General features: G+C 36.6%; 2 protein-coding genes across 14 annotated transcripts; both read right to left on the bottom strand.

Moving 5' to 3' along the window:
- Positions 1-29,336: 29,336 nt before the first annotated feature.
- On the bottom strand, positions 29,337-51,865 carry LOC129270748 (uncharacterized). Of its 7 annotated transcripts, XM_064106496.1 has the most exons (11): positions 51,345-51,549; positions 51,083-51,102; positions 49,176-49,236; positions 48,106-48,284; positions 42,940-43,074; positions 41,559-41,716; positions 40,796-40,940; positions 40,153-40,268; positions 38,477-38,598; positions 37,470-37,793; positions 29,337-32,292 (listed from the first exon to the last, which is right to left on the bottom strand). In XM_064106496.1, exons 4-11 carry the CDS (start codon positions 48,229-48,231, stop codon positions 32,186-32,188), a joined length of 1,233 nt encoding a protein of 410 aa, XP_063962566.1. In that variant the 5' UTR covers positions 48,232-48,284; positions 49,176-49,236; positions 51,083-51,102; positions 51,345-51,549; the 3' UTR covers positions 29,337-32,185. The 7 variants fall into 7 exon arrangements, with proteins under 7 accessions (XP_063962566.1, XP_063962563.1, XP_063962564.1 ...); XM_064106493.1 differs by lacking the exons at positions 51,083-51,102; positions 51,345-51,549 and adding an exon at positions 51,559-51,865; XM_064106494.1 differs by lacking the exons at positions 51,083-51,102; positions 51,345-51,549 and adding an exon at positions 51,559-51,747 and having other exon boundaries at positions 41,559-41,713.
- Positions 51,866-53,376: 1,511 nt separating this feature from the next.
- On the bottom strand, positions 53,377-69,053 carry LOC129270746 (leucine-rich repeat-containing protein 42-like). Of its 7 annotated transcripts, none has more exons than XR_010295093.1 (8): positions 68,748-68,852; positions 62,284-62,689; positions 61,006-61,160; positions 59,630-59,748; positions 58,672-58,760; positions 56,720-56,927; positions 54,222-55,754; positions 53,377-54,045 (listed from the first exon to the last, which is right to left on the bottom strand). XR_010295093.1 is itself a non-coding variant. In XM_064106544.1 (8 exons), the coding sequence occupies exons 3-8, from the start codon at positions 62,680-62,682 to the stop codon at positions 55,201-55,203; spliced, it is 1,524 nt and encodes a 507-aa protein (XP_063962614.1). In that variant the 5' UTR covers positions 62,683-62,689; positions 68,521-68,664; positions 68,790-68,846; the 3' UTR covers positions 53,377-55,200. The 7 variants fall into 7 exon arrangements, 4 of the variants coding, with proteins under 4 accessions (XP_063962614.1, XP_063962612.1, XP_063962613.1 ...); XR_010295092.1 differs by having other exon boundaries at positions 68,521-68,849; XR_010295091.1 differs by having other exon boundaries at positions 53,377-54,093; positions 54,160-55,754; positions 68,521-68,838.
- Positions 69,054-69,409: the final 356 nt, after the last annotated feature.

Genomic DNA, 69,409 nt, shown 5'->3' with positions numbered 1-69,409 from the left:
TATACAGGGAGGTGAAATTGCAAATCAATGCGTGACAACAGTGAAGAGTATTATTGATTTGAAATTGGCACAAAATACTTCCTTTGAGCAGTTGTGACATGAGTAATATTAATCCAATAACTTATGAAAATTAGGAGGACAAAAAAAAAAACAAAGGAGAGAGAGAGAGAGAGGGGGGATAAGTTGATACAGTAATTTTCGTTCAACTGTGAAATGGCCAAGGGGGTCATTTCCAAAAAAGTTACTATTATGGTGACTTTGCTATTCAATTGTAACCATCATGGTAATGCTGATCAATAGCCAATCAGAATCAAGGATTCCATGCAAGTTACCATTGGATGGCAAAGGTTCCATAATGTTGAATCTTAGAGGCCGTTCTCATTACGCTTTCTAAACTGGTTTACTGGAAACCGATTCAGGAAACCACTTTGGAAGATCGCTTTGCTAGCGTTCCCACTTGATCACACGAAAGTGGTTTTCAAAATCACTTCACGTAAATCGCTCTTGTTGCTATGGAAACGCTCTCAGTGGGGTGACACGTTTCGCGCGAAATTCGAAACCGCAGCATAGGCATTCTACACCTGTCGTGTGGAGAAGCGCGCTCAAAATGTGCGAAGATCGCTTCCCGAAGAACGGTTGTGTCCTCACTTACGCTAAAACCAGTTTAATGAGGCAAAGCGATCTTGAAAACTACATCGCGAGGTGGTTTTCCAAACTGGTTTGGAAGATCGCTTCTAAGACCGCTTCGACCGTTCTCACTACGCGTTAAACTAGTTTCCACTAAACTAGTTTCCAGTAAACTAGTTTTAGGAACGTAGTGAGAACAGCCTCTTATGCAACAGGGCCCCAATATAAAGCTGTATAAACAATTGATCGTGGAGCTGATTTCTACGATTGACTGCATTGGGTATTGTGTATGATCAAATCAGTCCCATCATCAATCGCTGAGCTTAATGTTACAGGGCCCACAAGTTCAGTTCTATGATCAGATAAAAGAGTAAAGGCCACCGCACACCTTACGACCCGACTGGTCGGCGACTGGCTTGCGACTGGGTGTGGGGAGATGTGACGTCACAGCTCTTGTCAGCTTGAGAGTCGCAGACCGGTCAGAGACAAGTCGCAAGGAAAATCGGAAGGATTTGACACGTCGAATCCTTATGACTGAATCGCACGCTCAATCCAACTTCCAGCCAATCAGACAGCAGAGTTGCACGACGTGTATATGATAAACAACGCGCACACGCAGTAGTAAGCGCACTTTCTCAGTTTGCTTTGCCAAAAAGCAAAAAGCGCATGCGTGAGTCGCAGATCGGATCTCAAGGTGTGCGGTGTCGAGGCTTATGACTACCTTGCGATTCATTTCCCCTCACTCAGTCGCAAGCCAGTCGCAGACCAGTCGGGTCGTAAGGTGTGCGGTGGCCTTAACATGTAGGTAGTATTCAAGGTCTAGTCCACCCCAGAAAAATGTTGATTTGAATAAATAGAGAAAAATCAAACTATTAACATAACGCTGAAAATTTCATCAAAGTAGGATCTGTAAAATAAGAAAGTTATGACATTTTAAAGCTTCGCTTAAAATAGTGATGTGCACAATTCAGAGACATTATGAGACAGGCGATTATGTCCTTCACTTACTGTTTTTGTTTTTGATTGTTTTATATTTCATTGTTTTATAGATTTGACAATAAGGATCAACTTGACTGAAACATATAGTATTCAACAATTAATTCCACATGTTCAGGGAGGAATTAATTGTTGTATCACTTGACAATGAGGAGAAAACTAGATTATTCTAAATTTCATATAACAAAATACAAAATAGTGAGTGGATGACATAATCAGTCTCCTCATTTGCATACCGACCAGGATGTGCATATTTTTTGTGACAATAAGCAAAACTTTAGTGTCATAACTTTCTTGTTTCACATCCGATTATGATGAAATTTTCAGTGTTATGCTTGTTGGATTTTTTCTCTTTTATTCAAATCAACTTTTTGTTGGCCGGAGTGGACTTGTCCTTTAAACTATTTTTAATGGCCTAGATGGGGAGGGGGGGGGGGGACTGTTGGATGAACAGAGCTGAGAGATCGAGGAGAGGGGAAGAATAATTGAGGGAAATATGCAGGGAGTAATTTTACTGGTATGGAATTGCAGTTTGCTTCATATTTTTTATGACTGCTTGCTTCAGTACACAGGGGTGTGAGTGGTCACAAATAAAAAGATCTGAAAAAAGCTGAAGAGTGTTGAAAAAGTCTGAAATAGAAAAAGCTCCCATACTTTTTGTACAGAGGAAGGCCAAAAATAAGCTGAAATTAAGCTGGAAAAAAAAATCTGAAATCAGATAAAAATCTGAACTCTCACTATCCTGAGTACACAAAATTTGCTTTGTGTAGCAATTTTTTTGTATAGAACTGTACAGGATATAGTTGAAAGATTTTCTCTTTCAACCAGAATAATCAAATTTCTGAAGTAAAATTATGCCCCAGATGGAGACCAAGATATAAACTAATGAAAAATAAATATTTGGAAAAATGGGGAACAGTTTGAAGAAAACAAGTAAGTACAGACTGATCATCTCTTAGAAAGAAAAACAGAGAAATTATTTGTTTGTTTTTTATATGGGGGTAACTAAACAGGAATACTATGTAAAAATATATTTTCAAAATGAAGAAAAGGAAACATTAATTTGTCAAGATAAAGTTGTAAAACCTACATGGTTTATGAAATTGAAATATCCCTCCTCCTCAAAATGATTCAATAAAGACTACATTCAGAAGTTCCTTTTCATTTGAAAGTAGGAGAAATGAAGCAGCCAGAAACGTATGTATACATGAACATTCAAAGTGAAGATATTGGGAGTGATGTACAGAACAAATGAGGCGTAGGAGAATACAACACAAATTGAAAAGTTTGGGAATCATTATCAAATTTGGCCAGCAGAGAGGGAGAGAGAAAGAGAGCGAGAGAAAGAAAGGAAGACCCACACAAAAAAGAACAGGAAATATAAACAAGAGAAATGCTAAGTCATGACGACCAGTTTCCGTCATTCTCTGATCGTTCAATTACGGTAAGTAGTGCTGGATGTTTCCTCTGCTTCAGGAAACTCACAGAGCAGGAAGAGGCAGGCAGGTTGCTAACATTTTACCCCCAAAATACTCCCAAGAAAAAAAAAATACTCAAACAAAAGAAATGGAAAGGGGGGAACTAAATAATGAGATGACGGGAAAGAAAGGAGGGTAACATGGTTTCAAAGTGGTTAACAAATATCCCTTGAAGCGATGAAAACTTGCAAATCATTCACTTGTTGAGAGCCACGAGGGGGGGGGGGTAATAAAAGATGATTCTGGTATAAAATATGGACATACATACATTGTACAGAAATGGCTGGGACAAAGCATTTAGAGAGTGATTACCATTTTTATGCCCAAATCAGGCTTTTGAATGCATTTCAGAGTCTAAAACAATGCTCCATTATTCCTCATTTTCATTTAAAGGCTGATCGTAAACGCTATCATCAACGCCAATTTGTAAACTCACAAAAAGGTGCATTTACGATTGGCATTTCTCAGAAGACCAATTAAATTTTCATAAAAGTTAGTAAATGAAATAAAGCTTTCTAATCCTGTACATTTAATTAATCTTTTTTTTTTTTATAGAATAGAACATTTTGGAATTAATTCAGCAGAATGTAAGAGGGACACTTTTTTTTTTTTTGGGGGGGGGGGGCTGTATAATTGAAGTAAAATAGCTCTAATGGCTGCTATTACCAGCTACAGTATGGAGCAGCTCATCATAGTTATCCAGATCATCATGAAGGAGGGGTTGGGGTATGGTGAGCTTGTGAGGCAGGCCCAATGGTGAGGGTCAAGCAAGAGTTGAACCCCGCCCCTCCCCCCCCCCCCAATACTGATATAAAGTGCAGGAGCTTGGATATTTCGCCAAATATCAAACGAAGGAAGCTAGTATATAATCATATCGTCTCTCATTTGATGCTGAATTTTTTCAGGATGAAGTGGCATGACTGCACAATGGAGTACATATTAAAGGTCAATTCCACCTCAGAAAAATGTTGATTTGAATAATAGAGAAAAATCGAACAAGCATTATGCTGAAAATTTAATCAAAATCGGATGTAAAATAAGAAAGTTATGACATTTTAAAGTTTCGCTTATTTTTCACAAACAAGTGATATGCACAACTCAGTGACATGCAAATGAGACAGTCGATGATGTCCCTCACTCACTATTTTTTTTTATTGATTGAATTATACAATATTTCATTTTTTACAGATTTGACAATAAGGACCAACTTGATTGAAACATAGTATTAAACGATGCTAATTGCATATGTTCAGGGAGGAATTAATCGTGTTTTACATGACAACAGGGAGAAAATTTGAATATTTCATATAATAAAATAAAAAAGAAATAATGAGTGAGTGATGTCATCAGTCTCCTCATTTGCATACCGACAAGGATATGAATATAACTGTTTTGTGAAATTAAGCGAAATTTTAAAATGTAACTTTCTTATTTAACATCCGATTTTGATGAAATTTTCATTGTTTTCCTTGTTGGATTTTTCTCTTTATAATCGAATCAACTTTTTGTTGGGGTGGACTTGTCCTTTAAAGTAGGTTGGGTGGTGCAGTAAGGAGGGAATTCCCCCTGCTTTGCCATGTTATACACATCCAGGGATGAAAGAAAATATCCCATAACGTGCCAACATTCAATGCTAATTAAAACATTTCTGGTTGCTTGATAGTGATAATTAATTATTAATTTGATATAATTTGATAATTGTTTTACTGTCCATTGAGGAAATTCTAGGGCTTGGAATATCAAACCCAAGGCAATCGAAGGCCATGGCCTCTGATGCTCGCAGAATGGCCTTGATGACCTTCCAAATATTTGTGGACTAAAGGCCACAGTCGGTGCCCTTTCTGCCTTGGTGCCCTGTGGTAATCCAGCACACATGTATGTGTCCATTGATGCCCTTTTTAAAGGTCAAGTCCACCCAAGAAAAATGTTGATTTGAATAAATAGAGAAAAATCAAATTAGCATAACACTTAAAAATTTCATCAAAATTGAATGTAAAATAAGAAAGTTATGATATTTTAAAGTTTCACTTATTTTCATAAAACAGTTATATGGAAAACTCAGAAACATGCAAATGAGACAGTCGATGATGACCCTCACTATTTCTTTTGTTTTTTATTGTTTAAATTATACAATATTTCATTTTTTTACAGATATGACAATAAGGACCAACCTGACTTTATCATAATGCTAATTCCACATATTCAAGGAGGAATTAATCTTTGTTCCACTTGACAATGAGAAAATTCAAATATTTCATTAGTGAAATACAAAGAAAATAGTGAGTGGATGACGTCATCACTCTCCTCATTTGCATACCGACCAGGATGTGCATATATTAATTTTTTTGTGAAATCAAGCAAAACTTGAAATGTCAGAACTTTCTTATTTTACATCCGATTTTGATGAAATTTTCAGTGTTATACTTGTTGGATTTTTTTCTTTTTATTCAAATCAACTTTTTGTTGGGGTGGACTTGTCCTTTAAGGGCTTTGGAAGCCCCTAAAAATAGCGCCACCTTCCCTATCCTTTAAAGTGCCCTATTAAAAAATGGCCTTGCCCCTTTGAATTCTTAATATGAGCCCATAAATTCATCTTGTTTACATGTTACATATCATCAAGTTATTGAAATTGCGTTTGATTGCACACAGGTATTATGGCCTTGTCCTTAAAGGTCAAGTCCACCCCAGAAAATTGTTGATTTGAATCGATAGAGTAAAATCAAACAAACATAATGCTGCAAAAAATTTTCATCGAAATCGAATGTAAAATAAGAAAGTTATGACATTTTAAAGTTTCGCTTATATTTCACAAAACAGTTAAATGCACAACTCAGCAATATGCAAATGAGAGAGTCGATGATGTCCATCACTCACTATTTCTTTTGTTTTTTATTGTTTGAATTATACAATATTTCAATTTTTACAGATTTGACAATAAGGACCAACTTAACTTTAACCATAAACTGTTAAAATAATGGTAATTCTACATGTTCAGGGAGAAATACAACTTTGTTTCAATTGACAAGGAGGAGAAAATAAGAATATTTCATATTTCATATAATAAAATACAAAAGAAATAGTGAGTGGGTAACGTCATCAGTCTGCCAATTTGCATACCAACCAGGATGTGCATATAACTGTTTTGTGAAATTAAGCGAAACTTTGGTCATAATAACTCTCTTATTTTACATCCGATTTTGATGAAGTTTTCAGTGTTTTGCTTGTTGGATTTTTCTCCTTTTTTTCAAATCAACTTTTTGTTGGGGTGGACTTGTCCTTTAAGGGCTTTGGAAGCCCCTAAAAATAGCGCCACCTTCCCTATCCTTTAAAGTGCCCTATCAAAAATGGCCTTAATTGCCCCTTTGAATTCTTAATATGAGCCCATAAATTCATCTTGTTTACACGTTACATATCATCGAGTTATTGAAATTGCGTTTGATTGCACACAGGTATTATGGCCTTGTCCTAAAAGTTCCCATATTTACATGAACGTGGATCTGCATGGCAACTTGTCAATCAGTGTGCCATTAGAAATAGCAGTACCTTATCAGAGCAAAAAGGCAAGAGGCATGCAAATATTTGGTCCTACATCTCTCCTGTTCACACAAGCACTGATGATAATGACGTAGACACGTAGAAATGAACCGATGATGACGGATGAACTAAACAAGCCTAAACTTGCCAGTCACTCGGTATTAATATTCAGATATATTCATGAGTTTCATTATCTTGAAGACTGTGTCATTTTGGGTCGAGCAGTGGATCTAGGGTGTGATGGTTTTAAATCAGCTTTGTTTCTTCTTTTAAAGCTTTCAGGCATGCATTGTATCAAAAGAAATATGAGTGACCTCATATTAACAACTTGAAAATAAAATATGATGAAAGAAATTACTTTCTGCCTCATGACATATATGAAGATGTTTAACCAACTGTTAATAAATGCCAGTCATCAGGAAAATTTTAAGAGAACACTTGTTATGGACTAATAAAATCTACAGAGGTTTTATGATATGTGATGTATTGTATTAAATGCATATGAAATTTATATTCTGTGCAAATATTTATTCATTCATAAAATATCTATAAATAGTGTACAGGGCCATATCATTGACCATTCTGCAATTTACATATAAGTAATAAATTGATCAAATGAGACGTGTATGTGCCTACAGTGCATATAAATATAAACACCCATGTTTTCCCCTATATATTCATTGAATATATAAAGCGATATTCTATCCGTAGGAACAACAGACAAATAGAAGTGAAGGTTCACATTCTTTTCATGTTTGAGACAATATCTGAAAAAATATAGGTCCACTGCAATTATCTCACATTTTACACATATACAGAAGTATAAAAAATAAATTATCAAAGTAAAATGTTAATTGATGCATGTACATGTACAAGTAGCTTCTACTACACACAAAACAAGATTTTTCTCTCCTTAGACTAAAAATTGCAAGAAAAACAATAAAAAATATGTATGAAAACTACATTTAAAGCAAAATATGACAAGTTGCTATTAACAACAGACATAGAGGTAAAAGAAATCAACTCTTTAAGTTATTTGTTTGAAAATGGCCTGTCATTGCTTGATAGGGGCATTCTTTATGCACAAACACACACTCAAAACTTGTTGGGCTAATTTTAGCATTGTATTGATTACTATCATGAATTTGCAAGATTTCAGATACCGGCAAGCGAGAGAAAAATATTAGCTCAATAATCACCGACTTAGCTAACAATTCCCTCATATGAGCTGCTTTTAAGAATGATAACGAAGTTTTTTTACAGTTGCAAGCTTACTCATACAAGCACAATATCAATTTTGGAATATTATAATTAAATTTATCTCAACATTGTATTACGGACATGATTAATAAATGACCATAAAATCAAAGTGTGTCTGATATAGATTATGATTTTCCATATTGATATGTTTTGAACAAGAATTATCATTTCATATGTAACAGTTAGGCCCGCATTCTTAAATGAAAGGTTCAACTTAGACCACGGTCTAACTCTCTGCTAAATTTATGGGGAGCCAAAATTTAAAAAATCAGTTTATATTGCATATTTCTTATGTTTAATATTTTGTTTCCTTGTGCTTTCATACTGAAGAAAAATGCTTCAGTTATCATTCCCAGACAATGGGTGTCATGTGAGTTTAAAATAAATTAGATGTGTAGTGTTAGGAATTTGTGCCCCCATTGGCTCTCCATAGTTAAACCACAACTTTAAACCTGGGGGCCGTTTCATAAAGCTGTTCGTAAGTTAAGAGCGACTTTAAGAGCGACTGGTGAACCCTTCTTCCGCGCTAAACCATCGCCAATTCAATATACCATTTCCTACAAGAAAGGTTCACCAGTCGCTCTTAAAGTCGCTCTTAACTTACGAACAGCTTTATGAAACACCCACCAGGGTTTGATTTAAACCCAAGTTCAGAATACGGGCCTTCGTGTTTTTCATTCTTCACTGCATGAAATTTTCTCCATGAATTCCATCATCAATCCCTTTGACAATACTTCACACATTTTTGATAAGGATGAGTAATTCATGATGACATCAATGGCATCCTTCCGTAATTACGACTGTAAATTCACTAAATTGCCAAAATTCTGAACAAATTACCTCCCGATTCATTCATATACATGTACACTTCATTTCATTACTCATATCGAAATTGAGGAATTAAAGAAAAGAAATCTTTATTTTGTATTCAATAGGCAAACTTCTGCTCTTAACGAATATGAACCAATACATTTCAATAATTTCAACGAATGGATGCTAAAATTGTTGTCTACTGTCATGCTTTGATATTGCAATTCCCAGCATTTTCATGACTTTTTTTTTTTTTTGGGGGGGGGGGTAAATTATTATCAAAACTTCGATGATAGAAAATGAAGGAATAAATAAAATCTACCTTCACTTTCGATCATTTCTCAAAAAAAGACTCAGTGCAAACTGTTAACTCATAAATGTTGGTTTTAAGAAGTAGGCCCTATGTGTACATGTATCGGCAGACAATGTGAAGAAAAAGAAAATAAACCTGAAACTGAATTGATGTCTGGAGAGTACATGGCACTGATTTGCATTTCTAATTTTTCTTTGAGTGTCAAAGAGGGGAGACGCGATCTCCCGATGACGTCTTTGATAATTCGATTGCAACCCACATCGCACCGCCGAAGTGTTGATTAAACAATAAAGAACATGAGACCCGGTAAACACAAAACAATATTTTCCCTCACCCTAGCAAAATAACAATGACTTTGCAAAGTGAACAAATTCTGCTGACTCTGCCAAAGAGATCCCTATCAAATGCAAAGTGCGGCATCATAAACATGCATGCACTTGGGGGAACGACTAAAAAACCACATCAGTATGGCCTGTAGCGGCTTTGTTCAAACATGAAGGATCAGGTGTCTTTTGTTTTATAGGGGTATTACATGATATGTAGTTTTCTTTTAATTATTTCTAGCCTGGATTGAAGACTCAATCAAGCGTGCGGCTCTGAACTGCTGCAGCAGGGCCTTGGGATTGCTTTTAATGAGGGAGGCTTAATTGACAGGCATTCCCAGGTGGGTTTTGGGGCTGGCTATCGCGCTGCCTTTCATGCCAGACCTATAATGCGGCTGCGCTGGACATGACAAGCTGACGTGAGCTGATAAGGGACACTCTGGCTGACCAGGTATATATACCTGCAATCTTGGGCTCTCCATATTCCACAAGTTTTGTATTACACCTCGGTCGCGGTAATCCAATTTGACAGCCACCACACGCCCCTCATTGTACAACCCTTTTATAATCAAAGCTTGTTGAACTTGATTTCAACGTGCAGGTGAAAATGAAAGGCACGTTTCGTTTCATCATCCGCAACCGCACGCTGTTCAAATTAAGAGAATGAACAGGCAACAAAAATTCATATTCAAATGATCTTGCACTCACGCCTCATGACCAATGGCTTGCTAATATTAGATTCGTAGTTCTGTATTTAATTCTATTGAGAGAAACGCTGTATGAAGGACGTCGGTGCTCAATTAAATGCCGAACAGCCACATTCAAGTCCAACCCAATCAATTCAATTCAATTCAATTTCAATTTTATTTCAATCATAAAATCATAAAATATATACAAAGTAACATGCAACAATCGAGATTTAATCTAATGAATGAAATTGGAGACTAATATGAAAGTTTAAAAAACTTGTGAGTCATAGTCCCCCAAAACAGGGAAAAGAAACACATGTTACGATATAATATAAACACACACACACCCTCACACACACACACACACACCATCACATGCATGATACATAGGTACTTAAAATAGAGTTACAAGGAATAGGAAGAGACGAACTGTCTCTTCAATAAGACCTTAAAAGATGACAATGTAGTGCATGACATAAAATTATTAGGTAAATTGTTCCAAATACGGGGACCGTTGTGTCTAAGAGAGTTGAGTAAGGACTGAGACGAAACATTTGGGTAGTGGTATTTTATACATGAGATTATCATTGATAATCAATATCAAGTTAATTTTACAATTACACAGTTATTTTCCGAAGGGCTTGGGTTCAAAGACCTTTAATATCTAAAGTCTGCACACCTCACTTTCAAGTTAACACAGAGGTACATACGGTTCTCATTTACAGGCAAAAATTACGGTCATCTTGTATTGCTTCTCAAATTCAATTTGAGAATCAAAAAAAGATCAAGAAATGATGAATAGTGAATAGCAACAATCATTTTCATGCTTTACAAAATAATATAAAAGTAGATAAAATATGAATCTGAATGAATGATTAATGAATAAAACTGTGAAGTTGTCAATTTGCATTTTTTAAACAGTGATTTTATTGTTTCCATCGCATTGCCAATTTTTAGAGAGTATAAAGCGTAAGTTAGCCCATATAGGAGACAGTGACATTGGACACGTATACAATACTCTCTGAATTTTGGGCAGCATTCATTCATCACTTTTACCCTCGATAAAAAAATTTGCTTAAAGACATTTAGTTCAAACCACAGCATTTTCAAGCAAATTTCATTAAAACGTCTTTAAAAATGCAAACATACATGTAAGATGCTGAAAAGGGTGCACTTCAAAAGATGATTCTGTGGCATCATGGCAAAAACACACACCAACACTTGAATCAATTAAAGGGATGGTCTGGGCTGAAAATTTTTACATCTAAATAAATATAGTAAAATTCAGAGCAAAATGCTGAAAATTTCATCAAAATAGATAACAAATAAAAACGAAGTTATTGAATTTTAAAGTTTATCAATATGTTGTGAAAACAGTTATACATGTATGCACATCGTCATGAATATTCATTAGGTGGACTGATGATGTCACATCTCCACTTTTTCTTATGTTATTACATGAAATCATAAATGTTTCATTTTTTTCATGTATGTGTAAATGATGTGTCTCCATTATGATGAAATAAGTTGTGGCAATAAACAACTACGGTAATGCACTTTATCAGTTGTAAATCCATGTTTTAGTTCTTGGTAGAAAAATGTTGAATAAACCTGATTTCACATAATAAAAATACAAAAGAACAAGTGGGGATATGACATCATCAGCCCACCTAATGAATATTCATAAAGACATGCCTAGAACTGTTTCACTGGAATAATGCAAATCTTTAAAATTCAATAACTTCGTTATTTATTATCCGATTTTGATCAAATTTTCAGCATTTTGCTTTGTGAAATTTACTCTTTTCATTGAGATATACATGTAATTATCTCTAGCCTGGACCATCCCTTTAAATACAACAAAGATATCAATAGACCAGTTCGTAGTTACTTCAGGGACAATTTTGGTCAAATGACCTTTCATTTCTTTCATTATGATAGGCAGATTTCAAAGCAAGATATTCCTTAAGCTTGCCTTACATAGCAGGGTGAAGAAATTGAATAGAACAGGTGACTAGAATAGCACACCAATGAACACTTTATGAAGGTATTTGTTGCATTCCTACTCTGAATGCATATCGTAGCATGTTGCACAATTACTTGGCAAACTGTGAAATACCAGTCGTTCGTGGACGCATTGTTGTTTTTGTGGATGTAAATGAAAACCACAATTTAAAAGAATATATTAATAATCAAGACATCAAAGTTGGTGCTTATCTCATTAGATTTTAAACCACCATGTCACTTTTAGTACAAATTACCTTCCTCTGATCATGCGTAGAATCTTTTGATCATGCGCAGAAAGGAACTACGAACTGGCTTATTGAAATTGATACTACTACGGGCCATCCTCCCATTCAGACACAAACTTCCAAGCTGACCTTTACTTCTATAGGTCAAACTCACTGATCTGTGATGCGCAGTGTGTGTAGGCTTGAAAATAAAGAGGAAATATGGCAACTGAATCCAATCTTTGGAAGTATAAATTTATTTTGTGTTTGCAGTTTGATTTTGCGATTTATATTTGTGACTCTAGCTTACATGTTCGTAAATTGATTGAATATACCCTAAATTAATGCAGATTCTCCGGAAAATAAACCAGAACAAAGACAAATAGACTAATTCCGGAAAAAAGTTATCGAAATAAAGAATTACAGTCACTTTCGGGGCCGTTCACAGCGGGTGAGGGGGCAGTTGCCCCCAAAAAAATTTGAAGAATTAACATTTATTGACTAAATTCACAAAAAAAGTACCGGTAAACAAAATCCTTTAATTTCACTTTAGAGAATCCAAGAATGCCTTCATGACAAGCTCGGTCGCTTCACTCCCTTGCTTTCAAGTTTGTTCAAAAATTTTACATGGCTTGTCCCCTCCCCTCCCCCCCCCCCCCCCCCGGAAAGTGATAATCTGCATTCTCTGTTACATAAAACATACAACTGGGAATTCAAATGCAATTACCAAGACATTTAAACTTTCTTTGAGACTACATGTGCCCCTGTACTTCAATTTAAAAAATACATGTAGCAAAATGACTAAATGGGGGTTTCCCTCAAAAAGTTGTGCCTTCAAAAAATACTAAAACTGCTATTGTCCTGAACAATTGAAGATGACAACTGACGATTGAGGCGATGAGTGAGTGTTCGCAAATACAAATGTACTAATAAACAATGATTGAGCAAGACCTTTGTTCTCAAACCCATGTTTTCAGATTACAACTGTCATGCAATCACTCATCGTTCTCGTTGCTCACACGTAAACCCTTGATTCGCATATTCATTTCTTCGTCACCGATAATCCCCGGTTGCTACCTCTGAGAGATCTTAACCTCAGAAGCGAGAACAAAAAAAAAATCATGATGGATTAATTTTCGACACCCTCAGAAACAATTAGTGGGAGTCACAACCCACGACCCCTTCCCGTTCCTACGATTCCTCCCTATCCCCGAGTGGCTTTCCATACTCAGGTCGTTCACATCTCACCCCAAGCAACCAAAGCCATGCCATGCTATCCTCAGAGATCGAGAGAAAAATTCAGAACAGAAAACGCTTCCATCGGGGAGGAAATGAGTTTTTCCTCACTCTTACCAAGTCAAAGTCCAAGAAAACTCTGAAAGCCATGTCCATTTTCAACATGTTTCAACATTTTATCGATAGGCCTATAGAGTAGAACAAAGATGCCGTACAATGAATTTTGAAACAAAATGAAAACATCAGCAGGCTTGAGGTTATATAATACAGGTGGTGTTGTGGCTCAGTGGATAAGTCTCTGAACTTTGAACCACAAGGTCCGGGGTTCAAATCCCACTGCAGCACTCGCATCCTTTGGCAAGGCGTTTATCTACATTTGCCACTCTCCACCCAGGTGCAGTAAATGGGTACCAGGTAGGAAGGAATTCCTTGAAAGCTTGAGTGCCCGATCAGGGTAGCCATGCTTAAGCCAGGGTAATAGTATGCAGTGCTTTAAAGTGCTGTATAAAAATTCATATTATTACTATTATTAATAGGAACATGAGTTCTTGATCTAAATTGTAATGATTTTTATTTTGTAGACTGGCAAGAAATTTGATATCTTGCCGCCCTTTCTGATCAAAGCACGGTCATATTTAATTAATAAGGCATTTACATGAAGAACACAAATGGCACAATATGCTTTTGCAATGTGAGCCAAGTACGGTCTTTCCAAACATATCATGAACACCAGCAAAAGAACAAGTTCATGAACTAGATGCTGACAGGGTTTCGCTGGTGAAGTTTTAGAGCCTACAAAGTTTTTGTCACTCTTGCCTGGTATAAAGGTTCATTTCTGCCTGACCTGAGAAAACGTGGCAAAAGCAGCAAAGTGGAGCGGTGGATTTGGATCGAGCCAAGAAAAGTTGGCAAAATTCATTCGCTTCTTCAAATCTTCATCAAGATGACTTAACAAAAACATTATTCCTTCTTCGTTACAATCGAGGTGTGATCATGAGGTTGCGAATGTGACAATCACAGGAATGTTTCCTAACTAAATTTGGAAAGTTGCTACGTCCAGTATGCCTATTCTAGTTGGTTGCCAAAGAGGCTGTATGCATTTGACTTGGCAGGATAACATCGTAACCGACCTTCAAGCAATCAGCTCGGTGTAAGTCATAAATGGCAACCATGACTATAGGCAGAGCGAGTGTGAGTATGAGTAAAATGCAACTTTTAATTAATCCAATGCAAATGTGATGTGTCATTTCATTAGCAAAGGAATTCAGCGTTCTCGATAAAAAGTGCAAGAATTCCCGAACTAGATCAAGTGCTGAATGTGAATATACATGTATTATAGGGGAAAATCGTTCAAATTAGTACATTAATAGTGAGTCAATATTTTCTTAATAAGGAAAAGAGAGTATAATTTTTTAATCCTTTAACAAAAAATCCAGAAAAGAAAAAGCCCATCATTCTTTCATAAGAGAGATAAAATGTAGTTTAAACAAAAAGATAGGCCCATTTATTTTGTTTGAGTGCGACTTCAAATCAATTTCTTTAAAGGAAAATGAAACCTTTGAAACAAGAGAGCCCGTGTTAAAAACAGAAAAATCAAAGAAACAGATCAACAAAAGTTTGAGAAAAATTGAATAGATAATAAGAAAGGATATGAGCATTTGAAGTTTAGATCTTTATCATAATGTAGATCCTCCAATTGGCAATGCGACAAAGATGTGTGATGTCACATGTGAAAAACTTTCCCATTACTTTTATATATATTTCACTTAAAATGCCTTTTTTTTCACATCCATCAGTAGATCATGTATTCTTTCTATAGGAGGGCATGTAATACAGATTTTTAAGGAATACATTATGGATAAAGAGTTTGTATCACCATAAGAATGAGCAAAAAATTGACATTTTAAGGGTATTTTATAGTCCCCCACAGGGAAAGTTGTGCACATGTGACATCACACATTTTTGTCGCATTGCCAATGGGAGGATCTCCATAGCATTAGTGATTGCAATATTCAAATACTCATAACTTTCTCATTATTTGTCTGATTTTTTCTCAAATTTTCCTTGATCCTATTCTTTGATATTTCTCTTTCCACACAAGCCCACTTGTTCCAAAGGTTTCATTCTCCTTTAAATTCAAACCTTCAACTGCTAGAACCCTTCTAAAGTTTGCGTTCTGAGGTACTGTACATGTTCAATAGTATCTACAGACAGGATTGACTTTACACTTCTGTAAAGTTTTAGGAATGTCAAGATGTGAGAAAGATACACCAGTGATTGCTCTTTTGGGTTATAATTGTGTACAGTCCCACACATACATTTTTTTGTGCAGTGCAAGTGACCATCACTGACCACCAGAACTGGTCAGTGGTCATTCAATTGCCTCACAGCATGGAAAAATGTTTCTCAGATTGCAGCCTGATGCATTGTACAATCATTTTTCCTGATCACTCAGAAAGTTTTTTTTTTAGAAATTAATCCCAGGAGCAGACCTAAACCTTATAAATTCTCTCTATTGTAGTTTAATATCACAATACAAAGGGAGGAAACTTTGAAACAAAACAAAAAATCTGCTGAATAATAGGATCAACGACCTTGATGCTCTTCTTCCAACCAATCATGCGCCTTCCTTTCGAGGGATACACAATTCTCACGTTCGATCGATCATACAACCAGTCATACCTTAAAATCTGCGTACCGCTACCGTTTAAAGAGGCAACAACAGCAGAAAACAAGCTACTGTTATAAGCTACTAAAATCTGCAATTTTATTGGCTGACTATTCCCTTCTTCCTACAAACCACTCTACACTATATTTTCTTTCCACACCTACCCTCGAAAAAACACCCCTTTCCCACTTTTTTCTCATGGATGCTGTCTTTTCTTCTATGGAAATGACCTCCCTCCTTGCTACCCCCACCCAAGTATAAAAGTTGCTACCAATTGTTTTGGATTAAGTTCTAATCCAGACTAAGTCCGGATAAAGTACCCTTTAAAAGTGAATATGAACATGGTGCTTAGGGACCATGACCATACCATATTTTTTTCTCACTTCTCATCTGTTCTTGATTGCCCGAATTCTGATACGGCCGTGACAGTGGTCAAGAAACCCGAGCTAAGAAAAGATGAGCAGCTCCATAAATATCCCAAACTTCCATATCGATGTAAGCAAAAAATATCTGCCAACTCACTCCGGCATCATCCAGACAGAACAGAATGAGAGGATAACCAAGGACTAAGCGACCAAATCTTTTGATTCCAGGTGAATTTTCTGCAGCATTAGGTGGTTTCAAACCGCCTCGATCACAAGAATCCCCGTTAAATTACGAGAACTTTTTTAGGCTGAAAAATACCCATTAATTATTCCTGCATTCACACCGCCCTGAAACATACCCTTCGGGATAAGTTCCTGAAGTTACGAGCATGCGCAGTATGGTCTGATAAGCAGCAAGGCGCGAAATTCAAAATCACTAGCCAAGCAGCAACCCATGCACGGCGCCGCACCCAACGACACGCTGGGCTTAAAGTTCCCGTAATTTGCTTTCAGACCGCCAAAATACCCACGACCTTGGAAAAATCCCCGCGAAAGTTCTCGGTATTTCGCCAAGTACCTACTATTTATCGGGTATTTTCTTTCGGGGATATTACGCGTAGTTTGCTTTCACACCGCCAAAATACCTGGTATTTTCTGATCGGGGTAAATTTCCCGATCAGAGAATACCTGGAACTGGCGAACTTCGAGGCGGTCTGAAACCACCTATTGCCAGTTCTGAAAGGAAACATCATAAGTGCAAATTCATGTCTAGCATGAGACCGAGTAGAGAAGAACTTCCTGGCTTTCTTCGACTGACTTTTGATGCACTATGTTTCCTTGCAGTCGGTTCGACAAGTCTCAGTGAGCATGCTCATTCAAGCACTCGGGAAGGGGGATTCGGAGATATTACCTCAGACCAGAAATGCCAACCACCCAAAACAATAAGCAAGACTACGCCGTTAGATTTTGTTGTGACCATGCAGAAACAGAGAGTTGTTCAGGCAAATTTGGATATAAATGCAGAATTGTAGACTTTTTAAAGTTTTATTTGTAATCTTTTCTTCAACAATAAAGAAAAAGAATTAAGAAAACAACCAGGTCAATATGAATTATGTGAATGGTGAACTGTAATTTCTCTGTTTCCATCACTTGTATCAACAAATACATATTTTTTTTGGTGCTACTTATCTTACTTCCTAAATCGACAACACTGGATAAGCTTTAAACATTGCAATGAATGGGGATTTCCAGGGCTCCTTTGTAATTTCCAGGGCTTTTTAAAGCATTTTGGGGGCAAACTCGCCCCAAGCCAGGCCCCTTGTAAGTTTTTCCCCTGTATGAAAATGTATCAAATAGTATTGTCTAGTCTGTATATCTCAAGTGAAGTTATTCAATGAAAAGTCTGTGGCTATGGAAACTACAAAATAAAAGAGAATAACTTCTTTTGCATTTTTGCGGGTGAGGTTCTCCTTTGCGCCCTCTGATGGGGAAGTTACATTGAAAAGAGGTATGTAAATGTGATGAAGTAGTAAAATATATTTTGTGAAGAGGCTAAAACTGGGTAAATGAGAGTCATTATTAAAGTTATTCACAGGCACCTCAACTAAATACAATTAAACCCCAATTAAACAACTCTGCATACGAGACTATAAATATTAATGTAAATCATGAATTTTAAAAATTTACAAGTAATCATGTATGTATAAAGTTGATGTACTATAAATGGTTATTATCTTTTCTAAAACTTCCACCCTTCTATCTCCCTCTCTCTCTTGCTCTCTCCCTCCATTGTTCCATCTCTTTCTCCCTCATCTCTCTCCACCCCAACTTACACACACACTCTCTCTTCTGCTCTCCCTTTCCTCCCTCCTTTCCTCTTCTCTCTTTCACCCCCCCCCCTCCCCCCAAATTGTTTTTGTTTGGTTTTAGGGGGCCACTCTTCATAGTCTACTGCCTCTATACATTAGATAAGCTTTAACATTGTAGGAAAAGGGGATTTTGGGCTCTTTTTTAACATTCCAGGGCTCTTTTGAACATTTCTACGGTGGACTCACCCCGAGGCCTCATGCAATTTTTCCCTGCCCCCCCCCCCCCCCGCGATTATCTCCATCTCCCATCTCTCAGACCTAGAGTTTGGAAGAGTCATCTTCTATGAAAAAACCTTCATCACGATTATCTCTAGTCATCGGCTCTGACCACCTGTCTACAATGGTCATTACAAGAAGGAATACCTGGATGACCATCACACACAGCTGCAATGAACACCTGGCTATAGTGGTCATCTCCCATGCAAATTAAACCAAGTGACCATTATAGGCAGGTGTGATACAAGGAGAAGCAACGCCCTCTATGCTTTCAGTAAGCCGAGACCTAGGTGCCCTAGAAACCTGTCAATGCTCATCGGTAAACTTCTCACAAGCTGTTCATTTTTCCTTGGGTCATTCACCGATCAAGCGAGATCTGGTCATTAATTTGACACCCGCGACACATTTTGTGATGTGTGCCAGTGCAAAGTCATACGCTGCCATGACTAACTGATTTCACCGCCAGTAACGCGGGCTAAAGGTACTGCAATATCAGCCAGCCCAAACGCCTGACCAAGGACACACCTTTAATGAGTTGATTAGGTCGAACAACACTGCTCTACTGGTCCATGTCCCCTCAATTCCACTTGGGATTTTCTTCTTGACTTCATATTTTTTTCTCTACCATTTAATAAAGGAGATGGTTTTTACATGAAACTATATTCTTTTTGCAAGAGCTACCAAACTTTAAGTTCTCCCAAGTTCTTTCCCCTGTGCTTTGCTTTACCAGAAACTGTGACTACTACTTTCAACCAGCTAACAACAAATATAACTGTACACAAGATCACTCATAAGAACCACGTGTATACATGTATGGCGCCAAAATTATGCAAAGTATGCCTTCTTTACCCATACACATATCTGCTCAATTTTAATACAAGTTATGCCATTATAAGCTTTACATCCATCTTTGATGCTTACGTAGACAGATTAATTACAGTAAAATTGTATAACTATAATTCAGACATTTACATAAAGCCTTCATTATGCATTCTTTAAGCCATGGATAACCCCCAGGGAGGGGAAGGGGGCACTCACATACAGTGTATACTGGTGGTACGGGGACGTGCCACTTTGATGACCCCAGGTTTGACCCCCTTTTTCCGACCTAATTTTCAGTTCTCTACATACCCCGAATGACAAAATTTTCGTTCAGAAGCCGCCCCGCCCTTCTCGCAAGACCAACGTTATGAAACATCTCAGTTCCCTAGCCCTGCCAAAATTGTCCAGCGCGAGCACCGCATAAGAGAGCTGCACGCACAGCTCCACAACTCCCTCTGCAAGCAGCTCCGTGCACCGCTAGCGCCCACATGTACATGCACAGCGCTAGCGTGCACCGTACCTACTGTACCACTTAGACCGTTTTTCACACCGCCCGGTATATATTTAGTTCCCAAAACCCTGTATTTTACCTTTGTGGTCAGTTCCTTAGGCCCCATTTCAGGGTTTCATGAGGCACACCCCAAAAAAAATTAATTTGAGTGCCCCCCCTGGGGGATAACCATCCTGAAGTGTGTATAATATAAATTATAATCCAGATGGGCTCCAATAACACTGTATTTTGTTTCTTATGAAAATGTCATTATCATGGTTCTGATTTGGATGAGGTTCTTTTTTTTCCATTTTACTCTTAAAAAAGCTGAGAGATGATAAGTTAGGTTAAACTGTAAGTGCACAGTCATACCCCCCCCCCCCAATCTACACGTACCCTTCCATACCTCTATGAATACATTTCTGCAGATATGCAGTGAATCATTGCAGGGAAACATATGAAGGTTGAGTGAACTTGTGATTGCAGACTGATATAGACTTAAAATATTTATACACCATGACTGGAACACATGAGAACACCTCTTGGTAGTGAAATAAAGACTAAAGAGATACCCTTCAAGGGGAGTCCAGATTTAGTCATAAAATGTGGTGTTGGAAAGGAGAAAAATAAACAAAAGAGAATGGTGAAAGTTTGAAAGAAATCGGACAAGCAATAAGAAAGTTATGGCTGGTTTAAAATTGAGATCCCTAAAATGCTATGTACATGTAGATTTCAAATTGGCAACTTGGTACAAGGGGCAAGGACGCCTTTCCCATAGGCCATGTCCTTCAGGGATTTGTGGTTTCCTCCTATAACCCATTCCCCTGGGGCAGTAATCTTAATATAACTAGGGTAGTATATTGTTTGATGTCCTCAGGAAAGAAAAATATAATTTGAAGTAAAACTTTTAGGAAAAAATGACATCAGCCACTTCGTGTATTTAAGTACATGGAAGCGTAATCTTTGCCTTACCTTACTATGACATCACATATGTGGCCAATCTGAAGTCTCCATGGGTATAGTGATTATAGTGATTACTGATATTTACCTCTTTTAAAAATTCATAACTTTCTTATTGTTTGTCGGTTATTGTTCGAACTTCCACCTTTCTACTTGTCTGATTTTTCTTTTTCCTCTAAAACAAGTTTTTATTTGGGTTGGATTCCCCTTTAATAATAAAGAGCTATTGTTAATATTTTTTGCAGTGCTTAAGAGCAGACTGGGGGAAATAATAATAATAATAATAATAATATAGGTATATTTACCCAGGGAAGCCGCTTCAGTTCTGAGAACTGTTCTCCCAGCGGGCCCTGCTATTATTATTACCCCTTATGAAATAAGAATGGTCTTTCAAAGTTTAGTTCGACCTGTTGGCAGCTAAATTCTGTATAATTCAAATCAAATAAACTTTGCAAAGGGTCCATCAAGTTTTAGAGAGCAAAATGTTAATAATACCAAAATGTCTTCATTTCTGGTATAAATAAAGACTCTTTATGTAGTTCCATTTAAAGTTACAGCTAGTGTTTCTCCTATAGCATCGTGTACATGCAGCTCAGATTGGAAAATACAAGTCTGTTAATCACTTTGGCCTGGGTTTGAAATTAGATTTTTTTTTTAATATGAGCAAACAAATTTCCTTTTTGCTCATACCATAAATACACATCATGAACAGTGCACATGAAAAAGTTTACAATGTTTACATACATGTAGCATTAAAATGTCAGTATTTTATAGCAAAGTTGATAAAATGAGTTGCAATGCTTTTTTTACGTTTTTTTTCAAGGACTAAAAAATGCAAATAAATTATGAGAAATGTAGAGCAGAGTGACTTTTTTTTAATCATCTCCTTCCTTAATACAGCGTGAAAATCAGCATTTTCATGCAAACCAATTTCTGCAAGCTTAACAAAAGTGGGTAGTGTTCACTCAATGAATTTCGCCTATAAGTAGGATGGGGGATCCAATGTCGGGACACTTTAAGCAGATAAAAAAATCATCTCCGCCTCACGATTTTCTCGAATCATGCTTTAATTTTAAGTGGACCTTGTGAAAGTAATGGTGAATAACGTTAGACTTTGACCCATATATCTCTTTCAATTGATTAATGAATTATTGATAGTAAGTTCCAAAAATTACTGTCTTGTCCCGACAAAAAACCTGTCAGGACATACAACATTACATTATCGAGAAATAGGGAACCAGCGTTTACTTCGTACAGCTACCGTACACAAGTGCTTTATTCAGTCACAAGCATTGGTTCCCTATTGTACACAAGTGCGCGCATGAAATCGCGATCAATGAGTGGTTGATTCCCTAAACAACGATTTGGCAGAACATACAACACCATGACAACCAGGTATACACTTTGTTTATATTATCTTCCCTTAAAGTTCGATTTGACCCATTTCTGTCAGGGATATTCTCTGCTGAGACTTTGTCTGGCTCCACCGTCAATAGACCGATGACGGCTATTGGGCTCGTAATGGTGGAGGTTCGACCGACGCCAAACTACATGGTCTATGCCTTTGGTGAAAAGGGTGCGGTAGCGCATCCTGTGATTAGTATCAGCTTACCACCTTTCTGAAATATATGCTGCAAAATACTGAATTTTTATGACAATCATTCAGGATTAGGTTCTTCTTCGATCGTTCGCCGTCATGTTTGTAATACAGCTGAGCGTACAGATGCACCAGCAAATCATGTTCATGTTACCATTATTCCGTTCATGAACTTTTCAACTTACAATGGTATTGGTAACACGAATGGCTGATTGGCAGGCGTGTTCGTACGCTCTGCTGTATTACATTTACAAACATGACGGCGAACAATCAAAGAAGAAACCTGGCTGATCCTGAATGTTTGTCATAAAAATTCGTTATTTTCCAGGATATATTTTGGTAAAGTGGTAAGCTGATTCAATTCAATATTACTTTTTATTTATTATTGCGCAGCCTTTTCTCCAAAAGTCAAAGACCACTCGACCGTGTCCATCCACCATATGAGCCCTGCCCATGGCATACATCCGTCTGCGTCTGTGTACGAGGACAAATAAGAAAATCTTTTTAAAACTCCTCCAAAACAGCGGATATACGAGTCTAGATTTGACCTTGACAAGTAGACCATGCACACACGCACATAGTCCAAAAGCTTCGGTCTCTGTTATTTAGGCTGTTCCGCCAAACTCCGTTGGCTCCACTCACCAAATACAGAGACCGAAATTCTAGCTCGATCTGTACCACAGGGACTCAAAGGCCATATGATATGTTTATGACTATGTTTTATTGTTACTATTAAGTTCGGATATAAAAAACAGGAAAGTGAAGTTGTGCGACAGCCGAAGTAAGTCACTGTTTTTTCTCCTTTAAGTTTATTTTCCCTGTTTTGGTCCATTTCAGGCCAAACGGAATTATAATCTTTATTTTGGTACAGTTCTTTTTAATTTCATAATCATAATATAAATATTAATAATTTTATGAAATAAAGACAAAAATCAATGAGCCCCGTCGCGTCGGGGGATTTCGCATTGTCATTGTTAACCCCCTAATGGTGACAGCATGATAGCGAGCCGTCTTTGTACGAGGATAATTTTTTTTTTAATGTTAAAAAACTCAAAACAGACGGCTGCCAGCTGTCTAACGCGCACGTTGCACACCTCACTGTAACCCAGAGAGCTCCGGCCCGCGTAGCGGGCCGGAGCCCAGACGCTCAGTGTGCAATCGGGCATTCAGACGAGAGTTCCGTGAAGTTTGGTCTAAATCATTTTCATAATAAATAATTAAAACAGAAATTAAGCACTTACCACGATTGTATGGATGATAGTCTAACGAGTGGCAGTTTCCTGACATCGAGGCACAGACTGGAACCTCAAAAAACGATAAGTTCTGTCGCGGTGGCTCTCCTTCTTTCAGAATTCATAGCAAAATGGCCGTTCGAGAGGGTGTAGGGCGCATGCGCGAATTTGACAAAGTCTATATGCGCTAGTGCTATACTAGCCTCGGTCTCGATCGGCCATTTTGTGTTGAATTCTGAAAGAGGAGAGCTACCGCGACAGAACTTATCGTTTTTTGAGGTTCCAGTCTGTGCCTCGATGTCAGGAAACTGCCACTCGTTAGACTATCATCCATACAATCGTGGTAAGTGCTTAATTTCTGTTTTAATTATTTATTATGAAAATGATTTAGACCAAACTTCACGGAACTCTCGTCTGAATGCCCGATTGCACACTGAGCGTCTGGGCTCCGGCCCGCTACGCGGGCCGGAGCTCTCTGGGTTAACCTCACTGGAAAATTGGAGCTACATGAACCTAACATGAAATTGTATGAGTGGGACTTAGTTTTGAAAACAATTTTTTTAACCAAAAATTTTCAAACAAATAAAACTAAGTAACGCTGACAAACAAACAACCCAAACGAGTTGTCTCACAAATGCGCAGAAAATGGATGAAGAACCCCATCAACAATTGAATTAAAACCCCCTAAAAATAATGCAGAGTTACTTACCAAGCCAGGCAAGCCGTCACAGCGCTGCCGGTAATCATATATACGTCAGCTCCAGATAACGGTACCTGCGCTGGCGCTGGCCAGCGCAGCGCGCGCGCGCCAGGCGCGCCGCCCCGGTGGCTTCGGCATGCAGTCTGCGTCGCAGATCTGGGGTGGTATTCTGAAAACGTTCTTATCTTTGTTCTTATCTTTTATCTTATCTCATTGAGATAAGAAGACGCTAAAATCATTGCAAATCGGTATTCTGAAAATCTTCTTAACGCGTTCTTATCTTTGTAAGGACTGCCTCCTTCTTATCTTCAACACGCCCATTTTTAGGATATTACCAATCAAAATGCGCTTTATATTGGCAGTTTAACCAATAGAAGCGTTCCTTATGTCAAGAGAATATCATGGGCGCTGTGCGTACACTGTTTCTGGCGCATTGCGCGAAATAGGCATTTTATACGCAATGACTGATTATTATTTCGAGACACGTGCACAAAATAAAGAAAGAAAAAAAGTAAATAAAGCAGGTACGAATAAAGAATAAAATATGAAGAAAGAAAGTAAGTAGACAGAAAGGTGTCAGAATGAAGCAGAAATTAAAAAAAAAAGATGAAAGGAACAAAGCAGAATATAATGAAAGAAGTAAAGAGTAAACGAAAGTAAGCAATCAAAAAGGACTTAAGAAAAAAAAATTAAAAAAAATAAGGAAAAAGAAATAGAACGATTATCAATGATAAAGTGAGGAAGAAAAAATAAAGAAAGAAAAGAAAGAAACTTAAAGGAAAAAAGTAAAAGGACTAAATAAAAAAGATTAAAAAAGGATAAAATGAAGTAATGAAGAAGCGAAAAAGAAAAAAGTTTGAAAAAAAAGACAGTGTGAGAGAAAGAGAAAACGAAAAAATAAAAAAATGTAAAAAGTGAAGGAAGAGAGGAAAAGGAAAATGAAACAAAGAAATAAAGATGAGAGAGAAAAAAATGAAAGCAAAATTAAAGCAAAAATAAAGATTACAGAAAGATAAAAAGAAAGAGAGGTAAATTCAAATAAAGAAAAGGAACGAAAAGTGAAGATTGAATAAAAAAAGAAAACGAAAAAACATTAATGGAAAGAATTAAGAAAAATATTTTTTTTTAATTGATAGAAGAAAGACACAGAGAGGAAAGTAAAGAAAGAGAGTAAATAAAGAATGAACGAAAAAGAATGAGCAAATAAAGAATGAAACACAAAAAAGAAAGTAAATAAGACACAAGAGTGTCAGGAAGCAGAAATTGAAGAAAAAAATGAAAGAAAGAACAAACGAATGAACGAAAAAAGAAAAAAAAAAAGAACCCAAAAAGAAAAAGAAAAAAAAAGAAAAAAAAATAAGGGGAAATAATATTAAGGGAAGGAAGAAAGAAAGAAAAAGGGGAAAAAAGGAAAAGCACATATAAGGACGAAAGAATGAAAGAAAAAAATAAGGAAGAAATTAAAAGATTACAAAAATGTGACGGAAGAAAGAAAATGAAAAGAAAAGAAAAGGAAAGGAAGAGAGAAAGGGGAAAGAATAAAAGCAGAAATAAAGACTTATTCAAGAAAAGAAAGAAAGGGATAAAATGAAAAGGGAAAATAAAAAAGGAAGAACGATGAAGAATAAATGAAACAAAGCAAAAGAAAAGTTAAGAAATTAAAAGATTCAAAAGAATAAAACAAAAAATATAAAAGAAAAATAAACTTAAAGAAAGGAAAAAAGACAGACACATAGAAAGGAAGAAAGACAGACAGATAGAAAGGAAGAAAAAGAGAAAATAAATAAAGAAAGAAAAAAGGGATAGAAAAAAGAGACGGGAAAATAAAGGGTGAATGAAAGAAAGGGTGGGAGGAATACTTGTGGGTACTTGTTACTACTAGTGACCATCGAGTTTGAGCGAGAAAGAACGCGGACATCGTGAGATGTAATAACCCTCTAGCTATCTTAAATATCATCATAAATATCGTGAAAGATAAGAAAGAGAAAAGATAAGAACGTTTTCAGAATACCACTTATCTTCATTTTGTTCTTATCTTTTAAGCGCGCTTTTGTATTATATGCGCGAGTAATATGCATTTACGCGCTCAGCATAGGATGTTTAGCAAGATAAGAAAAAGATAAGAACAAAAGATAAGAAAAAGATAAGAACGTTTTCAGAATACCAATTTGAGATCGTGACGTAGATAAGAACAAAATTAAGATAAGAACGTTTTCAGAATACCGCCCCTGGCCGGTCGAGCATGTGACGTGTGTGTGTGCGAGGGTGGGGTGGTAAAGACTTTGGCCACTCATTTTCATGGTTTAACATTATTTTTATTATTTGCCACCTTTTTTTATTTGTCATGAACAAACAGTATTAGATGAAACATCAAGGGGCGGGGGGGGGGGGGGCCTGGGGAGGGGCTTTAGCCCAAATTCTTTTTTCGCTAAAAAATATATACAAATTTTTTTTTAAAAATGAGCATCTACATCTGCACCCCATAACACAAAGATATTCGCTAATTTGAAAGAACAATTCTGATTGGATGGTTCCTCATCAGTCTATATACTTAGCAAAATACGCATGATTGATCTTGATAGGCCATTTCATTTAGCAATTAATCGCTGACCTTTAATTTTTTATGGGGCCCTTATTGCGATTTTGTGTATGGTTAGCCCCCCACTCTCTCAAAACTGTTCAGCGGCCCCTGAAATAAAACATACAAAGTATGAAAGAATAAAAAGGTCTTCCTTTGCAGCTAGCCCTTCATCCTGTAGTTGCCCAGAAGAAAAACAAATTAGAGGCCCGTGCCCCGTCTTACAAAGAGTTGCGATTGATCCAATCAATCTCAACTATATTTCTTTTTTATTTCTTTTTAATGGAAATTAGGAATATGTAGCTTGTAACCAAAAAGAAGCACACTGAATTTTAAGATGGATGCATATACTAATAGCCCTATGTAGAAAATATTTGGAACAAACATGCATTTTAGATGTTGACATTGCTGGCTTTCCATAATTGTGGTTGATCAGATAAGACGTCGGGCCCAGGACTAACAATCACTTGAATTTGGGTTGCAGGTATGTGTGCACAGGCTTACCTTCCAAATAATTCCCTTCAAAAAAAATATTAGATATAAAAGTAGACAGGAAATATTCAGTCTGCTTTGAGGAGTTATTTAAACACATTTTTAAAAACTTTTTATGAGACGGAGGTGCACATGGCCATTAGAGGTTTAGAAAAACAAAGTTGACAGATTGAGACTGATCAAAGCTTTGGTCTAATATTTGTTTGAGTAGTTTGAGTATTTGATTGAGGTTGACCTAGGCACAGCAATGTAATGAGTCACTGCAAGTACTGTATGGGGTAAATATGGCCAGGGCCAGGAGCAGAATTGGATGTGGAAGAGGGGGGGGGGCATGAGGGGGCTTAGAAACATGTTCCATTTGGGTACCCAATCAAAATAAAATAACTACATATTTATGTCTTGTTTATATAAAACTTCTCGAGCATGGAAAGATTTGAAAAATTCAGGATATAATGCCTTTCTGTATTTCTAATATCAAAGTAATAACTTTTAAAAGGAGAGTGCTGAAAGGGCTATTTTACATACAAATAAGAACATTACATAGAGAGGGCGCTAGATGACAAATCTAAATCTTATCAGCTGAAAAAGATGACCAATTTGAATTCTAATGTCTGAAATACCATTCAATGACCACTACACATTTGTAATATTGGACTATACTAGAGACTCGAGTCTAGTTTCTAGACCCAAGTCTAGAGTAAAACTCACATTACCTTTACTAAAGGTTTAGATGGCTTTCATCCTACCAGTAAATTGCCACTTGATCAACACTTGTGTCCAGGGGCGGGTCCAGGATTTTCCAAAAAGGGGGGCAAATTTTTTGAAGGAATAAAATTTGACCAAAAAAAAGGGGGCACACCTGTTTTATGGTATTTTTATACATTACAAATTTTTAATTTTGCTTCTCAAAAAGGGGGGGGGGGCACGTGCCCCCTGTGACCCCCCCCCCTGGATCCGCGCCTGCCTGTGTCTACTTTTAGGTCTCATCCTTTACTACCTGTTCATGAACTAACCAATTGATCTAATTGCCACTTAGCCCATTTACCAGTTTGTCGACTACCCACTTGGTCTATCCCTATAATTAGATGAATTGGTTTATTTTTATTTGACGAAGTGCAATATCATCAGCAGGCATCACTGAAAATTAAACAATCTGTGCCGGCTGCACAGAAACGTTGTCAGCCTAACAGAAGCGCTAACAGTAATCCCAGTCACATATTTCGGATTGTGAAGTCCAAACATTTATTTTAATGTGAAAGTAATGCATCGTTGTAACATCAGACATCGCTGCCACGTTACCGGTAATTGTAACAGGGCCTCTATTGGAATTGTTCGCGCTAACAACGTTTCTGTACGGTCAGTACAGGGCATTAGATGAGTTACTTGTAAATCAGAATTAGATTGAAAGTAGACCAAATGGTCCGTATTCTGAAGTCAGGTTTAACTTAGACCATGGTCTAACTATGTGCTAAAATTATGGAAAGCCAAACATGTCAAAATATTCCTTCCATTGCATGTTTCTTATGCTTGCTGTGCTCTTTCCTAACTCATGAATGGTGAAGAAAGTTATCTTATCTATCCTTCCAAAACATGATTTGAGCAAAAAATGAGCTGATACATTTATATCATATTGTTAGAGATTTATGCAACTATTGGCTGTCCATAGTTAAACCACAACTTTAAACCAAGGTTTAATTTAAACCCGAGTTCAGAATACGGGCCAATGGGTTTAGCCCATGTGATATAAGAATAAATGAGTAGTAGGCCAACTGCTTATATTATAGATAAATGTAAACTCATCTACCTCAGGACCTCAAAATTAAACCAATTTGATCACACATTTGTCAGAAAATTCCTTTTTTTGACACAGATATTTAATGGATACCAAAGTTTCCATTCATGTACAAACAACATACATTTATGTATTATTCATCTGTTATTTATTCAGCACACAATAGTTTGCATACACAAATTACATTCGAAGAAACACTATTCTAGACATGATGGCCCGTATTCTGAAGGCGGGTTTAACTTAGACCATGGTCTAACTCTGTGCTAAAATTATAGGAAGCCCAGTGTCAAAATTTTTATCAAGTTGTATGTTTCTTATGTTTACTCTGCTCTTTCCTGATTCATCGATGGTGAAGACAATCATCTATTTATACTTCCTAGACAATTATGAATGATTTGAGAGCCAAATAAGCTGAAATATGATATCTCTATTGTTAGTGGTTTTTGTAACAATTGGCTATCCATACTTAAACCACAACTTTAAAACTGAGTTAAGTTAAACCCGACTTCAGAATACCGGCCAATTAGTCATTCACCTATTGCATAAAAGATTATTACACTAACTAGATACAGGTAGAATAATTTTGTGAACCATATTTGGATTAGCAAATCTGTCATCACACAGCACAGTCCTTGTGTGTGATCAAAAACTTCAAATCTGTGATTACATACATGACATTTCAGCAAAAGTATCTATTTCACTTGAGTATTTTCATCGGTTTTCTTTTTCTAATATTGAACCAGCCCATTATTCATATCTAAGAGGAAGGAGCAAAATTACCACATATAGGTATAACACAAAATAATAACATTGAATTAAGTAGCTTTTCATTACTACAAAATTTTATTGGAATAAGATTTGTTTTCATGCTACTTTGAAGAAAACATGTATATTGACACATGAAGTAATAACAAGTTGACCCAGAAAGTTTCCACAATTTTTTGTCACTTTCTTGTATCGCAATTTTTTCCCCAAATAGTGAACTGAGTATTACATGCTAACGAATTGGCTGATCAATTAAAAATATTCTTCAGTCAATGAAAAGGACTACATGATAAGATCACAAAAATTCTAGGAAGATCTGTACGTTGTGTTGGTCCAGAAGCACGAGCTGAAAACTTTTGAAAATTTTACTTGAAATCTTTATAACATCCCCCTTTTTTATAAAGAAGAAACTAATATTCCGCATATGTGATTGAACAAGCTGTGTATCTCAACTAGGCTAATTATTAAAAGTTATCTCAAAGGGGATTTTTTTGAAGTTTTTTATTTTTATTTGTAACACAGTCTTTTCTGTCTCGTCTTTCAATCTGAAGGATGTGGGTTCAATTCCAAGCAATGGCGCGTTTTCCTTCAGCAAGAATTTACCCACATTATGCTGCACTCAACCCAGGTGAGGTAAATGGGTACTGACAGGAAATAATTCCTCAAAAAGCTGTGTGCACCTGAATTGATAGCCTAGCTTAGCCGGGTAATAATAATAGCAGGGCCCGCTGGGAGAACACTTTTTGGAACTGAAGTGGATACCCTGGGTAAATATTATTATTATTATATTAATGAGACCACACACACTGTTGGTCACTCCCTCTCGCTATAAAAGTAAGATACTTCATACTGCAGCGTTAAGTTTCAAATGTAAAGGTTCACGGTTCACATCCGCAACTTTAATCTGTGTCACACAAAATCCATTTAAATTTTCTCTTGTATGATCATTTGCACTTCATATACTCACACAGAATCAAGGTAAAATATTTATTGCATACTTTGTACTGCAGGGCTAAAGACTTAAAAATATAGGTTCAATGTTCAAATCCACATCATAATCTGTGTCACACGAAATCAATAATAAATTTTCTTACATCCTTTGCACTCCATAGTTTAAATCAAGATATTTCTTGCATTCTTTGCACCACAGAGTTATGGTTCAAACTTAAATGCTCAAAGTTCAAATCCACATCTTAATCAGTGTCACGCAAATTCAAGGTTACATTTTCTCCTGAATTCTTTGCACTACATACTAGTTCAAGGTTTTAAGTTCAAATCCACATCTGAAATCTATGACATATAGTGTACAATCAAGGTAAAATATTTCTTGCATACTTTGTACTGAGTAAGTAGTTCAAAGTTCAAGTCCACAAATCAATCTGCATCACACAAAATCAAGGTGAAATTTTCTCTCTTGTATACATGCAAGATTTTAAAGTTCAAATCCACATTTTAATCTGTGTCACAAAAAAAAATCATATGAAATTCATGTGAAAACTCTACCTTACAAACTTTGCACTGCAAAGTTCAGAGTCACACTATTTCAAATCCACATCTGAAATTCTAATGCTAAAAATCCAGTTTGAAGTATGTATCTTATGAAATAAATGTAAAATATCTTTCTTAAAAAAGTTGCACTGCAGAATCAAGGTTTTTATTTCAAAATTCAAATCCACATCTGAATTCTTGTTGCTTTAATTAAATCAAGGTCAAAGTTGATGTTGCAAACTTTGCACTTCATAGGTTACACTTCACATCCAAATCTGAAAATTTCTAGCCATTGTCCAAAGTCGGCGTCTACGTTGCACACTTGGCACTCGATAGGTCACACTTCAAATCCGCATCTGAAACTCAATTGCAAGGCTGAAGTCTTTGTCGCAAACTTTGCACTTCACAGTTCACAATTCACATCCACATCTAAAGGTTTGTTGTACTGAATCAAGGTTGAAATCTTTCTTGCAAACCTTGCACTTCATAGTTTACACTTTAAATGCGCATCTGGAACTCAATTGCAAGGCTGAAGTCTTTGTTGCAAACTTTTTACTTCACAGGTCACAGTTCAGATGGACACTATCTGAAACTATATTGCTTTATTCAAGTTTGAAGTCTTTAGTTCTTGCAGGGTTCAAAGGTCATTTCTGAGTCACATAAAATCAAGGTCAAGGTTTCCAGAGTCCAACGAGATGGCACTTCCAAACTCTTCACCCTTGTGACTCACATCAAGATCAGACAAGTAGAGGCTGAGGTCATCTATACATCAGAAAAACAAGAAAGAAATTACAATCTAACATCATGAAACAAGGACTGGGGTGTTTCACAAAAATTTAAGTAACGCATTACCGCATTAGTCAAATCAAGCTCAGAGGACTCACACTTCTGTGGAGTCATCAATGAGGTCATTTATAGGTAAAAGACAGTAGTTGCAGCAAACAATTATTTCATTCTGAGAAAGTCTTTTAAATCAAGGGTAATTGTCAAATAATCATCATACATCTAGATCTGGTAAATTAATGTAAACTTATCTTTGTAAAATCATGAAATCTTAGTTCAAAGTCGATAATTCTGTTGTTCACTAACACAGAAAAGCACATGTGGAACAATGTATCAATATTGCTTCTAAAGATACCCAACATTTGATGGAATTCTGTGCTTATTTTGCTAATTTCTCAGCAAGTACGCATTTTCTTCTAGAGCTGTTTGGCACATATTTCTTATTTATACATACAAACCCTTTGGTGGTAATTTCATTAGATTCTGTTCGAACTAATTTTGAGATCGTTACCACAACTGGGGGTGGGGGGTGTTTCACAAAGATTTAAGTATGACTTTAGTCGCACTTAAATGCCGACATGTACATGATATGCAACGCGCAATCTTATTGATCAATACGCAGTAGTGCGCGTCCATTTGCCATGATCTGACCAATGCGGTGATGGGCAATTCCATGGAAAATGTTCACTTTAGAGAAAAAATGAAGTTTAAGATTTCACTTAAGCAGTCAAATTTTCTTAAAAAGTAATCTATAGAGTTTCAATTTCCAATAGAAAAATCGCAATATTGATAAATTTTTTTAGTTTTTTCCACCATAAAAAAAATAGAATAGTAAATTGCAAAATCTAAAAAATGTGGCTATTTTTAAACATTTCATCTTTCCTGTCTCTATTAAAAGCAAATAAGGTCCCAGAGGTCTCTTTTAACTTTTGAATAGTTGATTAATGTTTACATCAACATAAAATCATCGTTGAATTTTATGCCATTCATCAATTTTAGAGAAATCGATCTTCAGATTTGTGTAATTTCTTTATCATTATCAGTGTCATGTCCGTTACGTTTTTCACTTAAAGTTTTCACAGCTTACAGGAAATTTGTCTGAAGGTACTGCAGATTCAGATTCTATGTTAGAATTAAACCCCCTACCATGTGTAGCAATCATTTTCCCTTACCACTTTTCATTTTCATAAAAATGGCGTAACGGACATGACACTTCGCGTAACGGACATGACGCCTTATATATGACAAAAGGCAGCATTCACGAAAACAAAATATTAGGCTCAGTTTCACAGACTGAGGTCAGTCTCAATTGCTTGAAGGAGAATGAAACTCTTGAAGCAAGTTAGCTTTTGTGAAAGCAGAAAAATCTAAGAATAAGATCAACAAAAGTTTGAGTAAAATAGGACTAGCAATAGAAGAGTTATGAGCATTTGAATGTCGAGATCACTAATGCTATGGAGATCCTCCCATTGGCAATGCGACCAAGATCTATGATATCACAGATGAACAACTCTCCCCTTTTGGACACTGAAAATATACCCCAAAACATATCTTTTTGCTCATTCTAATCATATGACAAACGATTCATCAATGATTTAATGTTGTGAAACCTCTGTACTTGTCCTCTCATAAAGAGAACACCTCACCTTGTGATAGACTCTATAAAAGTGAGAATATAGGTGAAATAAGTACTACAGTAATGAGGGAGTTGTACGTGTGTGACATCACAGATCTTGGTCGCATTGCCAATGGGAGGAACTACATAGCATTAGTGATCTCAATATTCAAATGCTCATAACTTTCTTATTATTCATTAAATCTTCCTCAAACTTTCAACAATATTTTTCTTTGATTTTTCTCTTTGATATGGATTCAGCTGGTTTCAAGGGTTTCATTCTCCTTTGAGGATAGCTGGATGTAATAACTCCTAGAATATGCATGTCATTCAAGCTATTTTTAGAAGTTGGTTAATGATGAAAGTTCAGCTCTTGTTCTTGTGTATTTTCTGAGAATTAACGGTATGCCACATAATATTAGGATAAGATGAAGCTAGATCTGGCAACATACTCGGATCACAATCTGTATCATTTGTGTTTGAACAATACAATTGATTATCTTAGGTGTTTGCACTGACAGTTTGGAGCATGATAAAATTCCAACTTGTGAATTCATGAGATCATTTTTGATATTGCTTCAAAGTATCTGACTTTCACCAACCTCAACTTCTTCAGTGATGGCACGGGCTCACATTTAAAAACAAGTTTGTATTCAGATATCTGTGTTACATGATGTAGCTCTATGAATCCATGAATCTACAGTGGCACTTATTTGCAATATCACAATGCAAAGGGGCTGTGGAAGGAATGTGGCGCGATCAATAAATTATGTCATAGTATTTTGGTCAGCCATAATCACGATTTGAATTATGTATCTTCATTTGTACACAAGCAGCGCAGACAATGCAACGAAATTAGATACAGCCACATTTGTCAGCAAGCAAGATCGTAAGATTTAGAACATCCAAGATTTGATGAAAGGATGATTATACTCAGGATGATATTTATTTTGAATGAAAAAATCTCAGAAGCGATTTATATACAAACATTCCAATTAACTTTCAACTCATACATAATCGATAATGAAAGACTGGTTTCCAGGTACTGCTATTAAATTTTAAAATACTTTTTAATATCATTTTTTTAATCTTAAAACTGACATTACTACTAGTACATATTCTTTATCATAAAATACATTTCATAATATGTTCATCTTGGATTTATACAGGTCTGGTACATTTTGTTTTCTTCTCACAAAAATTAGATTTGGTCTTCTCAGTGTGTCGTAATGGTACTATAAGCATTGTATTCTATATAAAATTATCATGTAGGCTATTGAATTACTAATACCTGACAATAATATCTACATGTTTTTCTTAAGAATGTTGGTAAAGGTACTTTGATGTTACATAATTACATTCATTATTCATATTTCTTTCATTTTGAAACTAAGAAGTGCTGATGAAGTTCACTTCGTAAGGGTGTCATGTCCGTTACGCTAGTGTATATTGTCAAATAGTAAGCCATGAATAAAAAATAATCTTTACTATCAACTTTTTCTCTTTTAATTAGGTGTGGCGGATGGTAGTAACTGGAAAATACTCATTAACTGTTGTTAACTGGTGTAAAAGAAATTTTTCTAAATATTTGTTTGTTTTATAAATATTATACGAAAAGCCCCTCTCTCAAATTGCAAAATAATGGGAGATATTACAGATTACCAGTTATGATGTGTGTCTAAAACCGCTAGCCTTAACATGCAAACAATTAGACTTGTACCATATCTTGTAATAAAATAATTATATTCGCTTACAAAAAGTGGACGAAACTGTCATGTCCGTTACGCTTCGTGTGTCATGTCCGTTACGCTACATTTTGAGCTATGAATACAGAATGCACTGCAAAACTGTTGTTAAACACCATTTTATGGATAGAGCATGATCTTAAGGTTAAATTAACACCAACATCGGGTACATGCAATCTAAGAATTCACAGGAATTTTGGTAAGCAATAGGAGGTAAAAATGCTTCATCCATTTCGTGTCATGTCCGTTACGCTCACAAAGAGTACAATTTCTCCGCAACTGTTCAACGAAACGATTTGTAATTTCATGTGTATGTAACTGATACTTAAATATGTCTGATAAGCTCAGTAACAATTATCAAAAGACTGCTTATTCTACTGTATAAACCTTTGAATCACAAAAATTTGTCTGAACGTCATGTCCGTTACGCTGGAATTGACCTGATGTCTTTTTATACCGCACGCAACTTGGCATTTAATTGTGACTCTAAGTAATACTTAAATCTTTGTGAAACACCCCCCTGGTATTTATGTTTAAGCAATAAGCACAAGTGTAAGTGACACTTAACTCTTTTTAGGAAACATCCCCCTACTTTTTTAAAATTTAGGTTTTTTTACCAAAATCAAATTCATATTTTCAAATATACTGGGCAATTACATAATTATAAGAGCCACTCATAGAAACAACAAAAGTCAGAAGTGCTGACAGCTGTAACCAGCAATCCTGATGTGGAGAAATCTACATGGGCCAATGAAGATAAACTTAAAGAATGCATTTTACCTATATCCAACTAAAAAAAGGAACAAAATCAACAGAAGACATGCTCAAGTAACAATAGTTCAATTCTAATTTAAATGCTCTACAATTATGTTTGCTCTTCTGCAGATTTTTATTTTGTTTAAATTCTTCAAAACTTGAAATTGCAATTTATTTCTACTTGCTTGAATTTAGAGTGAGCATGAGGTGACAGGGAATGGACAATTTTATTCTTATGAACACAAGAGGGCGCTAAGCAATGTCAAACTCTGGGGTTTGATGTGCATGCATATATGAGAAGGAAGACTTCTCATCTCATACATTTTCATGTGCAAAGATAATGATTAAGGCCAAGCATGTCTTATCAAAATAACATTTGGATACATGAATACTTTGTAGTCCTAAAATTAACTGATTTATTTAATTGATATCATCCAATAACAACAATTATCTATGACAGGGTGTTTTAACGATGTATCCAAAACATATATTTTGGCCTGCATGAATTGACTGTGTACTGTGAGAGAATTTTGAGCAAAGCACCAAATTTTGACAAATATCCCATAGGCTATTGTACAAAACTTGCAGTTCAATATGGGATCGTATTGCACAGTCATTAGAGCCAATATTGCACTCATCTGTGATTCATGCCATATTGGCCCCAACTCTTGAAATATCTCTGGGCCCCATCTTACAAAGAGTTACGATTGATCCGATCAATCAATCTCAAGTACATGGAAATCCATCAATGTCATAATTTCTTTTTCTTTAGGAAATTGCAAAGTATCCTTTGAAAACAAAGAGAAACATACTGAATTGTTAAGAAAACAGTGAATGTATGAATATACATCATATCTAGAAAATACTCTGAACAACCTGTATTTTAGATGTTGCTGTTGCTGGCCTTCCATAGTAGTGGTTGATTGGATCAATCGTAACTCTTTGTAAGCGGGGTTCCGGTATCCCAATCTGAGCCATCCAATATCTAAAAAGACGGGCAAAATTTCTAAGTTGATTAGAAGTCAAATTTCGAATCTCACCTTGGAAGTCGACAATGTCCTCGTCATCCTCATCATCTTCATCATCGTCGCCTGCCAGCTGCTTCCCTCCATCTTGTCTCCTCTTCTCCGCACCCTCCTCCTCGTCTTCTTCGTGACTGATACTGAGCGGCAGAGAGATCTCCGAGCTGCTCAGGTCCTCGATGCTCGATGTACTGCCAGTGCTCTGGTCCATTTTGGTCCTTCTCGTCTTCTTCTTCCGGTCTGGATGGTGATGGTGCCCCATCCGTTGCCATGAAGATGATACCACCGTTGGTCCCTTGGATGAGGACACGGAGGATGGGTAGGATCTGTGTCGTCTGCTGCCTGCAAAGTGAAAAGCAAAATATAATTTCTCTGAAATTATATTTCATTTTGCATAGGGGCCTTGAATTGGAATATTATGAAGTTGAAAGAGGGGTTTAATAATGTTACGAAATTAGATTTTTACTTAACTCACAGAAGTTGCAAGGCCTTGGCAATACTAATGTATCAAGCAAATATTAAAATGTCTAAGGGAAAGTTCATCCTGACAAAAAGTTTGTTGTAAAAATACCAAAAAATGATAAAAAATTGTTTTGAAGGTTTGAGGAAAATCCTTCAAAGATTAAGAAATTAGAATGTTAATTTTGTGATTTATGACATCATATACGAGCTGCTGCCCCGTATGTTATGTTATTTTATAAAAAATGCATTAATTTCAATTTTCAAAGGTTAATGATGACTAAGAAAATTGTTAATTTCAGTAGGGGGTGTGAAATCATTTATCTGTTGATATACTGAAGGTAGAACAAAAACATTGTATATAGGGGAGCGGCTCGCATATGACGTCACAAATTAAAAAAAAAATACATAACTTTCTTATAATCTTTGATGGATTATCCTCACAACTTCACTTATATTTGTTATTCCCTTTTCTGCTTCTTTTACAGTAAAAATTTTGTCAGGGTGAGGGTGAACTTCCCCTTCAATAGCAGTGAAAAAATCAAGAAAATGAAGACGAAACATACTGATGCTTGATGAAACTGTAGTAGCAGAGACTGTAGAGGGCACTGATCCATTGCTGGAACGGGAAACTTGAGAGGCGCTTTCAAGCCTGCCATAAGAAGCCAGCAGTTTACTCATTTCCATTCTGCATCAAAATAATAATAAAAACTCCTGAAAATACTGTTATTGCATTTGTATACAAACATTTCTGTTTGAAATAAACTGTAGCATTCAATGGTAGTTTTAGATTAAAAAAAACACAATCTTCAGCTAAATGAACAAAAGAAGATAATTTTTTGCAAAAAGAAAAAGATCAGAATATTAAAATTGCCTAACCCTACTATTTCAAAATGGCTGCTACTAAGGGAATTGAGAATGTGCAAGTGTGGGGAATGAATGGGACCACTAATCAGGAATTTGCTGACTATGATATGGAATACAGTGCGTCCAACAAAAAAGGAAACCCGTTTTCAGAGTTAGATTTCGCAATTCCCTCATTACTTTAGTACTTATTTCACTTATATTCTCACTTTTATAGAGTCTATCACAAGGTGAGGTGTTCTCTTTATGAGAGGACAAGTACAGAGGTTTCACAACATTATATCATTGATGAATAGTTTGTCATATGATTAGAATGAGCAAAAAGAGATGTTTTGGGGTATATTTTCAGTGTCCAAAAGGGGAGAGTTGTTCATCTGTGACATCATAGATCTTGGTCGCATTGCCAATGGGAGGATCTCCATAGCATTAGTGATCTCGACATTCAAATGCTCATAACTTTCTTATTATTCATTCAATCTTCCTCAAACTTTCAACGATATGTTTCTTTGATTTTTCTCTTTGATATGGATTCAGCTGGTTTCAAGAGTTTCATTCTCCTTTAAACATGTTTATATTACAAATTTGATACTCATGGCGAGAGTGGAATCTCATCTCCAATTTGAAACCAACAGCTTAGCAAATCGTTCGCGCATGACAGATTACAAACGATAAATACCGAGGCGTATCAACAGCGATTTGCGCAGAAACTCATATGTGAATCTGAATCCTTTCTCATTTCAGGGATCACTGAGAGAATCTTAACAAAGAATACAAAAGAAATGCTAATGAGCTAATCGTTGAATAAGCAAGTTTATCGTATCTAGAACCAATCTTGTCCAATTTTTCTGTGCAACCTGGTTTTGACATTAAAATTTCAAACTCGTTTTGCTCATTAATGCGTGAAGTGTTTGTCACATATTAGGTATCAAAATAAAGAGGAATAATTGAATCATATGATTATGTAAATCAGATATCATAATTCATTTGCCTTTGAAGAAAAAATACATGGGAATCCTGGTTTCCTTTTTTCTGGGACGCACTGTATTGTAAAGTTCTTGGAGACATCATTAATAATTAGGGGTTCATCATAATTTGAATACTGTTATATTGATTATTTTTGTCACAGGATGATTTATGCTAAATGTAGGGTGGAAAGAAGTAAATTGTCATCATCATCGGCAGCAGCAGCAGCAGAATAATAATAATAATATTCCTCATCATCATCCTCCTCCTCCTCTTCATCATATAATCTTCATCATCATCACCATCATTTTCCTCCTCCTCCTCATCATCATGATCATTTTTGTTGTTATAAGCATTATTAGGCCATTCATGTGAACATTATCTTTCAAGGTATATATAGAAGACTTTATCTTACTTGAGGTCATTGATGTCTTTTTGTTCATTGTACATCCTTGAAGCTTGTTGACGAGATGACAGTCCAAGTTGATTTGATAAGACCTGCTGATGATCTGATTGTACCTTACCAATCTTCTATATATCAAAAACGAAAAAAATATATATATATTACTTTATCCTGAGTCAGAACTTGCGGTATTTCACTCATTTTTCTTCTTCATAAAATGTGTATAAGTTCCTCAAATTCAAGATTTATGGAGGCTTAACTTAAACCATTTTTTAAATTCTTAATTTGCAGAGAATATCAAACCATCATCATTTCAGATATTGTGTTACAATATAATAAATGTAATATTACAATTTACATCTCTTTATTTGAATCGAAAGGAATTGAATTCATATATTCAAATTAGATATTTGAAATTTATTGTTATGCTCAAAGTAAAAATAATTCAACATTGGCATAAAAATCATATTCTGAATTGGTTTTAATACAATTGATCTGAATTTATTCTAATTGAATTGGTTTTAAATGAATTAAATTGAATTAAATTGAATTCAATTCAATTCAAAGTAATTGATCTGAACTGAATTGATTTGAATTGAACTAAGAAGAACTTAATCGATTTGGTTTGAAGGGAATTGAACTGAATTGACCTTACCCTATCAAGTCTGTCCATTCTCCGGCCCATTTCTTTGCCTTCCATCAGCTGACCAGTGACGTCCATCTCCTGCTTGACCAGTCTAGTTCTCAATGTTTCTATTTTATGATGGAGGGCTTTACATTCTGCCTGTAACATCCGCTTACTATAGAAAAAAAAAAATGGGTTAATCACAACCTGTAACGGCTTGGGTTTCCATTTTGAAATCTGTTCAGCATTCTTGTGATGAAGAAGAGTTTCGTTAAATTATGTCTCGGTAAAACAAGTATGACGATGGCAATAATATTCAATATTTTCCATGATACTAACCTTCATTTTTTTTACTCAAATCAGGCAATCTATAATCATTAGGAAACTTATTAAAACTTATTCATCCAGGTAGTATTATTGCCAATTGAAAGCACTTGCAAAGAAATACATTTAATTTACCTTGCTTTACAAATAATGTCATTCAGTCATAGTCCTTATTATCCTTTTTCTTTTCTTTAATGAACATGGCACCACTAATGAAGAATATTCAGAATATATGCAGAATAAAATTGTATTGGTAGATTCTATTTTTCTCCTTTTCTTTTCAGGTATTTGGAGAAATGTTTAGTATGATCTTTAGTATCATTCAATTTATTTTTTCTAATAAAAATAAAAATGTGATTATTTTATAACAAATGGATCAAACACATTGAACATCCACAGATTAAATACATGTCTTGCACCTGGCCGGTACACAAAGTTAGAGAGCAGATGTATGACGTGCTATACTTACGCTTCGTGGAGATCTCTGGCGAGTGTCGTGAGGGCGCTCTCACTGAAATACGCGTCGCTGTTTCCTCCGTTTGTGATCTGTCTTGTGATGCGATCGTGTAATTCATCTAAACGATTTCTCATATCCCTCTGCCAGTCAGCAATCTGCTGTTCAGTCTGCTGTAATATTGATGTTAAAAACAAGTAAGTCGAAAAGTTTGAATACATTAGAAATTCTGAGTAATACTCAAGGCCTTTATGAGGGATATTGATTATGTTTAGAGAAGGGCACTTGAGTTTAAAGGACAAGTCCACCCCAACAAAAATATAATTTGAATAACAAAGACAAATCCAAAAAGCATAACACTGAAAATTTCATCAAAATCGGATGTAAAATAAGAAAGTTATGACATTCTAAAGTTTCGCTTAATTTCACAAAACCATTATATGCACATCCTGGTCGGTATGCAAATGAGGAGACTGATGACGTCATCCACTCACTATTTCTTTTGTATTTTATTATGTGAAATATGAAATATTCTAATTTTCTCCTCATTGTCAAGTGAAACAACAATTAATTCCTCCCTGAACATGTGGAATTAGCATTGTTTAATATCATATGGTTCAGTTAAGTTGGTCCATATTGTCAAATTTGTAAAAAATGAAATATTGTTTAATTCAAACAATTAATTAACAAAGACATAGTGAGTGATGGATATCATCAACTGACTCATTTGCATGTCACTGAGTTGTGCATATCACTGTCTTGTGAAAAATAAGAAAAACTTTAAAATGCCATAACTTTCTTATTTTACATCCGATTTTGATGAAATTTTCAGCATTATGCTAGTTTGATTTTTCTCTATTTATTCAAATTTTTCTGAGGTGGACTTGACCTTTAAGGTGGTGGTCAGAGGGGAAGGGGGCAACCAAAGAAGACGTGGCAGAAGTGCTGGAGGGAGGGTAGGAGGATTGGGTTGAGGGAGGATGCACCAAATAAAGTAGAGGGGGGGGGGAGGAGGGGGTGACATAGTAAATGCTTTATATATCATATCTAAAATATGTACTGACAGTGATATCATATTTTTTCTCTTTGAAACAAACATTCAAATTCAAGTTCATTTATTTCACATCTCTTAAAAAACAGGGTACAATAAAGAGTGAGTTAATGCAATAGAGTAAAAACAACAATGACAGTTGTACAATTAGACAAAAAATAACACGAAAAAACATAGAGTAATGAATGGGATGTGAGGGAGTAACAAAAAGCCATTGGTCTGTCTAGGCTACTCCCTTTTTACATTCATTACTGATAATAAAACAAAACATGAATTTGAATAGCTTATAAACCACACAATGTGTGGAAAGTTTAGGAAATGGAAAGTGATTCAGACTATACGTACATTATACTGCCCCCTGTTTTCAGTAAGTCTTGCGGTCAGCGTGTTGACCTGGTGCTCGAGGTCACGGACCTTGACATCATTCTTCCTTCGGTCACTCTCAAGGTCTTGAACCTGACGGGATAGCTGCTCCATCACCTACAAAACAAATTTTGTATGATGAAAGTATCAACTATTAAAATAGTGAATACTTATAAATGCCCAAGGTCTGCATCATCATCATCATCTGTTATGGGATGAAGGCGTGAGCCTGTAACTCCCAATCGCTTCTTGTAGGATTAATATTGCTGAAAACTACATGTACTACTTCATGAGCTTGCGTGAGGAGTCATGGAAGCTCAAAGTGCTTACTTTGCAAAAGATATCAATACTTCTTTTAAATTTGTCTGTTGTTGGCATTTGTATTAAGTCTTCAGGAAGACTATTCCAGTCATTGCTTACTCTTCTACTAAAGACTTGGAGAAGAAATGGTATGGACAAATGTTGACCATACATGCATAGTAATCTGGTGGACCATTATCATATCTCCTCTCCTCCTTCTATAATAGAGTGAGTACATGTTAAGTTCCCTTAGTCTCCTTTCAAATGGGAAGTTTCTCATATCCTTCACAAGTTTTGTTGCTCGCCTCTGCACTCTCTCAACCTTCTTGGCATGTTCTGTGAATCTACCGTTCCAGATGACACTCCCATGTTCCAGATGTGGCATAATTAATGTCTTGAAGAGAATTGGCAAGATAGTTTTGTTTAGCTAAGTGAAAGTTCTCTTTACAACTGTTGTTTGTATGCCTTGTTAACAGCTAGAGACACATACTGATGAAATTTTAATTGGTTATCAACTGTTACTCAGAGATCCTTTTCAGTAGCCCCTAATTCAGTTCTTGTTCCAGCAAATAGAATTTTGCTTCTGGATTATTCCCTTCAACATTTACTGCTGTTGAAAGGTAACTGCCATTTCTCTGACCATAATTGCAGTCTCTCAAGGTCCTCTTGAAGATCATTGATCTCTGATAAGTCACTCACTATATTGTAAAGTTTGGTGTCGTCAGCAAACAAAGCCACATTGCTCCGAGCTGGCTCCCATTCTGAACTCTAATTTGCTGCTTTTTTAATGAGTATTTGGGCACACCTGCATACACGTGCACATCCACACATGAACTTATAAGCTTGCAAAATGGCCTGCACACTTGATTTCTTGAATTCAATAAATTCAATAATAAAATGTATTCATAACCAAATAATGGTTTCTTAAGCATTAATTCAGTAACTGCATGGTTAATGCAGGGAAATTTTCTATTCTGTAATGTTTTATCCGAACGATTATCAAGTTTTGATGGATCCAGGAAAGAGACTTTCACCAGATGTTGATTATCAACTCTGTACATTCTGTCAAAGATACTACAAGGGGAAGATCGGACAAAACATAAACCACGTAATGAGAAGAGCGCCCCACAGCGTTGAGTAAGTAATGACATTTTTTTACCTTTGCATATAGCAAGATGCTTGTGTACAAAACATATGAGAGAAATGGTGAAGTGTTGAAGGAATAGACAAATTTTACATTCTAAATTTTTCCTTGAATTTAAGATGAATATATTTCAGAGGTTTCTTGGTAATAAAAGGTGGAACTATTCCCATGCACCACCCTTGGGCCCTCTCCAAAGTCCCCTCTCTCATTTCCCCCATATGTTACACATCTGTGTGCCGATGTGGAATGGTTTACTTATTCAACGCTAGTGGGTGTCCTTCCCCATGAGCATTTATTGAGCGTTTTGGAGCGTTTCAAAAATCGCCAAAGTGTCCGATCAAAATCAAATCAAGGTAAGTTGTCAACACTCCCCTAATCGTACAAGCTACTGTACTTTCCTTGATTACAACAACTGATCTCTAAGATTAGCTAGAGCGACTGATCTAATTGCAGCTGGAGTTTAGCTATCATTGCCTATCTGTAGACCTTCATACCATCTACAGAAAAAAAAAAAACACACAAGTGTGATAACACTGATACTGAAATAGCGACAATATGGTAGGGCAAGCAGCTGTAGGAGCCAGCAAATAAAGGATACATTCTATTATACGAATGCCAACTGATATAGAAATGCAGTATTTTTGAGGGATGAAAAAATAATTTTGGGTGTAAACAAAGTATTTTCAGCTTCCTCCAGTTGACATGCGTGTAAAACAATTTTGAGAAAAAAGTATTCCCCATGAAACCTGCAGTAGGCCTATTCTAATATGAAAAGACATAAAATACTACAAAAAGGGACAGTTGTCTGGTAGTGGTATAAACAGTTTGTAGATGAATCATCAACCCCTATTCGACCCTCTTACTTTTGCCCAAGGGCCACATTCGGGAAAAGATTGGAGTCTATATAGTTGGAGATACTTTCAATTTCATTCAACCCCTGGACAGAGGCATATCTGAAAGAAAAATGATGCCGATTCCTAGAAAGACAGTATTAAACAAGTGCAGTGTAACAGATCTGACAAGACTAGAAGAATGTGATGGAGCCATGCCCCTTATCATCAAAATGATGGTTATCACTTGTTGATTTAGCGCTACAAATCCGAGGAGACATTACAGCTAGAAACTCATGGTCACAAAGGGATTTGTGTGACAGAAAACCTAGGTATCTTATGCACTAATACTGGATGTGACACAACATCTTTCTTTGTAAATCACAGCAGTAAGTCACCTTGGAAAGTCTTCCTGAAACATCATGCACTACTCAATTATTTGGGAGGTGGAGAACTCACAAATAAACTCAGAAATGAAACTATCTATAGGATCATGTGAAACATCATCATAATAATCCTCCTCCTCCTCCTCCTCATCATCATCATCATCATCATTACCATCACCATCATCATCATCACCATCATCATCATCATCACCATCATCATCGATCATCATCATCACCATCATCATCATCATCATCATCACCATCATCATTACCATCATCATCACCATCATCATCATCATCATCATCATCATCATCATCATCACCATCATCATTATCATCACCATCTTCATCAATATCACCATCATCATCATCACCATCATCATCACCATCATCATCATCATCATCACCATCATCATTATCATCAACATCTTCACAGAGATGCCAACTTTTGGAAATCAGAATTAGGGAGGATTTGCAACCGACACCAAATTATGTGCGCGTAGCGCACATCTCGAGCGCGGAGCGCTCGACCCTTGCGGCCGGGGTCGAGGGCCCGCCTTAGGGCCCTGGAAGCTCTGGGTTTCTAGATGCTCTCTGGTGCAATCTGACCCTTATTTTGGAGCATTTCACATGTTTTTAAAAAAACATTGTTCCCACTTTTTTGACATAAAAATAAAAATATCAAATATGCATTTTTACATGTAAAAAAAATGAGGGGACAATAGAAGAAAAGTACCTGTTCAACTATAATAATGAGGAATTATCCTCTTTATTATTATTAAAGCGCGGGTAACGTCTTCCTCCTCGCTGTTCCCTTGCTTGGTGAAATAAGTCAACAGGGTACTAGTGGAGCTCGAAGATCTCGTCTTCGCAATATCCGTATGCCGTTTGCTACCTACGTGCTTCCGAATATCATCACGACCTCCGTGCTCAACTTTAATGTCCACGCTGCAAATTGTGCAAAATGCATGGTAGATTCCTCTTTCCGACTTCCGAATACACGGGTACTGGAGACTGTATTCAGTCTTATACTTCTGAGACCATTTCTTGGTCTTTTTTTGTTGATTTTCCGCCATTTCGTGTCAATATCAACCCATCAATACGCCAAAATCACACACCGATATTCCATCGCACGACTCGACAAATCCAGCGGCCGCGAGCGCACACGCCTCGCGAAGCTAGCCGGGCCTACCGGCCTGGTGCACAGTGGATTCCCGTTGGGCATATCACATGCACCAATTTTTCGCTGCTCCTTATTTGTCTTCCTTTCACACATAATTTAGTAGCAGCGAAACGTAATGGAGTTACTACATGCTAAAGTCAGCAGACGATACATGTACTTCCAATCCAATTTGATCAATGCAAAAAAAAATCGTAATTTCGGGAGGATAAGGATGGTAATCGTAAGGGCGGGAGTTGGGATGAATTTTCGGGAGCCTCCCGATGAAATCGGGAGGGTTGGCATCTCTGTCTTCATCATCATCATCATCATTTACCTCCTCCTCCAAATGAAACTATCTATAGGATCATGTGAAACATCTCTCTGCCTGTTGTATAGCATGATCAAAACAGACTCTGTTGAAGCAAGACATGTCTGTTTTCTAAGACCACCAAGCCACAAACCATGTCACCTACAAGTGATGCGTTTCATGTCCATCTCATGCGAGCTCACCATCAAACGATGGTTTGAAAACTGTCCACTATGCTATCCCAGAACTTCCTGCCCTAACTGGCATGGGATGGAGTCGCAGTGACCCAGGACCCGGGGGGGGGGGGTGGGCACTTCCATTGACGAGTAGATACCATGCGTGACCAAAAAAAAACACGTCAAAAGGATCTCTTTTTCAAGAAAGGGCACGTTAAGTACGTAACGTAATAAGGGTGTCATAAACACCGGGCCAAGGACTAGAACCTGTACTGATATCCTTTGAGCCAATACCAAAATGTTGCCCAGGAATGATCGCATGTGCCTTCTTTATCTGCTGAGGAATCAATCACACAAGAATATTTCTCATTTTATTTTGAGAATTTGAGTACCAAGATTGGTTTAGAAGCAACATAAGAGTTAAAACTACATGAGATAATCAATGGCTTGAATTAAAGCAAAGTTCAGAAAGCTGGCAAAAGGGTTAAGAACTTGACTTGATATCTGGGGTCATATTTGGCATACCACTGATTGCAAGATTGTAGAGAACCAATATAAACCAGGATAATTTTAACCTTGGCCCCTAAAACTGAGCTGGGGTCTATGGGAAATGTAATATACTCCAATCTAAAAAAAAATTGTATTTAAAGAGTTTAGAATGCAATCAATACAGGCCAAAAAAAAATGAAAAAATTGAGGACGTTGTGTAATTAATAAAGCATGTTTCAGCAAATAGCTCAGATAATGGTGATATAAGATAGAGTACATGATTATAAAATGAAAGATTTAAATGTGCAATTATAAAGATTGAGAATAATCCATGATTTAATTCATTCTCTTTACCTTATTCTGTCTCTCCACTTTCTCCGAGAGAAGTGCTACCAGGCCAGTAGAGGGCGCACTGTGTCGATACAACTCATAACTAGGCGAGGAACTGGTCAAGATGGCTGAAACTGGGCGCTCCTTCATGTTTTGCTTCAGTCTGATCTTGGGGATGCCATTGCTTAACTGCTCTGTTTGATCTGATATGAGACATATATTGACCATTATTCTGAACTCATAATTAATCTAAACTCTGGTCTAAAGGACAAGTCCACCTCAACAAAAATTGATTTGAATAAAAAGAGAAAAATCCAACAAGCATAACAATGAAAATTTCATCAAAATCGGATGTAAAATAAAATAAATAAATATGACATTTTAAAGTTTCGCTTAATTTCACAAAACAGTTATGCACATCCTGGTCGGTATGCAAATGAGGAGACCTATGACGTCATCCCCTTACTATTTCTTATGTATTTTATCATATGAAATATTCTAATTTTCTCCTCATTTATCAAGTGAAACAACAATTAATTCCTCCCTGAACATGTGAAACTAGCATTGTTTCATACTATAAGGTTTTTTAATCAAGTTGGTCCGTATTGTCAAATCTGTAAAAAAATGAAATATTGTATACTAGTAATTTAAACAATAAAAAAACAAAGGAAAAAGTGAGTGAGGGGCATCATTAGCTGTCTCATTTGCATGTCACTGAGTTGTGCATATCACTGTTTGTGAAAAATAAGAAAAACTTTAAAATATTTCTTATTTTGAATCCAATTTTGATGAAATTTTCAGCGCTATGCTTGTTTGATTTTTCTCTATTTATTCAAATCAACATTTTGCTGGAGTGGACTTGACCTTTAACTTTGGATAGGCAACTGCCACACAAATATCTAACAGTAAAGGTTCAATTAATATCAGCATTCAGCAAAAAAATACTTGCCTTCTCCATTTTCAGTCTCCTATAGATCTTATAAAAAAATTATTGTTTTGCTGAGCATTCTGTTTATATTTACATAAATTAGATTGTTGAAATTAAATCTGAATGTAATTACCAGTGTAAATAATTTTTTTAAAGCATATATTACCTGGAGGGGAGTCTATGAGGGTGCTATCTATTGGCTTGTATCTCGCTGGATCAAGACGATTCTGTGAGAGGATGAAAGAAAAGACTAATTTATAAAACATTTAACAATCCATTCATATTTTGGTAAAAGAAATAATAAAGAATAAAGGTCATATGAAGAATTATAAAAACATGTACAGAAGAGGAGAAATACTGTATGTGAGACCAGTCAAAGAGTACTCGGCCCCCGTTTGGAATGCCGGGATCACCAAGGAAGAAGCAAGAAAACTTGAGTCCATACAAAACCGAGCCCTGCGAGTTGTATTAGGTGAACGCTATATACATGTACAGACCTGCCAACCTCTGGGAATGAAAAATTTTATTCTGTGATAAAAAAAGTGTATTTCATAATAAAATGTGTGGCGCACTCGCTCATCGCGGCGCTCAAGCTGCATGCAAGCTAAAATGCGCACTGCTCTTGCAGATGAAAAAAAAAAAAAACATTTAAACATGTGCATATTAATCTCATCCTGGTTTTAACAAAAGGATTGAAAAAAAAAGTTACCTCAAATTACATTGATCTAATAACCATATTTGTGTAAGTTTTATGAAATAGAGACATATAGAGATGATTTTTCTCAATAAATTACGATTTCGTAAAAAAAAAAAAAAAAAAAAAAAAAAAAAACGTATTGCCCTATTTTGGTTGCAAAAACGTACTAAATACGCCAAAAACGTACTGGTGGGCAGGTCTGCATGTATCTTACAAGCAGGCACTTTTTGTTCTCAAACTGCCTTCTCTTGCTGATCGACGTGGCATTGTGTCTCTCATTTGTGAAGGACCTTGTGAAGCCAACATCCCACTTACCAACCAGAGACTCAAATATTCGATCAACAATGCATTCTAGAGTCAGATTAAGAGACAGTGCAATCCCATATCTTGGAAATCTATTGGTTAATTAATAATCATTTACACACCCAACTGAATGTTTCCTGGGGCTGTTCCCAAATTTTCTATATTTGAAATTCATATTTTGTTTATACTGATTTATACATGTAGGTAAATTCAAAAACTCTGAAATTTTGTAATGAAGAGTGCAAAATGTGTGCCACATTTCAAATGTACCGAGGCTTAGCTCACATTTAAGAAAAAAGGTCACCAAAAATGTGCTAGAAATAAAGAAATTAATTTTGAGTTTCATTAAAAACATACTTAAAAAATTGCAAAACTCAGGTTGGCATCACCAAATGGACAAGTAAAAATAAAGGAAACAGGTAAATAAACGGCAACTCCCAATTTGACAGGGAAGGGAATAGGATTGGCCAGTGCAATTATCAAGGAAGGGTCAAGCAGGTACGGGTCTTTCTGTTTTTTTTTCCGTTAATGCCCACAATCATTATATTGATTATTATGGCATATGAACGTCAAGATTGACTTGACCTTGTATAGAAGAAAGAAGGAAGTGAATGCGGAAAAGATCTTGAAGGAAAAATAAAAGATAGGATATGAATTAGAAAAGGAGAAAAAAGGAAAATAGAGGGAAAAGAACATCAAAGAAAAGAAAGGATAAGAATGAGAATATCTAATGAACAAAAAAACGTAAAGGAGATTAAGAAATAAAATAAAAAGGAAAATACAGGAAAACGGAAGGAAATAAAATTGAATTATAGAGAGAGAAAAAAAAGAAAAGAAAAAGGGAAAGGGAGAAAGATAGAATTAGAAAAGGGAAAGAAAAAATTGAAATGTAAAGAAGGGAAGGAAAGGGAGAAAAAAAAGGGAAAAGAAAGAAAAATTAAGGAAACAGAAAACAAGAAAACTCTCAAGTAATATCATTATTCATAGGGAAAAAAAAGAAAGAAAGAAAAAAACATTTTTTTAAGGAAAGAAAGGAAGAAAAAAATGGAGGAATAAAACTAAGTAGATCTTACCTTAGACTCTAAAATTAAAACTTAAAGGAAACACTCAGACAGTCAGGATGAGGAAAAACAAGGTCAGGAACGAGCGAGGAAGAAAATTAATAGAATGCATTAAAATAGTTTGGGCTAAAAGATTTAACGATAAGTGTCTAGGCTACAACTTGAATGAAAACTTAATACTTTGGTAAGACTTAGACTCTCGTTCACAATATTCTGTCTCTGCAAAATGGGTATCCATGCATGCTAATTTTATTAATGCAAGCGCAAAACATACATGTAAGTTGTATTTATTTGTAACTCTTCTTCGCAACCCTCACTCTCGCTAGCGCTAGCTCTCGCGACCTGTACGGTGCACGGTATGCGGTTACGCGGTAGCTCTCGGGTTAGTCATGCGTCAGTGCAGTGGCTAGCAATTCAGTCTCTGAGCTCGCCGCTCAACAGACAACACATCATCAACGCATCGCACCGCACTTAAATACAAAGCTTACCCTCATTCGGCTTAGATTATCCTCTGTTTCTCTCATGGTATTTGTAAAATTTCGTTCCCAGTCACGAGACATCGTTCCATCAATGAATTTTACTGAGAAGTTGTTATTTTTTTCAACTTCTGAGCTCACTTTCCTTCAAAGCCAAGGTTTTAAAAACAACTTGACAACAAGAATTACAAAAGGGATACTATGGAATGCCAAAGATGGTCATAGAGATAACGTGATTGAAATGCTACAGGTCAGACAAAAAAAAGAAGCATACAATGCAATTACATTGAATAGTTACATGTATATGCATCAAGACATTAAAAAAGGGTTATTATGGAAAAAAAAAAGACAATTCAATAGAAATATAACAAAATGAATTAGTGACTTAATGCCAAATTTTCACAAATATAATGAAACAAGGTCATTCTCCTATCACTACAATATGGCATAGTAATACAAATATTGTTCCAAAAAATAATTAAGAAGTATATCATACATTGTACAAAAAATAAAGCAGATACCACAAAACAGATATGAAAAAAATTATGACTGTACATAGCCATACACTTGTCAACCATAACATGCAAAAGGAGGTGAAAGAAAAAATGGTGGGGGTGTATATGTGAAATCATCTTTTCCTTTCTCTCAATTTTTTTAAAGAGAGCTAGAGAGAAAAAGAAAGGAAATTATTATATCCTATTTCTAATAATGTACTCCTATACCTTAAAATGCAGGGGGCATTTATGCACGGAGCCTATCTTGCTAAATCTCATCAAATAATCCATCAACCAACCAACCTATCAATCGGACAGTCAACAAATTCAATAAATAAACAGATCACCCAACCAATCAATTACTGCATCATCCAATTATTAACCAGCCGGTCAACCAACAATCAATTTATTAATCATTACATCAATCAATAGCCTATATATATGATACATCCATCCAACCACCCCAGGCCAAAACCAACCAATCAATTAATCCATCAATGCATCATCCACCCAACCTGCCAACCAACCAACCAACAAATCAATCAATCAATCAAACAATCAATAATTTAATCAATCAATCAATCATATCAATCAATCAATCAATCAATCGATCAATCGATCAAACAATCGATCAAACAATCAATCAATCAATCAATCATTCATTCAATCAATCAATCATTATCAATCAATAATATCAATCAACCAATCAATCAATCAATCAATCAACAATCAATCAATCAAACAATCAATCATTCAATCAATCAATCAATCAATCAATCATTCATTCATTCATTCAATCAATCAATCAATCAATCAACCAATCAATCAATCAATCATTCAATCAATCAATCAACCATTATCAATCAATAATATCAATCAACCAATCAATCAATCAATCAACAATCAATCAATCAATCAATCAATCAATCAAACAATCAATCATTCAATCAAACAATCAATCATTCAATCAATCAAACAACCAATTAATACATCATCTATCCCACCAACCAGCAGACCGACTGACCAACCGACCGACCAACCAACAAACCAACCAATTTACCGTATCAATCAATTAATCAAATCATACATCAGCCAATCCAGGGGCGGATCCAGGATTTTCCAAAAGGGTGGGCAAAGTTTTTGGAGGGAAAAAAAAAAAAAGTCTTCAATTTCAAAAGAGGGGGCACAACTCGGTTTCAATGGCATTTTGACATTACAAATTTTAATTTTTCTTCTCCCCCTGGATCCGTCCCTGAGCCAATCAAGCAACCAATCAATGAAAATATCAATAAACTGACAAAAGATAATGGGCACTTGGGCAGACTATTCTGGAATATACAGAGTATTTTATACAGAGATTTTATTTGAAACAATGAAAAAACTTCAACATGTAACTGTACAAATCACTTGTACTTCAATGCTAAGCTTTGTATCATATTTATTATAATGGTTTTAGTTATGTAATAGTATGAAAATTGTTCTTATTGAATGTATGGAAAGCATAACATATCAAAGAAAGTTTACACTCCAATAGTTCTTGGGTTTACTGGGATCTTTCCAATGTTTTGATATTGAAAAAACTATTGTATTTATTGTTCTAAGACCATTTGCAATGATTTGAGTGCCAATTATAATCATTTGATTATAGAAATTGCCATCACATTTGGCTGCCAAAATTTAAACCCACTTTAAACCATAGTTTAAGTTTTGAGTTCAAAATACAGGCCGTGTGTTGAGTCTCCCCTGGTGGTCTTTCATCATGATGTACATGTCACTAATTATCACACATGGTCATTATAGTTACTTATTAGTGAGAAATTTTTTTATCTTATCATTTTTAGTCTCCATAAATCTTTATCTTGAGGTAGCTGTTTTCATCTCATCTTTATCTTCAGGGTTACTTTTGTGAGACATTGATTCCATTTCATCTTTCCAATCATCTTTATGAAATCTTGATCTAAAATCTCTTTGTCTAATTTCTAGATGGGCTATCTTCATCTGGGGCCTGTTTCATAAAGGACTTGCTACTGTTGTAACTTTGCCATAATGGCAACTACCATGGTAACAGGGCTTATCAGCCAATCAAAATCAAGGTTACCATGGCAGTTGCCATAATGGCAAAGTTACAACAGTTGCAAGTTCTTTATGAAACGGGCCCCAGATCTCTATCATCATGGATACTATCAATGAGATGATTGGATTGCTCTCACCAGTTTGGATATATCTCTTGTCTCTTCTCCAGATCAACATCTCCATCATGTAATACACTTTGTCCAATCCCTGGGGAGCATTCCAACATCAATAAGGTCTCTATAAACAAGAATACTATCAGTGATATATGAATACATTGCTCTCATCAGTGTGGATCTATCTCTTTTCTCATCAATATTTATATATTTACATCATATAATGCACTCTCTCCACTCCCTGGAAGCGTTCTAAAATCAATCAGGTCTCTCCACATGCCTAAACCAGCCAGATGAATCCATTGCTCTTGTCAGTTTGGATCTATCTTCTGAAGATCAACATATCTATCCTGTAATGCACTTTTTCCACTCCCTGGGAGCATTCTACCATCACTCAGTTCTCTCTCAACATGGCTACTACCAGTGAGAGGAATCCATTGCTCTCATCAGCTTGAATCTATCTCTTGTCTTATCAAGATCAAAATCTCGAGCCCATAATGTCTATCTCCACTCCCTGGAGAGCATTGCAAACTCAATCAGGTACCTATCATCATGACGAATCTGCTGCGCTTATCAGTTTAGATCTATCTTTTTTCTTCTCAAGATCTACATCTCCATCGTGTACTGCCTATCTCCACTCCTTGGGGAGCATTCCACCATCAATCAGGTCTCTATTTAGAAAGCATGTCTACTACCAGTGTGATGAATCCAATCCTCTCATCACTTTGTATCTATTTCGTCTTCTCAAGATCAACATCTCCATCATGCAATGCACTTTCTCCACTCCCTGGGCATTCCAGCAACAATCGGGTCTCTATTAAGAAAGCATGTCTACTACCAGTGTGATGAATCCATTGCTCTCATCAGTTTGGATCTATCTCTTGTCTCCTCAAGATCAACATCTCCATCATATGACTTTCTCCACTCCTTGGGGAGCATTCCAGCAACAATCAGGTCTCTATTTGACATGGCTCCTACCAGTAAGAGGACTCCATTGCTCTCATCAGTTTTGATCTATCTCTTGTCTTATCAAGCTCAACATCTCCATCACTTCTAATATTGAGGTAGCTATTCATCAAGTCTCTGTCATCATCTTCAAGGTCACCATGAGCACCGCTCTTTCTCGCTTCGTCCTCAATCTGACACCTCTTCCGCTTCCTTCTCAGTTTGACCTTTAACCCTGACTTCAGTCTACCACGTGTACTTTCTTCTCCTTTGCATGGAGACAAATTTGATGGTCCTTGGTTTGAAACACGTAGCACATGATTTCCCAACATTTGTCCTCTACCAACAGTTGTTTCACCTTGTGATTCTGCAGCGAACCTCTCTGAAGTCAAGGTGGACGAAAGTCTGGTATCTTTCAACCTCATCTGTACCTCCTCACCAGACTGGTGCCAATGTTCTTTCATGGATACTATGTCCTTATCAGTTCTCACTAGCCTGATATGAATCGGAGATGAGGTAGAGACCGGTAAGGCTGTTTTGATGCTGACATCCATGAATCCAAGTTGCTTGCTTTTAGAGGAATCTATCGTGAAAAACAGACAACAAAAGTGAACAATTCAAAATGATGGAAAGGTGAATATTACCTCGGCTGTTTGTTATGAGGAATTTAATTAGACAATAAAAGACAAGATTTTGACTTATTTTCTCCCCATAAGAGAGATCAAAATGTTGTTGCAAAATAAATATATCCTCAGATGTCATTAGACATTGATTTAACTAAAGGGGATGACAGGAGATTGCACATACCTCCTTGGAAAGCTACATTTTATATAGGATACCAAAATGATAACAATTTGCTTAGTTGATGACCTTTTATTTTTGATTGTCAAATTCTTGACAAAGCTAATCTCTGTGGTCAATCATATTGTCAATCATATTTGTCAGCAAAAACCACATTTTGGACTAAGAGAACCCCCTTTAACTATAATTAATGTTTTTATATCAGTTTCGTGTAAAAAATATTAATGGTACAAAAAAAATCTATCTGTTACACAATCAAGACAAGAGAACACTTATTAGGCTTTTCTCACATTTTCCTAACTTACTCTCATTTTTTTTCTTTTCTCACAGGCCTAATTTTCTGCCTAACTTGGCTAAGGATATGATTGCTTTTCTCAAACAAATTTAAGTAATCTTGGACTATTGGTAGCCATTTATGAGCACTTATCTTTGATTGGACAACAGTGCTGGCTCCATTGCCCCTAGGCCATACATCGAGAACCAACCTGGGCTTGGCCAGGTTTCTTTTCTCACAGCAACTCTTAACCCCAGAGTTTTACACTTAACACCGCAATTGCTCGACTAACCCTGCAGGGCAAAATAATCCTATACTACAGGTGGGGTTGGCCCACTTCGCAAAACTGCTGTGTAAAATGAAAGTGGGCGAAGCTTAAACCCGTACTATATTTGGGGCTAACTTGCCATTTAGCCCCACCTATAGCACAGGGTTAAGGACAATTTTACCTGAGAGAAAAGCATATCACTTACAGAATTTTCTGGCCTTTGGACACCCTTGAGGGACAGTCTTCTGCCCAGTGATGAACTTGGTCTCATTGATCCATCCATCAATGACCTTGGATGCCCAACCAATGTTCTCTACCGGTCTACAGAAGGTATCCAATTCCTCATCATCTATCTCATCATCACGAAGGTGTCTCAGTGTTAGTTCAGTCTGTAGCTGCTTCAATCCATAAGGCTAACATACAAAGGAAAGGATGTATTTAAAAGCAATAAGTACAGTGTCACGCTTCTGATTTGATTTTATACAACTATTCAATAATAAAATAATAATGTTTTATTTACCCAGGGTAGCCACTTCAGTTTGGAAACTGCTCTACCAGTGGGCAATGCATAACATAATATGTTAAATCTCCAATCTAAATGCTGAGCACCTAGCAAGAAGGCAGAAGGTCAGATTTTTTTTAGGTATTAGGTATGACTTGGCCGAGGATTGAACCCACGACCCCACGTACATGAGGTGGACGCTTTACCACTGAGCCACCATTTACATATTTACATTACATTGTACAATAAAGATATCAACAACATATACATGCAAAACTATGTTGTATTTAATGAAAAGGAGATAATAACTGTTGATATGTGTTTTTGATGTTTGCAATGGTAAATTGCCAATTTGTCTACTGTCAACTCGTCCACTCATCAAATAGTCTACTTTCATTTAGTCTAATGCCATTCCATCCATCAACATTTCGCCTAACAACCATTTGGTCCAATAACCATTTGGTCCAATCATCACTTCGTCTCATCACCATTTCGTCCATGACCATTTCGTCTCATAACCAGTTGGTCTAATGTACATTTCATTTTCAATCCTTTTGCACAATTATATAAACACAATTGGACCAAATGGTATATTGACTAAATGGCTATTGGACCAACTGGTTATTAGACGAAAATTATGATTGGACAAAATGGCAATTAGACATAATGGCCGAACTGATGGTAGACCAAATGATAGTCGACAAGTTGGCAATTGGACAAATTGACATTAGACCAATTGGAAATAAACCGTTTGCAATGATGCATTATTTCTGTAGATCTATTTCTGTTTCTAATCCATGTATTTTTAAATATTATCTTTTAATTTATATATGCTTTTAAAAACCAATTAAAAATTTCCTCATGGACGAAAAAACAATGGTGCTAAATTAAATGGAAATGAAACCACAATCAATGTTATATAAGCCTTATTGATATTGTGCATAGTCACACTCAAAACTAAAAAGTTTTGAATATCTATGTGTTGTCAGCAAAATAATGTGTACTATGTAGAAGTAAAATGCCCCCTGTACCCACTTGCGTAGGTCAAGAGAGCAATTTTCTGTTCACTCTCAAATTATCTATAAAACATGAGAGTTTCAATCCCAAACCCACCATATACTGCCATCCAGTGACAAAAAGGAGGACTCCTTAGAATGAGTTTCTTAGGAAATAAGGGACTCGTGTCATTGTTTTATGTGGAAATAAATAGAGCTACTTGTTTTTGACGCGTCTATATTTCAAAAATTGGGGATGATGAGACTCCAATTCCTTAGCACCATGTATAGCATACAAAAAACATCTAACTGAAGAAAAAAAAAAAAAAATTTCTGTTTCTATGTATGGTAACTCCAGTAGAAACTTGGCAGGACAGCATTTTTTCTGGTAAACGCCAAGCTGGTATATAACCAATTACCTAGGAAACATTTTACATCTAGGTTAATCAGTCATAGTGGCTGACCTTATAGACGACAGATATTACTCTCAGGCCTTTTTATCAAAGTGGAGATAATGGCAGAGTATGGATTCAAACTCACAACCTTTCAATTATGAGTCCAATGCTCTAACCACTGGACCACACAACATTTACATTTTGAAAAAAAAATCCAAGAGTTGCTTCCTTTTGTCATTGGACAATATTATTGATTTAGACTCACAGAGATACAGCAGCCGGTGACATCCAAAGCTTCTAGATGATGAAATGCCTTCACGAATCGTACGCTGCGGTCTGTTACCAATCCATTTCCTGAAGTGAATCAAATCAATCAATATATAAATAGCACATAGGCATGAGTGTGATGGTATAAGACTTTACATGAGGTGAAAGAAAGATGGGCGATTCCATAAAATATGTAGGTACGGCCCCCTATGTGTGGGACATTCATGAAATGTTCTGTCTCTGATTTCTGGTTCTTTTGACAGTCTGTAATGTTCTCAAAGGACAATGACTTGGTCATTTTATGAAGTGAAGTAAGACTTAAGAAAAATGGGGCTCGGACGTACAAAAAAGGTTGATCATTTTATGGAATTGCCCAGATGATCTATGCACCTAGGCTAAACCTTGTTGAATAGACTGTCTCCTTCTTCCACCAAATTAGCAAATATTTAGCAAATAATGGACTTTTTTCCTACGTTAATCTCTGAAAAGAAGAAAGAATTATTGAAAGCCAAAAGCAAAATCCCAAAAGCAAGCATCATATCCTGAGCAACAGATCACATTTAGCTAGTGGACCCTACGTGTATTGCTCCTGCATTTATTTACTGAGCATAATGATTTGAATCATGTTGTGACGTCGCCTCCCTAAGCCATGCGACGGTACATTTTGGATGGTACGGAATGTTGCACATTTATAGGCCTCCATATGCTTGCGTACAACAAGCCAAATAGGCATTGTTCAATATTAGCAAGATTTCGTTACTTTTAAAATCTTGTAAGATGGAGAGATGAACGAATTTACGAGATAAAATATAGGAGATGAACATAACTAACAAGTCCTTTTGGACCTTTACTCATTAATCTCAGGGATGTAAATTCAACTTGATACCGATCAAAACTAATCTATTACAACCATCTACAAGATGGGACTTTAATAGATGTAAAGAAGATAAACATACCTGACAAGTCCAGGACCTGAAGTCCTTTTGGTCCTTTACCCATTAATCTCAGGGGCGTAGTCAGTTTCTGCATAATTCCATCACTCAGTCCAGTTTTTCTAAGTCCAAGTCTCTGAAGGCTAAAAAAATGGAAGCACATTTCACTTGCATAATATATATTTTGAGGGCATGGGGTAATGAGATTTTACAGGAATGTGTATTCATTCTCTTTTTCTCATCCCAAATTCAGAAAAATGTATCTTTTCTCAGTTTTTTTTTTACTTAAAGCTTGCATTTATATTGTCCAATGGTAAGTAACCAGACAATTGCCTTACACTACAGAGCTGACTTTTCCTATTTCTAAAAGTGTCAATTCCATGTTCTCCTGTGCAGTATTCTTCGGTTATGTTTATGAAACATATGATTCAGCAGTTGTAAATAGTCAGTCTTATTAAAACTCAACATTCCAGAAAAAACGCTTGAAAAATATATGCTAAACACTTTTAAAAACGATTGACGGGCAGATTTAAATGCAAAGTTTGGTTTCATTAGATTCTGCTTTGATCAATTTTCATGATTTTCAATGAATTTTTTGTATTTCAATATTTTTGGCTGAAAAATCTGCATTTTCCTTCAATTCCATGTTCAAAGTGAATGCAATGAAATACAGAAAACTGGGGTTGATTGCATGAAAGCATATTTCTAATGATCGTCTCTTACGTTGCCCATTTATTATAATACGCCATATAAGGCGCATTTCTAAAGTATATGATTAACTAATAAATTTTTTAGCTACCTTTTAATTTGATTTTTTAATCTGATTTCATAAGGAATTACATCGTTTTATAAAGAACAATTTTGTTCATTTTAACTGATAAAAGAAATATGTTTGCAGGTAATTATCTAAAAGGAGTTCCATACGACACATCAAAATAAATCAACGGCAAGAAAGACGGTTCTTGCAAAGAACGCGATTCCATACGTATTGTACGGGACGTTTCAACAACAATTTCTCGTCTCGTAGCTGAATGCTTGAGTGATAAAATTTTCTTTGTTGTCAATGATAAAGTTATAGTGGGTAGCCATGTGAAAAACTGACAACCAACAAAAAATGTTTGATTATTGCTGAATTAAAGGTGAAAATGTGTGTCGTACAGAAATGTCCTGTACAACACGCAACATTTTCTCCTTTAATTCACCCATGGATGTCATTCTTCTGATGGTTGTCATTTTTTTACATGACTACCCACTAGTGCTTTATTATTACCACAAAAACAAGTTGAAGTTCCTCATTTGTTTGGACAGCAGGTTGAAAAAAGTTGTAAAAAATGCTGATTTTTCTAGCATGGAATCGCCCCCCTGGGGATTCTACCTTAAACACTGATACTACAACGTACCATGGTAAGCTACCAATGTGAGGCCAAATTCGATGATCCTCTTCCAGGCTACATTCTCCAAGGTCAACCTCCAAGAGACCAGAAAAGAGAATAATTTCATCAACAAAGCCATCCAGGAATGTCTGGTTCCCTCTAAGGTTTAGGCTGGACAACATCTGAAAGAGAACAATTTTATTATCATTAGCAACATAGCCAACATGCTGATGTCAAATTGATTTTGACATTTAAGAAAAAGTATGAGAAAATAATAAAAAGTGTTAGAATAACATACTTCAAAGAATAAGAGGGTTATGACTCATTGTAAGTTTTGATGTAATCATAAATTTCATGAATTGTCAATGTTTCAATTCATGATGAGTGAAATATATTTTTTTCATTTGGAGTGCAAATAATGTGACTGATGATACACAAGGCAAAATCATTTTCAATTTTTTGAAAGCTAAATGTAGGTTCATTTAGCTTTAAAAAAATTGAAAATGATTTTGCCTTGCAGTAAAACACTGATTTCGTGAGAAAGTCTGTAAAACCAAGGTAAAGTATTGATATATCATCGTGGATCTAGATCTGGTACAGTTACATAAACTGAACTTTGTGAAATCATAAAATCTAAGCTGAAATACGATCACACTGAAGATCGCCAACACAGATAGGCACACGTGGGACAGTGCATTATTATTGCTGGAATAAAGACCCGACGGAAGTGACCGAATCCGCGCTTATTTTGCTTATTTCTCAGCAATTACACAATTTCTTCCAGAATCCTTTGGCACATATTTTTTATTCATACAAACAGACACTTTGGTGATCATTATATTAAATTCTGTAAAAAGTCATTTTGAGATCGTTCCCAAAACTGGAATTTACCTTTAAAGAATTTCAAGGCATATAGGGGACCGGCTTGAATGTGACCTTACAAAATAGAAACTCTTATAAACAGAATCAATACATGTGTTTTATTCTTTGATGGTGTCTCAACAAAATTTCAGTAACATGATTCTAATTTAGGCCTACCTACTTTTGCCTCCGACGAAGATTCTGCTAGGATCGAAAGCTTAGGCCCCTTTTGACTTTCTACTTTCATAACAATCAACCATCCATGAGCAAGATAAAAAGGCAAATTTGTAGGTGTCATATAGCTTTGGAAGATTATATTATTTTTATTTTGAACATAAAAGTTAAAGAAAAAAGAAACTCAGTGCATACAATCCAGCCTTGATATATTATGTAAATCTCTCTCTCTCAAAAAAGGAGATTTCGATGTGATAAGATGTTATTCACCTCAGTGGGATAAGCTTCTACGAAAAGCCTTAAACCGGTAAACCTTAGCTGTTTGTTGGTGAATATGCCCTGGGACTGCGCTGCTTCAAATAGCTGCTCCCCGACGATATCCGGAAAGCCCACCAAAGACTCCACTCTCCAAAGATTCCGAGCCACGAAGTTGATCACCTGTTGAAACAAGGATCGGGGGATGAAGCATGTTGCTCCGTCGGAGGGGCTCATCCCGATGTTGAAGGGGGCAAGTTTGGGCAGTCCTGAATTGGAGAAGGGTGTACCAGAAGTATGCGAGGTATGTCCCAGTCCTGGAGGACTTCTCAACTTTCCATTCTCATGGACGTAGTAGATCCCAGGATCGTTGAAGGATTCAACAGCATCAGATGGAAATGCCTCATATGCCATACTGGTCCTGAAATCAAATAATTTTAACAATTTGACTTTAAGTGTGGAATATGAAGTGAAAATGAACTTATTTTGTTTCTCCAACTTAACCTCCCTACATGATTTTAGAAAGATGTCCACACTACAGACTACCTAACATAAACCCAATGGTCCGTATTCTGAAGTCGGGTTTAACTTAAACCTAGGTTTAAAGTTGTGGTTTAAGTATGGACAGCCAAAAGTATCAATTTTTTATTAAGTTGTATGTTTCTTATGTTTACTGTGCTCTTTCCTGATTCATCGATGGTGAAGACAATCATCTTTTATACTTCCTAGACAATTATGAATGATTTGAGAGCTGAATGAGCTGAAAGTATGATATCCCTACTGTTAGTGATTTATGTAACAATTGGCTGTCCATACTTAAACCACAACTTTAAACCTGAATTTAAGTTAAACCCGACTTCAGAATACTGGCCTATACCTCCTAAATTCCTAACCCTTAAACCTGATAATTCTCAGTAACTTGCATATTTCAACCCCGCCAGAAATGTAATATCTCAGCTAGACTTAATTTCTGCAGTGCTACCTGCCGGCTGCCGAACAGCTGAACTGAAACAAGTCAAGAGCGAGATAAGCAGGAACTGTCTTGATACCAGACTGGCCGGTCTGGGATGGGAGGAGATATTCACTTTTCATTACGCCCTGACAATAATAATAAATGCATAAAACACTTAGATACTTTAGTTTAAACTTAAAAGTTAGTAAGAAAATTAATCTTACTTTACTGTTCAAATTCAACATCGCATGTCAGTCTCACCTAGCTAGTATATTAAATTCTCACTAAACTAATTGCCCAAGCCAAGCCAAGGTCTATTCTATTTCAACAACATTTGCTAACATTAGGCTCTGCCTCTGCCTGGGCTGGGCTAGACTAAATAGTGTCTTTACTTTTTACTAGCCAAGCCCCGAGGCTTTGTGCTTAGCACATCCGGCGCCCCAAGCCCAAGATACACGTTAGGCACCCTTAGCCATGGGGATGTTCCTTTTTGGGGCTGCGCTGCCGCGGTTAAGCCTATTTATAAAAAAACTATCGGCTGATAATCGTTAAAATACCCCTTCCGGTAACAGCGCTTCTCGCTAGCATAGCGAGAAGAGGTCTTGACTGCAAATAAAACGAGGTGAGTTCAAGTCCCGACTAAGGTAAACAAGGCAAACGCCAAGCGTTGTCTCGCCTGCATATTGCAGTCATGAAGAGACTGCATGTCAAAACTACATGTATGCTATATGACTTAGATGGACCTCTGTTACGAGTTTGGCGATCCCACCTCGAAGCTATAGAAAGTTATTGTGTGTACAACACAGCAGTGCCAGTCATGGAAAGTTCATTGACCTTTGACCTTAATCAAATTCAACTCACATTCGAACTTGACCTGCACCTTCAAGAGATGGACCTCTTGTTTGAATTTGGCAATCCTACCTCGAAGATATAAAAAGTTATTATGTGTACAACAAAGCACAGTGCCAGTCATGGAAAGTTCATTGACCTTTGACCTTATTCAAATTCGGCTCACATTTGAACTTGGCCTGCACCTTCAAGAGATGGACCTCTGTTATGAATTTGGCAATCTCACCTCGAAGCTATAGAAAGTTATTGTGTGTACAACACAGCACAGTGCCAGTCATGGAAAGTTCATTGACCTTTGACCTTATTCAAATTCGACTCATATTCGAACTTGACCTGTGCCTTCAGATGGACCTCTGGTATGAATTTGGTGATCCCACCTTGAAGATATAGAAAGTTATTATGTGTACAACACAGCACAGTGCCAGTCATGGAAAGTTCATTGACCTTTGACCTTATTCAAATTCGACTCATATTCGAACTTGACCTGTGCCTTCAGATGGACCTCTGGTATGAATTTGGTGATCCCACCTCGAGGATATAGAAAGTTATTACGTGTACAACACAGCACAGTGCCAGTCATGGAAAGTTCATTGACCTTTGACCTTATTCAAATTCGACTCATATTCGAACTTGACCTGTGCCTTCAGGAGATGGACCTCTGGTATGAATTTGGTGATCCCACCTCGAAGATATAGAAATTTATTATGTGTACAACACAGCACAGTGCCAGTCATGGAAAGTTCATTGACCTTTGACCTTATTCCAATTTGACTCATATTCGAACTTGACCTGTGCCTTCAGGAGATGGACCTCTGTTATGAATTTGGTGATCCCACCTCGAAGCTATAGAAAGTTATTGGGTGTACAACACAATTGTTGACGACGACGACACCGGAAATAGTGATACCTATGTCTCGCTCCGCTACGCAGGCGAGACAAAAAATGATGGAAAAATCTGAAGTGAACGAACCGGAAGTCTCAACACTCTTTCAATGTTATTTTTGGTGGGGGTGCATATGGAACTCTTTCCAATAGGTGTATTATTTCAAGCATCACGATTGGCCAATAAGCATCACATGACATCCAACGTTTTTTGTGCATGCACGGCAGTGCAAAAGGTGCGCAACGAAAATTGACATTGCACGCTCAAGCAGACCAGTGCGGTAGAAGTCCAACAAAACTGTACTGTAACTTTTTAAGAATTTCTGTTTTGCTATTTTATAAAACAAATAATGCACTTTAGGGACAGTGATTTTCCGCGATCGCGGAAAACAGACGGAATTCACGGAAAGGGCCTTTTGAAACGGAAAGTGGCATTTCAAACGGAAAATCACGGAAAACGTATTTTCCCTCAAAATACACAGAATAGCAACAGAAATTACTCCAAAATCACAACAAAATGAGAATATTTAATGGCCACGAAACCCCAGAAAACACGATCTCACTTCGCTACTTTCATGACAATTCACACATCGTGACTGCACTCGACATCAGCGCACTCGATTGTACCCGGCCGGCCGGGTTGGACTTCACATGCAATACCACTTCACTGCACATATCGTTCACTACACGGTCGTGTGTTGCTGCCCTCTACGTTTGAAGATGTAACAGCACGATATCGTGGTCTTAAAATCCAAGATGGCGGATTGGCAAAAGCGTTGACTGATGATAACGATGTCCAAAAAACCCCAAGATTATCGATGAAATATCATTTCACTGTGAAATAATGCTAATAATGTGAAAGGTGAGGATGTATGCATGCTAAATGGGGTTGGAAAAATATTTTATGCACCCGCATAGATCCGATTAGAACGGATTCTATTGTGTTGTTGGTACAGTAGCAGATACAAATTTTGACCAGTGCGAGTGTTGTAATTTTGCTATTCAATGTATAAAACGGAATTGTCACTTTTCCGTGTGTACAAAGTCTATGGGGAAACGGAATTTCCGTTTTCTGACATGCTGAAACGGAATTTGAGATTTTCTGAAACGGAAAAGGCAATTTTTTGAAACGGAAAATCACTGTCCCTAGCACTTGCTCTGTCGTGCGTAAAAGTAAATGCAGAGAAAGCTTGGTTTTTTCTAGACAGCTGGCAGCCGTCTGTTTCGAGGAGTTTTTTTAACATTTTTATTATTTTTTATTTCTCCTTGTACACAGACGGCTCGCTATCGTGCAGCCACCATTAGGGGGTTAACAATGCAAAATCCTCCCGACGGGGCTCATCGATTTTTGTCTTTATTTCATAAAAATATATAAAAAGAACAGTACCAAAATAAAGATTATTATTCTGTTTTGGCCTGAAATGCACCAAAACGGGGAAAAATAAACTTAAAAGGGGAAAAAACAGTGACTTACTTCGGCTGTCCCACAACTTCACTTCCCTGTTTTATCCGAACTTAATACATAAACATATGGCCATTGAGTCCCCTGTACAGATCGCGCTAGAACTGCTTCGGTCTCTGTATTTGGTGAGTGGAGCCAACGGAATTCAGCGGAACAACCAACATAACAGAGACCAAAGCTTTTGGTCTAGGTTTCTTCAAGACCAAAAGCTTCGGTCTCTGTTATGTTGGTTGTTCTGCTGAACTCCGTTGGCTCCACTCTTCAAAATACAGAGACCGAAGTTCTAGCTCGATCTTTACAGGGACTCAATGGCCATAAGCATATGTTTATGTATTAAGTTCGGATAAAACAGGGAAGTGAAGTTACGCGACAGCCGAAGTAAGTCACTGTTTTTTCCCCGTTTTGGTGCATTTCAGGCCAAAACGGAATAATAATCTTTTTTTTTTTTTTGGTACATTTCTTTTTATATATTTTTATGAAATAAAGACAAAAATCAATGAGTCCCGTCGGGGGGATTTTGCATTGTTACCCCCCTAATGGTGGCTGCACGATAGCGAGCCGGCTGTATACGAGGAGAAATAATAAAACAAGTGGAACGCCTCTGGCAGTCTCGCCTGCATTACGCAATTTAATATAGCAGCAGTGCTAACTTTGAAAACTACTATAAAATAATCATTCACAAAAACATAATTCATATAATGAAATAATACCAAGTTCATTGACCATAAATTACATTTGAACGGAGACTTTAGACTGTCAACTACACCCATGTCCACATTTCATTCACTCTATCCATAAACTTTCAAAGTTATGATGGCACTTCAACAATTACCCCAACATGGCCTAAGTTTATTGACCTTAACTGACCTTTGACTTGGTTTTGTGACCTGAAACTCACAGGGGATGTTTAGTGATACTTGATTACTCTTATATCCCAAGTTTTATGAACTAGATCCATAAACTTTCAGAGTTAGGATGGTAATTCAACAAATACCCCCATCACGGCCAAAGTTCATTGACCTTTAATGATCTTTGACCATGGTCATGTGACCTGAAACTCGTACAGGATGTTCAGTGATACTTGATTACTCTTATGTCCAAGTTTTATGAACTAGATCCATAAACTTTCAGAGTTAGGATGGTAATTTAACAAATACCCCCAACACGGCCAAAGTTCATTGACCTTAAATGACCATTGACCATGGTCATGTGACCTGAAACTCGTACAGGATGTTCAGTGATACTTGATTACTCTTATGTCCAAGTTTTATGAACTAGATCCATAAACTTTCAGAGTTAGGATGGTAATTTAACAAATACCCCCAACACGGCCAAAGTTCATTGACCCTAAATGACCTTTGACCTTGGTCATGTGACCTGAAACTCAGACAGGATATTCACTAATACTTGATTGACCTTATGTTTAAGTTTCATGGACCAGATCCATAAATTTTCAAAGTTATGATAGTAATTCAACAAATACCCCCAACTTGACCAAAGTTCATTGACCCTAAATGACCTTTGACCTTGGTCACGTGACCTGAAACTCGAGCAGGATGTTCACTAATACTTGATTAACCTTATGCCCAAGTTTCATGAACTAGGTCTATATACTTTCTAAGTTATGATGTCATTTCAAAAACTTAACCTTCGGTTAAGATTTTGAAAATAATTTTCCCAACATGGTCTAAGTTCATTGACCCTAAATGACCTTTGACCTTAGTCATGTGACCTGAAACTCAGGCAGGATGTTCAGTAATACTTGATTAACCTTATGTCCAAGTTTCATGAACTAGGTCCATATACTTTATAAGTTATGATGTCATTTTAAAAACTTAACCTTAGGTTAAGATTTGATGTTGACGCCGCCGTCGCCGTCGGAAAAGCGGCGCCTATAGTCTCGCTCTGCTATGCAGGCGAGACAAAAATTAAATGTTAAAAAACTCCTCGAAACAGACGGCTGCCAGCTGTCTAGGTTTCTTTACTTTACTCTTTAGCCAGCGGCTCATGCACAGTGCAGCACCTATCTAAAGAAACCGTGCGTGCTCTGCATTTCCACTAACGCACTCGGCTGCATGCATTATTTGTATATAATGGCACCACTAACTTGGGCGTTGCCGTTGATGACTCCTCCTAGCGCTAGCTTCCCCGTGAATTGTGATCCTGCATGTCTTGTGCTGTGCCTGGGCTGTTTGTGGTAATTGCGCTGTCCTCCGGCTCCGGCCCGCGTGGCGATTTCACTTTTCAATTTCTTGTGTATAATTATAAAAGTTAAAACAAACTCGATGGTTGCTTTCGGCTTACTACTGGAGACTTAAATAGAGCCAACTTTACCTTAAGGCTTAACTTAAGGCAATTGTAAAAACGTTTTCTTACAACGTTGTTCTCAGCTCAACAAACGCAGGATCATTCAAGGCGCGCGCTCCGCGATCCGCCGATATATTTCGCGAAGGGAAAATCCCTTTCAAAATTTGCGGGCTATCCTGAAAACAAACTAGAGATGGCGCTGTAACATTCAGTTTGCATTTCAAGATGTCGTCGGCCAGGCCAAACGCCCTTGGACTTGAGGGACCACTTAGCAAATGGACAAATGTCATGAAAGGATGGCAGTATCGCTGGTTTGTGTTAGACCAGCAGACGGGTCTACTATCCTACTATACGGTGAGTATTTCCTTTTATAATTTAATCGTAAACTGTTAACTATTCACAACCCACGAAAGGGAAAATTAATTGGGGCACCGCATCGCAGCAGGCTCGAGTGATGTGCCGGGCGGTACCCCGCAGCTTGCCTTGGTACAGCGGCCCCGACCGCGACCGGTCCGTGACCTGCCTGTGTTCTCTGGACTGGAGCTGGAGAGTGGAGTGTGCGTGTGGCATCAGTATAATATTGGAGGCTTGCTTTTTATCTAAGGATAAAACAAGAAAGCAACAAGAGAAGATAAAACAAAGTCAACAAGGAGGCAGTTATTCCCCAGGACTGGTGTTCCCTTCAAAAA

This window comes from Lytechinus pictus, chromosome 11 (assembly GCF_037042905.1).
Source record: "Lytechinus pictus isolate F3 Inbred chromosome 11, Lp3.0, whole genome shotgun sequence".
Taxonomy (NCBI): Eukaryota; Metazoa; Echinodermata; class Echinoidea; order Temnopleuroida; family Toxopneustidae; genus Lytechinus; species Lytechinus pictus.
Note: the sequence above shows the minus strand (reverse complement) of the source record. Positions and strands in the feature narration are given on the sequence as shown.

What these genes read in the sequence shown, in the direction of transcription:
- LOC129270748 (XM_064106493.1), bottom strand. Translation starts at nt 51,630, where the DNA reads ATGTCTCGTGACTGGGAACGAAATTTTACAAATACCATGAGAGAAACA. An exon ending in AAGTGGAGAGACAGAATAAG is followed by an intron (nt 43,075 to 48,105) that starts GTAAAGAGAATG and finishes TTTGTTTTGTAG; the next exon opens with GTGATGGAGCAGCTATCCCG. An exon ending in TACAGTTTCATCAAGCATCA is followed by an intron (nt 37,794 to 38,476) that starts GTATGTTTCGTC and finishes TTCACTTTGCAG; the next exon opens with GCAGCAGACGACACAGATCC.
- LOC129270746 (XM_064106542.1), bottom strand. Translation starts at nt 69,010, where the DNA reads ATGACATTTGTCCATTTGCTAAGTGGTCCCTCAAGTCCAAGGGCGTTT. An exon ending in CACATTGGTAGCTTACCATG is followed by an intron (nt 59,749 to 61,005) that starts GTACGTTGTAGT and finishes CCATTTTTTTAG; the next exon opens with CCTTCAGAGACTTGGACTTA. An exon ending in TCCAAAGGCCAGAAAATTCT is followed by an intron (nt 55,755 to 56,719) that starts GTAAGTGATATG and finishes TTTTCACGATAG; the next exon opens with ATTCCTCTAAAAGCAAGCAA.